Raw genomic sequence first — 72,089 nt, 5'->3', positions numbered from 1 at the left:
TTTTCAATTTTGTGTGATTGATCACAATATTTCTAACAAATATTTTCAACAATCTCTCCATCAAGTATGAAACCTCATCTTAGTATGCTCTCCATGGACGAAATTCTCTCAAGTATCTCAAATACTCAACCCGCCATGTGCTCCCCTTCGCCATGTAACATATCCAACCTTCAAATGTATCATATATCAAATGTCTTGGGTTGTAAAACCTAAAGCATCACATAACCTTTACGTAACACGTTTTAAAAAGGTCATGCAGAGAAGATGAAGTGTAAAATAAAAGCCTTGCCTTGTTAAAACTCGCAAGCACCAAAAACATGGACACAAGAAGATATTTATGTAATTGAAACGCCTCTAAACAGAAGCGGACATGAATTGAAATGCGTAAAGAAAACAAACATGACATAAAAGAATATAAGCATGTTTGTTTATGATAAATATCAATGCATGCTCCCATTCTCCATTTGCATTGAGAACTAGCCATGATGACAGCTACAACATTAACCTATGCTATCTTCAATCTTCTCATCGTGTGCAATCTATGGATAAGTGCAAGTGAATGCCCTACAATGCATAAGAATGATTCATCTCATCACCCAGAAGTCATGAGGAAGAGGTTTGAAAGTTGGTTGAAACAAAATGACAGACAATACAAGGATAGTGAAGAATGGGAAGTCCGTTTTGGCATTTACCAAGCAAATGTTCAGATTATAGAGTGCTACAACTCTCAAAACCACTCCTACAATCTCACTGACAACAAATTTGCAGATCTTACAAATGAAGAGTTTAAAAATATCTATATGGGTTTTGGAACCAGGTTGCTTTCACATACAGGATTCAGGTATCATGAACAAGGAGATCTTCCACAAAGCAAGGATTGGAGGAAGGAAGGTGCAGTAACTGACATCAAGGATCAAGGCCATTGTGGTAAAGTTTCTTGAAACAAAAGTTCATGGTATAGAGGCGCCAAGTTATGGTTTTCAATTTAACATATATGTAGTTCAGCTGCTACTAAACATTTTTTTTACAAAAAATAAATAAATAAAGGGACATAGCTTAATCATTAACTCACTTTTTCTAAAAAAGTAGCACATCATTTTGTTTTGGAATTTAATACAACTTAAGGAACATTCTAACAATAGTAATGCTGAGTTACGTTGCTGAGATCATGTTTAAACTTATTTGAAGTTATGTCTTCATGCAGGAAGTTGTTGGGCATTCTCTGCAGTGGCAGCTGTGGAAGGAATCAACAAAATCAAATCAGGAAATTTGGTTTCTCTGTCTGAACAAGAACTTGTAGACTGTGATGTTAAAAATGGTAACCAAGGCTGCGAAGGTGGTTTAATGGAGACAGCATTTACATTCATAACAAATAATGGTGGGTTAACCACTACAAAAGACTATCCTTATCAAGGAATAGATGGCACCTGTGACATGAAAAAAGCTGGAAATCATGCTGTCAATATAAGTGGCTATGAAAATGTACCTGCTAATAATGAGACTGTGCTTAAAGCTGCCGTTGCTAATCAACCTGTCTCCGTTGCAATTGATGCTGGAGGTTTACTATTTCAACTTTATTCACAAGGTGTTTTCTCTGGCTTTTGTGGAAAGCAACTCAATCATGGTGTAACTATTGTTGGTTATGGAGAACAAAATGGTGACAAATACTGGCTTGTGAAGAATTCATGGGGTGCTGACTGGGGTGAATCTGGCTATATTAGGATGAAGCGTGAGACTTTTGATAAAGATGGTACTTGTGGCATTGCCATGGATGCCAGCTATCCTGTCAAAAATTAAGCAAAGAGTGGTTGTAGAATGAAAGATGTCACCACAAGAAATTCACTTACAGTAATAATTTCATGAAAAGTTCAACTATGGCACTGCAACCATTGGATTCAAGGATAGAAATTTTTATAGACCACAAATTAGTAACAAAAGGAAAAACGTTAAGCTAGTTCTATAATATATACCTTATCAGTTGCCAAATGAGCCTGAAAAATATTCAATAGGCAGAAAATAATGATGAACCTATTCCAGCCACATCAATTACAAGTTAAACACAAGAGTAACACTCTTATAATGTAATTAATTCGATGAGTTAATTAATTCTATATGAACTAGATACATTAAAAGTAATAATTAGCAAAACAGAAGAGATGGACTACATCCCTGCCCCCGCCTCCTATCTTTTCTTCAATTTGAGTGATGAGCATATGTTGATAAAGTATTTTCAGGCGAACGGAACAAAAGTTAAGTCAAATAAAAGGTTAATAACCACATACCAATCATGCATTGATCAGTAATCACTATGCATAAACAAAAAGATGACAGGAAGTTGGTACACCAAAGAGCATAAATTACATAATATTTCCCACCAATTAATAATATAAGGCATTTGATATACATGAAGTTACTTCAAATTGCCGTCACATTTTTATTTTTCATTTTTTTTTGTTTTACAAACAACAATTAGCAGCCCTATTCTCTTTGTCATCGCACAAAATAACTAGCACCATTATAGTCAGGATAAGGAGGAAAATTAATTACTTAGTAAAATGCTATCCATTTCCATTATATATGCTCAAACTTCATAGATCACACAACCAAATATTTGGCAAATCCAAGATCTGAGTGTCACATTTCTCTGCCTCAAAGTGCAAGATCATCCTACAAAATGAGAAAAGAATGATGACACCAAAATTCAGATGCCACAAAGCCTTAGCAATATGTACTAGCCAACTGTACTTGCTCCACTCTAAATAATTTAACAGCTACGATTTAGGTGCTATATTGAAAATCTGTCTCACGGTACGAGCCATCTTCCAATCACCAGTACTGCTCAAATTATCTTCTGCCTAACCCGGAAATACAGTACAAAACCTCTCTCTGTCATCCCCACTGTGACTTTTCCAGCCAAAAACATACTCAACTTTCTCCAGGTACCAGTTACCACCTAGTAACTCTCAAATTCAACAGGTAACTCTCTGTCTCAAAGGAAATGAATCATCTAAACATCTTTCTGTATCTCCCTATTTGATTGTGGTGCTGCCTTGGAAAGTCTTTCTGAATCTGCACATTGCACCAATAACAATGCTATAACTCTCTAGATCAGGAACACATCCTGCCCTACCCATGCCTTACCGGACTATAACTGCATCCACCAACTTATCAACAGTACAAAGAGATGGTAGTAGATAAATTATAAATCCCAGAGTCAAGATGATATCCAATTGATTGCATCTCAAGTAAAATATTAGATACAGAATGAGAGATGCATTGCCACTCCAACCAAGCAGATGAGAGAATGGGTTTGAGGAACTGGAGTGCAACCAGAACATAGGGTGCGTTGTAGTATAGAAAGAGCAAGAGGGAGGGGATGGGAGCTTTGGAGGGTGTAAGAAAGTAGGTAGGAATGGACTAAGTGGGACTTAAGAGTGAGAATGTGAGATCTGAGAGGTATTAAACATTGCAGCATTTCATAAATAATTAGCAATCTTGAGTTATGGGAAAATGAAGAAAGAAAAAGCATTTGAATTTTGAACTTAGACAGGACTCGAAGGAAATGAAAATGTCAAGAATTTTGTCATAGGTTTCTGCATCTACTTGAGCTCTAACAGCCCGCTCAAGGTTTTGTAATGATGACAATGGACAAATTGAAGGACACTGGTTCAAAAAAGAGCAGAAATGAGGAAGAAATGTGTAGTGCATTGTTCATCTAATCATCACTATTGATAAATTAATATAGTACCATCGCATAGAGGTTTGTCAGAAAGATACTTATATTGATCAATATGGGCAAACAGCTTGAAGGATACAAATGGCATCCATAGAGACAGTATAAATGAAATGAAAGAAAGAGTGCAAAAGATGTTGTCAAGCATTGGTAAAATATCGCCTTTTTTCTCCATCGTGTTATACAAGTTGGCACCTTTACATACCACAAGTAAATATTAACTACGTATTACCAACGCTCAAAAACTATCACATAATTATAAAATCAAAAAAATGTGACAACTCATATGGCACGTTAATTACAAAAGTCGGGATATCTGCACAGAAATGTACAGTACTCACGTTTAATTTGACAATAACAAACATATAATTACATTTAAACATTACGATGCAAAATATGCAATTATCTGTGAATGGAATTAATATAGTTCTCCTCTTAACATTGAAATACAGTACTCCAAACTAATTAGTCACGTGTTCATAGTAAATAGAAACCAAGCACGTGCATGTAGTGATACTCAGTACATGTATCCAAGGTTCCCACATTAACAAGTAATAGATAAGCATGCTTGTTATGCTAGCCTTATCACACAAAGATTAACTTTTAATTTAAATCCACCATAACAAGAAAACCGATATCTAGTTGAATTATAGTAAGCACATATAGAACCATTCATTATGGGTTCCCATGTATTTTGATGATGAAAGTTTAAGAAAATAACAGATCAGTGGGTAAAAAGAAACAAAAAGGGAAGCATGATATTACAGAAATCAACATATTTACAATATTTTCAACAGCAACCATAAATAGTTACCGTGGTAAAAGGGAAGCATGATATTACAGAAAAAGAATATTTATCTACACTCTTCAACTTAATCCTAGAGGCTCAACAATATGGGGATCACCAATCAAATTGAAAAGTATATTTGGAAAAAAGTCTTTATATGTTAAAGTTGTACACCCCGCAAGATATGGTGTTTTGCCCATCTTTCCTGCATGGCAGCAAATTCCATAAGTGATAGATTCCATGATGCTTTTCTTATCTCTTTCTTCTTGTTATCTCTCTTTCGGTTTTTCCTTAAAAAACAATGGAAAGTTCTTAACTTATCAGACATCAACTGACTGAGAAGTATAGGAAATCAAAATCTGGCAGAACTAAGAAAGGGAAAATGAACAATATTTAAAAATATTACCACAGTTAAATATCAGGTAAAACAGCAAGGTTCTTTCAATTTAATGGTAACGCCTCCTTCTAGATCTTTTGTGGCAACGGAAACTCCAGATAAACACCAGAAAAATAACCAGAACCACTTGTAGAATAATTGCCAACTTCAAACCTAGGCCAGAAAGTTTCAATTATATTAACGATGAGTTTTCAAACACATGAAAAAATTCTTGGATAAGAAGTTACCAGTAAAACTATGAACTGATTCCTCTGATTTCACTCCATTATTGGCCTCTTTTTCAGCAATAAAACTCAGATCACTTACTTTTGAATTGTAATTGCCAATAATGTACTCAACATTCCCACCCATGACACATGTGTTGGGGCAATGAATGATTCCATCATATTCATCGCTCCCATCACAACAATCTGCAGCAACATCAAATGAAAATTGGAATTCAAAGTTGAAGGCAGATGGAAAATCCTAAATACATAGATCCCATGGAAAAGTAAACTTAATTGCCAAATTACTTATGTGAAAGTAGATTGATTATGTTAAATGTTAAACTGGGTCAGTTGCAATGGAACTTTCAGGTAGTAATGAGTTCAAAACAGGTCAAGAACAGTGAGAAACAATCCAACAAAAGTAAATCAACATTTTAGTTATTTACATAGGCCAGATAGTTCCATCTCTAAATATTTCCATTTGCAGAGGAAAATATGGAGATTAAGAAATGTGTTATGCAAGTCACTGTCCAGACAATTTCAAAGGGAGACATTGAGTATCCATCATTTTCAAAAACATAATGCCTTTAGGTCATAAGATCTCTAGTCCATTCCTTTGAGTTGGCAAAATGCCATCATAGACATGTGTAAAGTGCTTTAACAAACAGACCTGAAGAAGAAACTCAACAAAGATAAACAGGAAAAAGGAAAGCCAGGTATAAAAACAGGAAAAAATGCTTACCACAAAAATGATCATTAACATGAGAAGAAACTATAAACTGTGGCTTGCTCCCTAGGTTTCTGCAATAAAACTTTCCTGCCGGGCAAGCTGAAGTTCCTGTAGTTAAATGAACAACAACCTCCTAACAAATTATAAATGGTATGAAAATCCACCTCATGATTTTGAAACAAAGAAGCATCTGCATGCTTATCTATGTGTAAGTGTGTATGCATGAAAAGGTAAGAAAACTATGACTTTGAAAGCTAAATAAATCAACCAAACTATCAACATTTTGCATAAGATTAAAGTCTGAAAGCCAATGACTTAAAAATAATTTTTTAAAAAAAATGTTTTTTAAGGTAAACAAGGATTTTTCTTGCCAAATTTTCAATGTTCCCTGAATGTTAAAATTATAATGGGGCTGCAAATAGGGAATAACACAATCATAATTTCATCATCTGCCATACCAGGTTCATCAGTGCCATCAGGGCAGTCACAGAAATTGTCATTGAGACGGTCTCTTAAGAAGGATTTTGATCCATCCTTGCACTTGATGACTTCAGAGCTGTAATATTTCTCATCTGCAACACAAAAACCCAATTCAAGTTTCACCAAAATAAGAAAGTTACAAATAACAGAAAAATGGTTTGTGGGTTGCACACCCACTTGAGAAAAGTATCAAGCTTTATGTGTTTCAAGCAAAAGGGGTACATCGTGGTGAAGTACCTAAAGGGTGAACGCCGAGAAGAGAAGGGTGTGAAAGGCAACATGCGATGGAAGCGAGGAGAAGAAAACATGCGGAGTGGAAACATAAGAAGCAATAAGACTTCATGTCTATGTGAACGTTAATCTGTTCTGTCCGCAAGAGAAGCCAATTTCAGTCTCTTGTTTTCGAGGCTCAGATTTTATTGACTTGACTTGTCTTAGGAGTTTGAATATGCTTTTATTTTTGGGGAATGCATTTCTGCTGTTGTAGAAAACAAAAGAATACAATATTTTAGGACAAAAAAATGATTCAACGAGAGAGAAGAAGTAATAGATGGGGCCCACAAAAAACTGTCTCTGCTGGAAGATTATTTTTTTTCCTGTCACAGTAGCGATGCATTCCCCTTTATTTTTATAAATATTTCGAAGTGATCCTCTCACAATTTCATGTGTGATGGGATGGAGAATCTTAGTACCTCTTACGAGACACCGACACTAACACGGGACATATGATATGTCGACATATTAATTTTAAAAATATCATATTTTGACGTATTAAGACACGTTTTGATATTAAATAATAATTTTAATATATATATTCAAATTTCATAACATAAATATAAACAAAAAAAAATTTTCGTACTTTGTTAATTTTTCATATCAAATTTCATAATAGAAAAAATTGATTTACAAATTATTTTTTTATGTTTAATTAATAAAATAAAATAGAATACCAAAAAATAAATAAATAAAATTTAGACCTAAAAAAAATATATCAGAAATGTGTCTTGATCGTGTGTCGAAAAAAGTTGACTGCATATCAAAAAAATGTATCAGAACATGTCGGAGCGTTGATCGTGTATCTCAAAATATTGACCACGTGTCGGAGCATGTCAGTATCCGACACGCACAAATTAAAAAAAAGTGTATGTCCTAGCTTTGGAGGTACCTGGCATCCAAATTGGGACGCATGATTAGATATTTGAAAAGCTTAGTGTTAGATTAACTTTATTTATTAGTTATAATTTCTTAATTTTATTTATTATATATTATTATATGAATTTAATTTAACCAGTAATTCATTATTTGAGTAACTTGGCCGAGAGTTAATAACCAATTTAAATTTGATAACATTGCCACAAAGTTACTTACGGGATAAATTTTCAGTACATAGTATATCCACTTAAATTCTACCAATAATTAAATCACCCATTTCACCTATCATCCATGAATTATGTGCCACTCATCAAATCTTCCATCCTAATGACTAACCTAAGTCTAGAGGTGACAAAATTAGTTGGGTCGAGCACCAGCCAAAAGCGATAAGGCGGGTTGTGTTTTATACCCCGCCAACCAATGCCTAACCCTTTTTTTTTAAAGGCAAAACGGGCTCGACCCATGGGCCGTCCACCCCACCCGCCAAATGGGACTAGCCAGATTTTTTAATCCACCTTTAAAAGCAAGGTAGGGCAGGCTTGCCCATTTTTTGGTATGAGTATTTGTGGTCTAGATTGAATCGGTTTTAGAGCAAGAATCATCTAATCCAATTATTTCGGTTTAATTTTTTTTTCAAATCTGATCCAATCAAAATCAAATTTTATTCAGTTTGGAATGGATCGGTTTTGGATTTTTTGAAAAGCCTAAAATTTCATCCTTCCAAATCACTAGCTATATCAAAATGAAGTCATACAAAGTTACAAACCACTGAAAAATTCAAGTCTTCGAACTAAAACAAGTCTTAAAACTCATGAAGAGTTAAAATAGAGTAATAAATAATAAAAAAACTAAATAGAGTAATTAACGAAGTTTTAAAAATAATAAATACATGATACTTTAAATCAGTTTTCACCCACCAAATAGAAAATCGATCCAATTCAATTAAAATATGTGCTTTTTTTTCAATTTTCGATTTTGCGGTTCAATTACCGCAGCTTGAATCGGTTGATGAACACCCTTGTTTAGAAGTGGAGAAAGTTTTTATTCCATTATTTGAAAAGTTAAGGCAATGAAAAATTACAAAATTATTTTCCTTATGTTAATGCCAATAGAAAAACAAATATGGGATAACACTTTTAAGAAAAATCATGATTAGAAGTCCGAATCAAAGTAGTCAAAATCAGGATTTTACCTAAAATCGGGAAAGGAATAAAAAATCGTAAATCGTAAAATCGTAATACAAATTGTAGATTTTACCTGCACTCTAAAATTAAATTTTTATATACATATACTTATGTATAAAAAAAAATTAAGAAAAATAGACTACCTGCCACCATCCTTATACATTTGCATACAATTGTCACACTCTAAAAGTCTAAGCTAATAAATCATTCAAGTTATTATCATCGAAGACATTTTGTTCCACGTGATCTTCAACTACATCATTCAAAATTGTCTTCATCTAAACTTTCATCATGAGATAAAGTTCCTTCATTTTTCACAATCCATTCATCTTCGGATGAAACATCAGCAATGTTATATTCAACAATTTTTCTAACTTGCTTAACATCATTCCAATAGTTAAAATCGAGATTTAAATCTTAAAATCAGGACTTCAGTAAATGTCTAAATCGGGATTTTATATTGGAAACAATTTTAAGTGAAATTTAAATCGTTTTAGCAAAAATAAATCGTTAAAATCGAGATTTTAAGATTTAAATCCTGATTTTAACTACCATGGTCCGAATGGAGTTTGGTTTTTTTTTGTGGTTTGCATGTTTTATGGCATCCCAAAAATGTCCGTATTTTCTTTTTTTTTTGGGTAAATAAATGTCCGTATTTTCAAATCTTCGTGGTCCTTCGACGAGGATACTATTATTCTTTTCTTGGGTCAGAATAGATCAGCAAGGAGGCAATAAAAATGAGTTTTTCTTCTTTTCTTTTTTTTGGGGGGGGGGAGGATTAAAGAGAATATTGTTTACTTACATATGCAATATAAGTTCTAAAACAACATTCAATATCAGTTCTAAATCATTCAATATAAGTTCTCATGTCACATCCCCTTAAGCCTCACAAATTCTGAAACTAAACTCAGAAAAAGGTTCCCTACTCACAACCAAGGCCAGCCCTTACTCACACAAGGTGATTTGGTATAGAAACAAGGAATAAAAATGGTTTCTTTGGAGAGTTTCTCAAGAAAAGGAGAAATAGAACAGTGGAGGCTCAAGGCTGAAAGAGAAACTCAGAAACTCACGTAGCAAATGGCACACAATCAACTTAGGGTTTAGTGCCAAGCCTTATATAGCCCACTTAAGTATTAATCGCACTGTATTAGCGCTAATAGCTACGCTTAGCATTTTAATCTCAAACTTTAGATTCTGAACCTAGCCATTATTCTAGGATTTGTCATATTTTTATATTATTTTTCGCAGCACCTTTCCGGTACGCGCTTTTACTTAGCCAATATCAGTTCTGACACCAGTTCTCATTATTTTAACTTCAAACTTAGGATTCCAGTCCTAAATATTATTTTAGGAATATTCATGCAGATATAATAATTTTCTGGGATACTTCATCGGTACGCATTTATACCGTGGAGCAGAACCGATATCTGCACTTTTCGTCAGAAAAGCGACTTTCAGCATTATTAATTACTTTCTATGATTATTTAAGCCTTCTCATAATTATTAAGGTCAATTATGGAATTATCTCTTTAATCTCATAATTATTTAATTAAATTCCTTAATTAACGGTGCGGGTTCTTACAAGGAGCAGCTCGAGAGTCCCGTTTGGTGACTCACATTCGAGCATGGTTACAAAGGGATTGGGAGGTTCAACTGGTTCATGTTTTTAGGGAGAGTAATGGTTGTACGGACTGGCTGTCTAAATATCCATTGGATCACCCATTGGAGAATAATTTTAGTTTTTTTTATTCCTCTCCTCGTGGGATTTTGCCATTGTATGTGACTGATTTTTCTTTGGTTTGTAATTCTCGCAGGATGTTTACAAACTGAGTTTGTGTTTGGGGTCTTTAGGCCCTCCTTATTTACCAAAAAAAGAAATACATCAACTTTCGTGCAATTTTCATCCATACTTAAATGTTTTCCTCTTTTAATTCCTTTGCTTTGATGCCCTTTTGCAGCTAACTGAAATGGGGCTAATAAGCTGTATTATTAACTGGATTCTATGGCACTAGTTAAAAATAATATTTAATTAACACGATCTTATGACTTCATGTAAATGTAGTGGTGTAGAGTATGAAGCATATAAGAATCTTTCAAGTGTTTGTGAATGGTCTCCGAAATATGTGAAAACTCTCTCAATGGTTTATTGAAAGTAAAATGGCCTTGAATGTCGTAGCATGTGAGAGAGAAAAACAAAATTTTTCATATGCGGAATTACACATGCAATCAAGATTCATGCTTTTATGGCATGTGAAGTTACCTTTGTTTGTGAGTTCAAAACTCCAAGACGATCAGTGTTAGGTTTGAAGGGTTCAAACCCTCTAACGTTGATCCACACCACCCACGTCAAGATGCAAGAACGCTTTCTTGAAAGCTACCAATTGACCACCACAGAGAGGCTTGCTATGCGCTCAATAAGTGAAGAAAGAAGTTAGGTATATGTGTTTAGAAGAGTGAAGTCTCCAGCATGAAAACTTCACAAGAGTGGGAATGGTATATAGAAGAATTGGCTAGGTTCTTTTCAAAAACCTTAAGGAGGAACTCACCAACTAGGCGCACAAGAGAGGGAGAGAATTAGTGTATCAAATTAGAATTTTTACTTTACTTATAATGAAAGTGGCGCACAAGTGAGTGAGACAAAGGTGGAGTTGTTGCAATTCAAAAATCTCAACAAGCTCCCCTTTGAATCCTCATAAGACTATGTCTTTATCTAGTTAAAATTCTGAACCAATGGTCATCATATGACCACCAATTCATGCGCCCCTATTCAGCCCAAAAAGGGTCCAGATACATTTGAGTTGTTGCATTCAAGTTTGAACCAACTAGCTCACTGATTCTCTCAACAACCAAATCTGATTGGAGCTTGTTGGTTTGACAAGATGACAATCATCTCCCACCAAAATGGCGCCCCAAATCAGCCCTTGGAGATCTCCATAGATCTTCTCTTGATACAAGGGATTTGTTCCAACAAGATCTCAACTTATCCTTTTGTTATGAAACAACTTTTCATAGCCAATTCAAATTCAAATTCAAACATTTAAATTCAAACGTTCAAACATTTAAATTCTAAATTCAAATTCAAATTTCAAATTCAAATTCAAAATTCAAATTTCAAAATTCGAATTTCAAATTTCAAATTTCAAATTTCAAATTCAAAATTTAAATATTTGATAATTAAATTAATTAGTAATGTCTTGGACCATCCAAACCCATTAACAATACCATGCGCCTCTCCCTCTTAGGTGGGCTTCCAAACTTCATCTTGGGCTAACAACCATTATTAGGCCCAATACCTTTAATGCTATATCATCATGACATTAAGGTGTTAGTGTGTGACCCATTAGGTTCAACATAGCCAGTGACATAAATGGGCTCGGTCCCAACAAGCCCACAACCCATTTAATGACAACACAGAGCACTAGCAATGCTTTGTTGCCCAGAGCTAGTTAGATTAATGACTTGATCATCCTATTACACATATTTGGTTGCCGTATGTATTTCTTTTCGTCTCGGTTACCTTCCCATAAAACCTAGGGTAAGGAAGCGTATCAACCCTTGCAGTTTAGGGTAAGCTTTATTCAAAATAGGGAATCTTCAATTTACTGACTCTAAAGGCAGATCATCTCATGATCTCTTTTACTATGCATAGATTCCCGAGTCCATGTAAATGTTATCCCGATTTCTCCGGTTTACAGTTAACCTAATCTCTCACAGAGATTTGACGAATTCCTTCAGCTTATCACCCTAGCCCTGTGCTCTTTCAGGACAAGCCCAACAGTATACCTATGAGTCTCCATGTTTCAGGCAGACGAGGTATACAGTCAAAGCATGCCTTCTAGAACACAGTCTAGGTAATAACTTCTGGTCTAAGGAAAGACATACCCAAATATAAAGAGACTACTCTAATGATACTCTCTGTGAGATTTTCTCATAGAGTCTCTTTTGTGGGTTTGTTCAGTGCGAGCTATACCCTTATAGATCCACCCACGGCTTTAGCTAAGACATCTTCATATCTCTAGCTCATGAGGTCTTTACCTTCCATCCGAATACAAGTAAATAAGTCGTGCTAGTCTTACCCGAGATCACTGATCCCCATTCTCAGTGTCTCTAGACTAGGAACATAAAATTAGGAATAAATATCCAGTATCCTTGAATCCTCATGATCGTGATCTCATCACAGATACTCAAGAGATACCTATTTTATTCCAAGGAGTTTATCCAGTTACTCATATAAAATATTAACAGTAATATTGAGACAAAATATGAAACAGGATAAATAGTGCTTTTATTTATTTGCAACAATACAAAGGTCCACATATGTCCTAATCTAATTAAAAGATTGTCTCTAGGACATCTATATACTAATAATTACTTATAAATTTGTGGAATTCTACCTGCAATAAGTAGCAAGACTCAAACTGTGATGGAAAAAATCATTTCTCCTTCCCAAGTATCTTTGTTCCTAATAGACAGATTCAAGATAACATAATTATAGTGCAAGAGCTCATCCATTCCTTGAACAAAATGAGGGGGAGAAAAGCTTTTATGTCTATTAAAATTGACCTTGTCAAGGCATATTGTCACAACCGGATCGCGACATGACGACGAAAAATTGAAAGTTTAAAAACATTGAAGTCGCCACCAAGATTTATTTGGAAAAACCTTTTTTGTTTGAAAATTGGTATTTGAAAATAGAAATGGATTCAGGAGTCGATTACGAGTAGGGAAGGTGTTAGCACCCTACACCGTCCATTAAACAAAAACGGTTACCTTATATTAATTGTGCTGATTATAAATAAAATTTTAAATATTTGTTTCGCTCTAAAGAATTAAACAAAATTGATTAAAAAAAGAAAACTAATTTTGAAATTTTAATTTTGGGGCTTGACGGGAAGGGTCCCGCTCCGACGTATCCCTTGGTGCAATTGGAAATTCAAAGTTATGTCGTTTTGTAGAAAATATTTGTGTGTTGGTTGAATTTAATTTGTGAAAATAACTTTGAGAAAAGATAATTAATTTTTGAAAAGGAATTCATCATAGCTCAGAATTTAAGGTAGCATAGCTAACATAAATTCTTACGAAGCTTACAACCAGTGTTTTAAAACCCGGCTCGGACCGGCCGAGTCGACCCGAGTCTCGGTGACCCGGTGGGTTTTCCGGTCCGAGCAGGTAGTTGAACCGCTTCTGCAGTCAACTCGGATTTGACCGGTTGACTCGGACGAAAATCGGTTGACCTAGTGACCCGGGTTAGACCGGTTATTCCTTCTTCTTTTTGGTAATTTTTTTTTTTGTTGATAAGAACTCTTGAATTAAATCATATTCATATTTTATGATGAATATGATTAAAAGTAAGGTTAAAATAATAAGGTATTTTAGATTAGTGCAGTTCGTTTATGTAATTTAGTTGCATCTTGTAATGATCTCATGAAGTTAAGTGGTGATAAACACTGATGGTCTCATGATCTCATCTCAACGGTGGACACTTTTTTTTAGTGTATATTTCATGCATACTATTTGTAATCATGATAACGGTGACACTCTTTTCTTAGTGTATATTTCATGCATACTATTTGTTATCATGATTTAATTTATCCGTATCATGTCAAGCACAAAAGGTGCATTTAACTTATATTGCAATTTTAATTCAATATTAGGATATGGTCTAGAGCTAGAAGCTTAGAAGTATATAATATTTGCTATCATTGAAAATCAATTTATTTTTTGAAGCTCATTGATAGTTTTCTTATGTGAATTTTTATTAATATAAGTAATATTTTTATACTTTTAATATGTGAACAGTAAATCCGGTTCAACCCGGTTGAACCAGTGACCCAGTACCTCGACCGGTTCGATGACCGGTCCGAGTTTTAAAACACTGCTTACAACACTTGAGGATGACAAGTCATACATCAATGTTGTAAATCGCTGATAGGATATTTTAAAAAATATACACATTTTATTTAGAAAATGAATTCACATTTCACAGGATATAAGATAGCATAGCTATACGTGTACCCGTATAATATTTACAACACTTGAGGATGAAAGACTATACATCGACGTTGTAAATCATTGCGTGAATTAAAACAAAATTTAAAATTCAATCTTTGTTTTTTTTTATAATTTTTAGCACAAAATAATTGATCACATCAACACTACAAATATATAAATTACACAATGAAAATATATCATGAAAACAAACAAGAATAAAAACATTAAAAAAGAACACTGGTTACTTTCTTATGTTTTTTTTTGTAATTTTTTTTATGTTTTACTAAATTCTATCCTAACTAAAATATTGTTTTTTTTTATTTCTAAGAATCTTACATATATATTGTCATCGTATTATTTTTATTAACCTTTTTTACTATTTTAACATCATGAAAAAGAAAGGTACCTATCCTACTCCAAATAGTAGGGGTGTTCGCAGTCTGGAGTGGATCGGTTTTGGAAGCAAAAATCATCTGATCCAATCCTTTCGATTTTATCATATAATCATCCATTCGGTTTGGATTTTTTTCAAATCTGATCTGATCCAATCCAATTTTTTTTGGTTTGGATTGGATCGGTTTTCTGTTTTTTGAAAATCCTAAAATTTGTTTCATGATTATTGTGTAAATAAAATCTTTGGTATATATTGGATTTGTAAAGAAAAATTGAAATACAAAAGCATCAGTAAACGATAATATAGTTTTTTTTTGACAATGAGATATGAAGCTTTACACAGATGAAAATTTGTTGATGAGATGTGACTAGGTTTTTTCTTGGGTTTAGTTAATGGGTCTTGGGTTTAGAAATTTTTGGGCTATGATTGAGGAAAGGCCCATGTAGGTAGAGGAGAATTAATATATTGGATCGGTTTGGATTGGATCGGTTTTCATCAATCAATCCGAAAACCGATCCAATCCAATTAAAATTTGCTATTTTTTTCGGTTTTCGGTTTATTCGGTTATTGATTTTTTGGTTCAGTCACCGCGGTTTGAATCGGTTTTGATCGGTTGATGAACACCTCTACCAAATACCCAAAGGTTGCCGAAACCTTATACTATAGGCATTCATAATATTGATTTTTTTATTGTCTTTATATTTTTTTAAAACTAGAAGAAGAAGAAAAGAAAACCTAAAGCCTAAGCCTAGTATAAACTACCATCGTGGATGTGAAACAAATAACGAAAAAATATAAGAATTGAAATGCAGCATGTACAGAGCTTGCCATTACTATCCATTGTTAGTTAAATTTAAAACAAATGATAATTATGAAAAAAGGAAAGGAAAACTCACAAAGAAAAGAATATCCTTGACAGAAGCGAAGGAGGTGTTGGGAGGAGGATATTTGAGAAAAGGAAAGGTTTAGAAAGATTTGGAGAAAGAGAACACTTTGTTACTACACAACTCTTTTTGACTTTTTTGGCTTTTTGGCTTAATACAAAATAATGGATGACACAACTATTTATACTAGTGGCACCTCCTTAACCAATGGCTAGGATTATGCCAACACAATTCTCATCTAATGGCTATAAATCATTCTCTAAAGTTCTCCACAATTTTCCTAGCCTAGATATTTCCATGGTAGTTTCTAGGTTGAACTATTCTAGATATTTCCATGGAGTACTCTAGAGTGGATTACTCTAGAATTTGGGCTAAACTACTCCTAAAGATTATTCTAGAAGTTGGGCCAAATAATAACTAAGCCCAATGGACCAAAAACTAATTAAATCAAGTTTATTTATTTATTCAACACCCCCCCCCCTTAAACTTGATTTTGTAACTCCAAGCAATTTTCTCATCTTGACAAAGTCTTCATTCTTGAGTGGCTTGGTGAAGATATCTGTTGCTTGTTCTTGAGACTTGACATATTTTATATGCACCTCATTTCTTGCAATGCATTCCCTTATAAAATGATAGCGAGTGTCAATGTGCTTACTTCTATCATGGAAGACTGGATTCTTTGCTAATGCAATGGCAGATTTGTTGTCAACATAAATATTGGTTGGCTCCTCTTGTTGCATATTCAACTCCTTCAGCAAGTTCCTTAGCCAAATGGTGTGGCAAACACACGATGTAGCTGCGACATATTCGGCTTCACAAGTAGACAGAGTGACAATAGGTTGTTTCTTTGACATCCATGTGAAAGCAGTATCTCCCATGTAGAACCCAAATCCAGTGGTGTTTTTCCTATCATCCATGTCTCCAGCCCAATCGCTATCACTATATCCAACAAGTTTATATTCATTAGAGGATGAGTAAAATAAGCCAAAGTCGATAGTACCTTTAATGTAGCGGAGGATTCTCTTTGCAGCCTTCAAGTGCGTGGTAGTTGGAGTCTCCATGTAGCAACTAACGAATCCAACAACAAAGAGGATGTCAGGTCTGGTGCATGTCAAGTAGCGTAAACTTCCAACTAAGCTTTTGAAGAAAGTAGGATCAACTTCTTCTCCTTCAGCATACTTGGACAATTTAACTCCACATTCCATTGGGGTGTTGACAGGGTTGCAATCGTCCATCTTGAATTTCTTCAGTATCTCCCTTGCATAACCTTCTTGAGTGATGAAAAAACCTTCTTCTTTCTGCTTGATTTCAATGTCGAGATAGTATGCCATTTGTCCAATGTCAGTCATCTCAAACTCCTTCTTCATCACTTTCTTGAACTCTTCAAACATCCTTGGATTATTTCCGGTGAAGACTAGATCATCAACATATAAACACACGATCAAAATATCTCCATCTTTGAGCTTGACGTAAAGTGCATGCTCATAAGGGCATTTGATGAAACCATTCTCTTGGAAGTACTTGTCTATTCGACTATTCCAAGCTCTTGGTGCTTGTTTTAGCGCATAAAGTGCCTTCTTCAGCTTCAATACCTTATCTTCATGTCCTTTGACTTCGTACCCTGCTGGTTGCTCGATGTACACTTCTTCTTCAAGTACTCCATTCAAAAATGCTGACTTTACATCCATTTGGTGTATGCTCCACTTGTTTTGAGCTGCCAAAGAAATAATTAGTCTAATAGTTTCTAAGCGAGCAACAGGAGCAAATACCTCATCATAATCAATTCCTGCTCGTTGACTATAGCCTTTTGCCACCAATCGCGCCTTGTATCTTTCAACTTCTCCCTTGGCATTCCTTTTAGCTTTGTAGACCTACTTCACATAGCTGGTCAGGTCGACTGATGGAAGGCAATCCTCTCACCATCTTCTTCTTGTATAGTAACTCAAGACCACCAAAGTTGAGGTGTCTGAATCGTAGATGCCACAACCAAGATGCATCCTTGTAGCAGGCTTTGAGACACTTTGCAATGTCATGTTGAATGTTCAACAGAAACATTCTATTTCTTGACATAGGCACCTTAGCAATCAAGTTATTTTGATTATCTCTTAAAGAAAGAGTATTATTTTTTAAGTGAACATCATACCCTTTCTCTAAGAGTTGTCCTAGACTTAAAATATTATTCTTCATGTTGGGCACATAGTACACATTAGAAATGAATTCATGCCTCGTCTTTTAATCGAATAAGAATCTTACCTTTGCCTTTCACCGGTGTCTTTGATTCATCTCCAAATGAGACATTTCCATTCTCCGATTTGTCAAGTTCCACGAACATGTTTCTTTTTCCACACATGTGATTGCTTGCCCCCGAGTCTAGATACCATGTATTCTCCTGGTCTCCTGCAATGTCGTTGCGTACCATCAACAGAGTGCCATCTTCTTGACTTTTTTCTTCCACATAGTTTGCCTTCTCCTCAATCCTCTTTGTAGGGTCTCTACATTCAGAAGCATAATGGCCGAACTTTTGACAGTTGTAGCACTTGATTTGTGATTTGTCACGCCTTGGTTGGAAGCCACCTCTTCCACGACCTCTTGTTGAGCTTTCTCCTCGATCTTCATGGGCATAGTTGTTGAAGCCTATTCTTCCACGTCCACGACCTCTCCCTTGACCACGATATCCTCCTCGTCCTCTTGTGTTGCCAAAGTCTTCTTCCTTGTCTTTGAAGTTGAGTTGTGTCTTGAGTAATTGTTCACCAACCCCTTGCTTCTTCTTTTGCTTCTCCTCATATGCTTGTAAAGAGCCCAAGAGTTGCTCTATTTTCATGGCTTCCAAATCTTTTGTTTCTTCTATGACAGTGACAATATGATCGAATTTTGAATCTAAAGATCGCAAAATTTTCTCCATAATTTTTACGTCATCTATCTTTTCACCATTTCTTTTTAATTGATTAGTCACCGTCAAAACTCTAGAAAAATAATCGGAGATACTTTCGGCATCTTTCATGTGTAAAGTTTCAAACTCACTTCTTAGAGTTTGAAGACATACCTTTTTAACCGGTTCAGCACCCTTGTAAGAGGTTTGTAGCTTCTCCCATGCTTCCTTTGCGGTGGCTGCCTTCGAAATCTTCTCAAAAGCATCTTCATCCAATCCTTGATAGATGAGATAAAGAGCTTTCTTGTCTCTCTTTCTTGAATCCTTCAAGCTATCCCTTTGAGCTTGGGATAGAGCGACTCCTTCTTTTGGCTCAACGTAGCCTTTCTCTACCACTTCCTACACATCTTGTGATCCAAGGAGGGCTTTCATCTTGATGCTCCAATTATCATAGTTGTTCTTGTTGAGCATAGGGACTTGGAAAGGAACCATGTTGCTACTTTCCATTTCTCTAGAAAGGATCTTAAGGCTCTTGATACCACTTTGTTGGGAGGAGGATATTTGAGAAAAGTAAAGGTTATAAAAAGATATGGAGAAAGAGAACACTTTGTTACTACACAACTCTTTTTGGTTTTTTTGGCTTTTTGGCTTGATACAAAATGATGGAGGACATACCTATTTATACTAGTGGCACCTCCTTAACCAATGGCTAGGATTATGCCAACACAATTCTCATCTAATGGCTACAAATCATTCTCTAGAATTTTCCACAATTTTCCTAGCCTAGATATTTCCATGGTAGTTTCTAGGTTGAACTATTCTAGATATTTCCATGGAGTACTCTAGAGTGGATTACTCTAGAATTTGGGCTAAACTACTCCTAAAGATTATTCTAGAAGTTGGGCCAAATAATAACTAAGCCCAATGGACCAAAAACTAATTAAAACAAGTTTATTTATTTATTCAACAAGAGGAACATGCATAAGAAAGAAAATGGCTCAAGGACTTATGAGACATGAGAGAAGTCATTGTGCACTCATGGCTAATTCGTGGTCACTGACATGGCTTGGTGGTGTGTCGGTCGAGGTCCAAAGGGTAGCTGCAAGAAGAACTTAAAGTGCAAGGTTGGCTAGAGTTGCAATGGAGTTGAGCCTGAGGTGCGATGGTCACTGGTCAGTGTGTGATGGATCTGAAAGTTGGTGGTTATGACTTTATGAATCTATTTGTGGAGACCAATGCTGGACGAAGGTTGATGGGGGACAATTACTGTGTTGAATTTGAAGGTTTATGATTTTTGGATTTGAGGGATCTTTAAGTTCAAAGAAATTTGGGATTTCTCTACTGGTTCTCACCCTCTATTCTTTCTACATTTTTTTTGGAGCAACCAGAAACAAAAATATGTCCCCTTGTTTTCTGCTTGATGATTTTATAGAAGAAGGGAGATGGACTTTACTTCCTATTGTCTGATGAGTCAAAGAAGGCCATGGGTTTTCCAATGTAGTTCTAGAAGGTTGCTTGTGCAAATCAAATGGGGTCTCATCCAAAATTTCACTTTAATGCATTGTTTCTTGGTCTCAATTTTCAGTTTACGTCAATTTGCCATATTTGCTTTATGCATTTTTCTTGTGAGCAGACTTGCACAGACCTTGCCTTGTGCTGATAGAAAAGTCCTCTCCACCCTTTTTTTATTTATTTTTTGTTCTTTCGTTCTGTTTTAAATTTAAATTTCCTGGACAAAATTTGGTGTCTACACATATGATAGGGTAAGCTAGCAGTTCTTAAGGAAGACGTTGGAAGAGATTCAATTCTCTAATGCTACGGTTAATCTGATTATGAAATATGTCTCTTTGTCTAATATTAACATTTTGTGGAATGGTGGGAAGACTGGTGAGTTTTGCCCTTCGAGAGGACTATGCCAAGGTAACCCACTTTCTCTATATCTCTTTATAATAGTCATGGAGAAATTAACCCATATTATTGATACTGCCACAAAAGGTAATATTTGGAAACCTATGCATATTGGTAAGGATGGCCCCAAGATATCCCATTTAGCTTTTGCAGATGATCTGATGGGTTTTATAGAAGCTAGTGAGGCGCAGATCCAAATCCTACTCAAATATTTAAACTTGTTTGAAGAGATGTCTAGACATAAGCTTAGTGTTGAGAAGACCAATGTCTTTTTCTCAAAGAATACCTCTGAGGAAACTATCAACAATATTGTGCAGGCTGGTGTTTTCAAAAGAGTCAAGAATGTTGGGCGATATCTTGGCTCTGTGATGCAATATGGGTAGGGATGTGCATGGAGCGGTTCATAACCGGTTTTGGCAAGATCCAAACCGAACCGGTTTGAAATGGTTTGGTTTTCAAAACGAACCAGTTTTTTTTTTTTTTTTAAATCGGTTTTTATTATCCAAACCGGTTTGAAACCGGTTTAGGGTTCCTAACCGGTTTTGATTTAAAATCAATCAAAACCGATTTTAAACCGGTTTTAAATCAAAACCGGTTATGAACCATAAACCGGTTATCAAGTTCAAAACCGATTTTTTAACAAATTCAAAATCAATTTTTGATGGATTGTGCTATTTTTATAAATAGTCGTTTGTTTCTCCCGGTTATAGGTAGTTCACCAACTATTTCTTGTAAGGATCTTCATTGTTTTGGAACTCTTAGAACGAAATGATTCTTATAGAAATTGTTTCACGTTATTTTTACGGAAAACATTTCCCTCAAAAAAAATTTTGTCGATTTTTTTTACGGAATATAAATTTCGTCAAAATATTTCACAAAAAAACATATTCATCGAAATTTTTGACGAAAAATATTTCTATCAAAATTTTCCACGAAACACATTTCCTTCGAAAAACTTTTGACGGAAAATAATTTCATCAAAATTCTTTACAGAATTCAAATTCCATCGAAAGTTTTTGAAGAAACATTTTCGTTAAACTTTTTGACAAAAAAATTTCTGTCGAAATTTCTAACGAAAAATATTTCCGTCAAGTTTTTTGATAAAAAACATTTCCATCAAAATTTTTAACGGAAAACATTTCTATGAAAACTTTTCGTAAAAATTTTTGACGAACAATATTTCGATAAAAATTTTGACAAAAAAGTTTTATAAAAATATTTTTCGTCAAAAAATTTGAGGGAAATGATTGGAGGAAATTTAGATTTCGTAAAGAACTTTGACAAAAAAAAATTTCGTCGAAATTTTTTATAGAAATATTTTTCGTCAAAAAAAATTTCTGAAATAGTTTTCGTCAAAATTTTTTACGTAAATATTTTTGGTCAAAATTTTCGCTCTAAATGTGTTTTGTTGAAAATTTTGCTTGAAATATTTTTGTCGAAAATTTGGACGAAAATATTTTCTGTCAATTTTTTTTATGGAAATGTGTTTCGTCAAAGTTTTTTTACAAAATTATTTTTCGTTGAAAAGTTTGACATAATTGTTTGTGTCGAAAGTTTCGACGGAATTTAGATTCTATCAAGAATTTTGACTGAAATATTTTGTCTCTCAAAAATTTTTGTCAGTGATTATGACAAAATCTTATTCCGTCTCTAGTTTTGACGAAAAAAAATTTCGTCTCATTTTCTACGTAATATGAATTTTTCAAAATTTTCGACGAAATATTTTTCTTCGATAAATTCTATTAGTATTTGAGACTTTTCTAATATTTTCATATTTAAAAAAGATTCATATTTATGCAATTTTCACATTTTAATGTTAAGGATAAAACATAATACTTATTTGTTCTTTAATTGTAAAATAATTGGTTATGGATAACCAATTATTTTATGATTTGGTAAATAACCAGTTTATAGAATAAAATGCAGGGTTTTTAAAAATAACCGATTTTTAAAATGTGGAGCAGTTTAGTTTTGGATCGGTTTGATTCTTTTGAACATTTTGAACACCCCTAAATATGGGCGTGTAATGATAAGCTTGTATGATGGAATAGTCGATAAGTTCAAGGAGAAATTGAATAATTAGGAAAAACAGTGTTTATCTCATACAGACAGAGTTATTCTTGCTCAATCAGTATTGACAGCTATTCCATTTTTTCAAAAACAAAGTTGTATGTTGCCTTCATCACAAATTAAGGAGCAATCTTGCCTGTGCTCCAAAGCATATACAATGATGGAGCGAAGGAGGGGCGTCCTTCAAGTTTATACAAACCTTTAGAATTAAATATTATTTTTTTATTTTTGGTCATAGATTTATTAAAGCTCGAACCCCTTTCCTTTGGTTGTAATTAACTGTAAGTACCATTTTTATTTTTTTGTCATATGAATATTTATAATTAAAATAATGCATTATAATTTCATCCCTTTAAAATAAAGTTCTGATTCCGCCACTCATCCTTAATAATTTATTTTGATATATATATGTAATAAAAAATAAATTTCTCAAATTTACCTCACGGCAAGAGCATGCCTAGCTATATAATTAGTTTCATTACTATCAGACACAAAGTAACCTAAGCAAACACTAAAAGTTTAATCAGTCAACAACATATAGTCCTACACTTAAATAATCATCACTCCAAGAGACATGAACCTTGAACCATCTTTCCATGCTCTTCCTACACAAAACAGTACTTTTTCTATACATAACTATTATATCTTATTTATACAGATATTGATTTTTCCATTCACTTCAAGACAATAACATTTGTCCGAGGTTTGTATCTTGAATTCTACTCTAATTTCTTCTATTGTCTCGGTGCATGTTTTTCTTCTCAAAATTAAAGAAGATATGCATTATAATTAGAGCATTAATATATATAGATCCTCTTTAAATTTATGGAGAGCCTTTGGCATGTGCTGCATATGCTAGCACTGCCATACTCTTCTTCTCATTCTTCTTCTTTTCCAATCATCATTATATAGTATAACAATAACAATAACAACTAATAAAGTCATAACAATTCAAAAGAAGATCGTATTACACAGTATATTGATATAGTTATAGAAGTTATATATGTAAATAGCTATAGAAAATATAGATAATTATTTTTTCCAAAAGCATCTTTTGTTCTTTATTTTTATTTTCTTTAGATTTAAAGATTTGATAACGGAAGAAATTGGTGTCAAGTTCCTCATGTTTTTAATCACTTTATTTTTCAGTCTCTTTCAAGCAAACTCTTTTTTATTTTATTTTTAAAAGAATATTTTGAACTTAAAATCTGTTTCTATTATATGATTGACTTATATCATATTTACCTAAAGTCTCTTTACAGGATGCAAAGAAATAATAATGGGATGCATCCAGCATGTGCAGCATGCAAGCATCAAAGGAAGAAATGCAGTGAAAGTTGTGTATTGGCTCCTTACTTTCCAGCAAACAAAAGCCATGAGTTCCACGCTGTGCACAAGGTTTTTGGTGTTAGCAACATAACCAAGTTGGTAAGGAATGCTAAAGAGGAAGATCGAAGAAGAGTTGTTGATTCATTGATTTGGGAAGCATGTTGTAGGCAAAGGGATCCCATACATGGTCCTTATGGTGAGTACACAAAAGTTTACAATGAATATAAAAAAGTGTTTGATGAACTTAAGATTTTCAGAGGCCAAAACCAACTATTACAATTGCCACCTCAAGGGTTAAAGTCCGTACAAGATTTGATGACATGCAATGGCACCAAAGGGAAACACAAAGCAGAAGCAGTTGATAATGCATTAGATTATCTTCATGACACTAAGAATGCTATTATTGATTCTACCATTTATAATACCTATTGTTCAAATTATTTGCATGATTTTGAGAATATGAGACCGGAAATTGTCATCCCATTTCAGCAGCATTCTCAACCATACTATATTACAGGTACCATCTCTTTATTCTTGTTACAATAAATTTATGAGTTAAATTTTGTTTATCCTTAACTTGTCATATGATTGAAAACAAATAAATGGAAAGAGAAAAAAAAAATATTTCCACGCGAAAATCTTGAACATTATATGTCCAAAATTTTCTAATAATTTGCAAAGAACAGAAAAAATTGAGTGAATACTATATCTCACATAACATTTCCAGCTAGGAAATTTAGTCTATATATATTATTTTCGTAATTTCTATACCATAAAAAAATCTAAATATGTTTTTCCTGTTCCAATGTTTTAGGTGATCAATTCAATCAATGAATGACAAAGGCGGGGAAGATGGCACGTGGGATGGCAACCATGTGCATAGTTATATATACTTGCTGCGGATAATCTCATCACAAAGTAAAGTGAAAAATTGTAATCCTTAATGTAAAAAAATCAAGGGATCAGTGGATTATCGAATATTTAAAGTTTTTATTATTATCTGTTTACATATTTAAAAGGTTCTTATTATTAGTTAAGATTATCTATTTTTTTAGTATATCATATAAATTTGTAATTACTTGACAGTTAAGAATGTCCCAGAATACTAAATTTTTGTTAATGCTATAATGATGATCAAATGTTAGATGATTGAATTTTATTCACGGATGGAACGATTGACATATAACTCTTTAGCCAGCTTTTCTTGAGACTGACACTGTCGCAATTCCCAAGTTAATGCTAAAGAGATTGACATATAACTCTTTAGCGAAAAATCTAGGGTAGTACAGTTATAGGTGTAAGTGTAACGGATCAATAGCAAACCATCACATTAGCTGTTATTGTACCGGACAGAAATATAAAAAAATAACTTATATTTTATATTATATATTAGTAATATATAATATATAGTGTAAATGTCACTGTCGCACCCGGTGATAAGTGATACTGAAAATTAGAGCCGGCAAAACGGGTTGGGCTCGACTCGGCGGGCTAATCCGTCAAACGGAGCGGGGCGGGTTGAGTTTTTCAACCCATTTCAAAAGTGGGGCAGGGCGGGAAGGGGCGGGCTCATTTTTTGACGGGTTGATAGCGGGCATAGGCGGGCCGAAGCTGGTCAGTATAAAATAGACTCGGGCTGGAGAACCAACCCGCCCAACCCGCCAAACAAGGCGGGCGGATTGAGTTTTTCAGCCCACTTTCAAAAGCGGGACGGAGCGGACTGACTCATTTTTTAGCGGGTTGATGGCGGGGTGGGGCGGGACGGGGCGGACCGCCCACTTTGCCACCTCTACTAAAAATGCTCTCCTGTTTTAGAGCCAATAAACTATAGTTTATGCTTTCTCAATAATTTTACAAATACTTTAGAAAAAGATTTCTATAGTTACTGTAAAAATATTTATCTGCCATATATAATGTACTCTCCAAAATATATAGGCAATTTTTTTTAAATGAACTCCATTGCATATAAGACTCATTTCTTTTTTTTTTATGGGATTCACAGTTTTATTTATAAGAACAAATTTTTATGCAGCAATGCAAAAAAGTTAAACCCATACTTTATTCCTTAAGACGAAAAACAAAAGTTTGAAAAGACGAAGGCGGAGAGAATAACTATAAAAGATTTTAGAGATTATTATTATTTTTAATTTATATATAATTTTATGTGTAATATGAAATAGCTTTGGATTATATAACCTAAAATCACAGTTTTGTTTAGGTTTTATAAAATTGATAGCTTAATTTTTCTTTTGAGAAGATAATCCATGCAATCTCCTCCATTCATTTTATTTTCGGATTACGGCCTTTTAGGTTATCTCCTTATTTCAATAGAGGGTGCATTGGACCACTATTACTAGAGGAAGGGTGAAACTGATCACCTTCAAGGAAGAGACGATTTTCCTTTGTCCTAAAAAATTTCAAGAATTTACTTTGATAAAAATTTAAATCCCTAACCATAGCAAACCTTTGAGCACTTGCCTATTTTAGTTTTGCAAAGAAACTTTCAATTTTTCAAAAATTGAAACAGTTTTCCAAGTTCTGTCCATGTGATTTTAACTTTTAATGTTTGACTGTTCAATGGCATTGATACTATATTTTACGGTTCAATGGACTTTATCGGTCCTCTCAAACTGATTTTTAAAAATATTGATTAGCAATGTTTTTTAAATTAAATCTGGTAATAAAATTATTTAAAATAATTAATTGAACTAAATAACATTGTAATTATTTCGAGCAAGGTTCCTGACTTCCTGCATTGTGAGTATAAGGATCGGCAAAATGGACTCAACTCGACAGATCAATCTGCCCCGCCTGTCAAATAGGGTCGCCCCGCTCATTTTGACACCTCTAAATATGAGACCTTCTAAGGACCTAAACATAGTGCACCAGGTCATAAAGGAGGTCATCCATGTTCGTGGACAAAACTTGCCTATTTTCGCCACATCTCGACAACTTCCTTCATAGTTTCTCCTACAATCCCTCCTTCCCCACTACACCACCTACAGAAATTCTAGCTCTAAATAACCTCACACTCTCCCAACTACCGCAAAACCTTACGATAGAGGAGATATTTTTTTTTTACCAAGAAAAAAAGATATCCTAGAATATGGTGGGAATTTTTTTTTTCGGGTAAAGTTACGAAAAGGTGTTTGGTAGACGGGAATATTGAGTGAATTTTCATATTACTACGTTTGATTGGTATTAAATTTGCTTAAATTTTGGACTGAATTTATAAATCTACCCTCAATTTTAATTCAGGCTCTTTTTTACAACTTTCATATCCCATTAAAGCGTTTACATAAGATATTTTGAGGGTAAATTTTTCTGCAAATTTACATTCTGTTTTTCAACCATGGGAAAAAAAATTACAATTTTTTTGTAATTCAGGTAGGATTCCTCAAATTCCACATTTTCAATGGCATTCTACATGGAGATGTTTATGTGTTATTTCAAAACCTGGGAAAAAAAATTGTCCAGCCTAATTTTACATATCAGTGTACCAAACATGGTAATAGTATATTGCCATGTTAACTTTGCAAGGAAAAAAACATATATCTAGGGTTGTGCATGGGTCAGGTCGGGTCAGGTTTTTGTCTGACTCGACCCAACTTGATTTTTATAGGTCAGGTATTTTGACCCGACCCGCTTTAATTTGATCCAAGTCAGGTCTGACTTGGTTTGGATTTTGCTGAACTAGTTCAGAACTGGATCAGATCTGACCTGACTTGGTTTCTAAAGTGGGTCTAACTTGGTTTCTGAAGTGGGTCAAATCTGACCTGACCCGTTTCTGACTTGGTTTCCTCACAAAATTTCGTCGAAATTTCTGCGTTGCAAATGACAAAAAATTCATCACAAAATTATTTTTTCGTCGGAATACTTTTTGTCGAAAAGCGACGAAATTTTTTCTCTAATGAAAATTTTACAAAAATTAATTTTCTATCGAAATTTAGTTTCCGTCAAAAGTTTTGACGAAAATGATTTCTTCCATCAAATGTTTTAAACGAAAAAAGAATTCTGTCAAAAATTTTGACGGGATATTTTTCGTTCATAATTTCGATGGGAATGTATTCTGACGAAAATTTCGACAAAAGTTGTTTCGAGAGAAATGTTTCATTTGATACTTTCGACGAAATTTAGATTCTCTAAAGAATTTTGACAGAATATATTTTCCGTCAAATTTTTTTATCAAAATATTTTTTGTTAAAAAATTTTACGAAACTTTTTTACAGAAATGTGTTCCGTTGAAAATTTTTACGAAAATATTTTTTATCAAAAAACTTGACGAAAATATTTAATTGAAAATTTTCGATGGAAATGTGTTTCGCTAAAAATTTTGATGATTTTTTTTTGGTCAAAAATTTTAACGAAATTTTTTCCGACGAAAACTTGCACCGAAATTTGAAATTTGTAAAGAATTTTGATGAAATTTTTTTCCGTCAAATTTTCGATGGAAATTGTGTTGAGGGAAATGTTTCATTCGAAACTTTCGATGAAATTTAGATTCTCTAAAGAATTTTGACAGAATATTTTTTTCGTCAAAATTTTTTATCAAAATATTTTTTGTCAAAAATTTTTACGAATTTTTTTTACAGAAATGTGTTCCGTTGAAAATTTTGATGGAAATATTTTTTATCAAAAAACTTGACGAAAATATTTAGTCAAAAATTTTCGATAGAAATGTGTTTCCCTAAAAATTTAGACGAAATTTTTTTTTTGTCAAAAAGTTTAACGAAAATATTTTCGTCAAACACTTTCGCCGAAATTTGAAATCTGTAAAGAATTTTGATGAAATTTTTTTCGGTCAAAAAATTTCGATGGAAATTTGTTTCGTCGAAATTTTTGATGAATATATTTTTTTGTGAAATATTTTGACGAAATTTAGATTCCGTAAAAAAATATTTCGTCAAAGTTTTTTTACAGAAATGTTTTTAGTCACAAATATCGATGAAAATATTTTGTCAAAAAATTTTGCGAAATTTTTTTGTTGAAATATTTTTCGTAAAAAATTTTGACGTAATTATTTTACGTGAAAACTTTTCTTTTAATGTAATTGTGATTTTTTTTCATTTTTTTCACATAATGGATATGGGTCAAGTTTTGGGTCAATGGGTTAATTATTAAATGAGTCAGGTCTAAAACCTGACCCAAATAAAGTGGGTCAGTATTAAATCTAGTTCAAAAAAAATGGGTATTTATGGATCAGGTCAAGGTCAGATCAAGGGCGGGGAAGTGAACCAGTTATTTTGTGCAGCCCTACATATATCTATGTACCAAACACCACCATTAGGGTGTTTGGTATGGTGAGTTTTAATTTTTTGCATGAGACATAGGATTTAAAGAAGACTATGTTTGATAGGAGTTTGTAAAAAATTTGCATAGGCTTCTCATTTACATATGAATTTGATGTAATATGTAAAATTGGAAGAATTTGTCCACTTCAAAATATCAACCAGAGAGAGGTATTCTAATTTTGTTTGGAAAACCAAAAAGTGGCAATGAAAAATGAGAAAACTGTTAGACGGTCCAGTTGAAGCTCGTGGGGGGACTACCATCAATGAGCTAAGCTACATCAATCGTAGCAAGTGGGTCTATGCTTATTATCATTGATTCAAGCGATAAAAGTTTGTTTCATAAATCGGATAAAACCGAATTTCATAAAAAGGAAACCCCCATAAGGTGTCTGAGAAATACAAAAGAAGTAGAGTGTGAACTCTGAAGACTTATCTTGCTTTTGTGTTGACAAAATCATGGTAGTTAAAATATCGATTTATTATTATATTTTATAATTTTTATTTTAATCAAAACATTTTTACTAATATTTCAAATGCTTTTATATTTTTATGATTTTTTTTGTATTATAATTTTTATCCATCTTTCATTTTTAAGTAAAATCTCATTTTTAAGGATTTGATGTTTGTCATTTAATGACATAAGTTATGTCATTTTAGGAGAGAGATAGACACAAGAAATGAAAATCATGAGAGAGAGAAAGTGGATAATTTTTTAAAATTTAAATTTTAAATAAAAAATTTATTTTGTGTCTATCTCTTTCTTAAAACGATATAATTTAAAATGACAAACATTTTTTCTCATTTTTAATTATCGGGTATAAAATTATAAATTTAACAGACATGCTTTTATATTTACTAGATATGAGAAATAAGTGTTAACCGGGCGCCTGTAGCTCAGTGGATAGAGCGTCTGTTTCCTAAGCAGAAGGTCGTAGGTTCGACCCCTACCTGGCGCGCTTTTTTATGTTTTGGAACGTGTTTTTACCTTTTTTAGGCCTATGACAAGCTATTTGCGAAATATTTTCTATACTACTGTCGCACCATTAATTGCATGCGACAATTCAATCATCGTGGCATGACACAATATTTTGATTTATTAATTTTAAAAATTGTTAAATTTTGATATGTTAAGGGATATTTTAATATTAAATAATATTTTTAATTTATATAATATATATTATATTTCATATTCAATAATTTAATAAAAAATAAAATTAAACTTATAATACCTATCAATTTTGAAAAGAAACATAAATGTAAATATTTATTGGGTAAGGATTTCTCTAGTCAAAAGAAATAAGTTATCTCCGGTAAACTCAAAACGACGTCGTTTTGGGGGTGAAAATCAAGATATTTTTGTAATTCTAATATATTGTAGGGTTATATTGATCTTTATCATTATAATTTTTTTATCTTATAACCCAAAATGATATCGTTTTGAGATCACTAGAGATAACTTTATCTCCAATGAGTGACTGGAGAAATATTTTTTCTATATTTATTGGGTAAATGATTTCTCCAGACAATGGAGATAAGTTATCTTTAGTGAACCCGAAATCTGGAAAGCACGGACTCGCAGTTTCTTTTAAAATTTGCGTGTAGGACACGCTCCGACACGCTCGGACATGCGGTCAATATTTGGGGACACACGTCAACTCTCCGACACGTTTCGACACGCGGTCAATATTTGGAGACACGCGGTCAACAATTGGGGACATGCTCAGACACCTTTTTTTTTAAACCTTAATTTTATTTTGTTAACTAAATATAAAAGAAATAATTTATAAATTAATTTTTTTATGTTATGAAATTTAAATATTTGATTGGTTGTATGACTTATATGGACTCTTATATGTATTAAATATAAATTATATTATATATATTAAAAATTTTATTTGATATCAAAACGTGTCCCAACGTGTCGAAATATGATTTTTTTTAGAATTAACGTGTCGGCGTGTCATGTCGTGTCCCGTGTCCGTGTCCGTGCATCATAGCCCGAAATGATGTCATTTTGCGGCAAAAATCAATGTATTTTTGTACTTCTAATATATTGTAGGGTTATATTAGTCTTTATCATTATAATTTTTTAATTTTATAAACCCAAAATAATGTCATTTTGAGCTCACTAGAGATAACTTTATCTCCAGTGATTGGAAAAATACTTTTTCCATATTTATTATTATATTTTTAAATTAAAATTCTCTTAAACACTTGAGTAAGATTTATTCAGTATCTATTTTTAATTTTTATTATATTAGTTTGGTAAAACATCAATTAAATTTTTCATTATATGTAATGAAATTTCAAATATTATAGATGTCAGAGCGTATCAGAATGTCGGACACGACCAGTGTTTTACAAATCGACTTAAACCGGCTGGGTCGACCCGGGTCTTGGTGACCCGGTGGGTTCCCCGGTCCGAGCGATCATTTGGACCGTGTTCTGTCTTAGAGACATAGATGTCTAGCCCAATGAATTAGTATGTTACTTTTGGATCTAGTGCCCTCTCCAAGATATCTTTGGATGAGATGCCCTTGAGTCAAGCAGATCACTGTGCACAGAAAAACTATAACGGCTTTGCCAAAGGGTGTGTGTGTGTGCCCACAGTGACAGCATAACAGTAAGAGAGAGAACGTAACGTACATATAGGTTTTACCTCTGATTTATAGAGTTTACATGTGGGTAGTGGATTCTGGACCTTTAGTGCCTCTGATGATGGCCCAGGCCCATATATTATGCTGTCGTATTATGATTGATATCTTTGATGGATATCCTTCCATAATTATGCTTGATTTAGATCTTAGATTGCCCCTTGTTGGGCTTGCCAATTAATGGGCCTCATACATGGGTCCATAACAAAACCACCTTCACTTAAGACTTGCAAGTCAACTTGATAAAGCCACTACTAAAGAAGTAGGGCTTACATATGAAAACATCGCAGTAAGGAAAGCCGGACTTGGAGAGGTGCATATCATCAAAATGACTTTGATCAAAATCAAAACCTACAAAGGTCACGACAGAGAAATCAGGCTAAAATGGGAGACGATATCACCATGAGATTCTGGTGAAGTCCATCCTGAAATCGATGTGACCTGGACATACGAATCCGGGTTAAAGTAAAACGAGGGAACAAATAGATACCTTCGTAAATATGAATCTTTGTGTTTCTGATGCATCAATATAATGATTCGGTATAAAGATGTGATTTGTCATACTGACTCTGATCAAGTCGGAATGTTCAAAAATTATGGTCCATGAACCAAACTCGAATATGTGATATATTGTCTTCATCTCGGACAAAATCTTGGTAATAAAACCCAGATTGCAAAGCGAAGGAATAAATACTTGCCTTTGCAAATAGAAACTTTGCAAAAATTCTAAGTGAAACAACAAAGGCGCCGTGAAAAAAAAATACATGACAAAGAAAAGCGCAGAATCTATTCAAATTATTTTGACCCCGACCAGGTCAAGGATAGTACTCGAGATGCATATCTGAGTTAATAGACACAATAAAACAAACCTATCTTGGTTTGAAGATAGAACTCTAAAATATATATGAGTTTCTAGATAAAATAAACCTATTTTGGTTTGAAAAACTAGAAAATATATCCGAGTTAATAAAGTAAATAAGCCTAAAAATTTAGGCAAACAAAATGACATGTGATATACGCCCAAACTTAAAAAGGTGGGCATATTGAAATAAGATCACAGAAGCAGGAGCTTGAATAATAAAGTCACTGTAAAGAAGCGGGGTTCAAATATTAAAACATCACGGTAATGCGAGCCAGACTCAAAAAGGTGAACGATTCTGATCAAGTCAAAATCTGTGAAAGACACGGTATGCGCAGCCGGGTTAAAACAGAAGACGATATCACCACGAGATTCTGGCAAACTCGAGTTCAAATAAATAAAGCTACGGTATATAAAACTGGGCTTATTATAGCAAGGAGAAATTCAACTTTGCAAATAAAATAAGGAAAGAACCGGGAATAAAACCCAGCAATATCAGTTGAATGATGGCTCAAAGATCCCCAAACAGCAAAAGAAAAAAAAAGAGCAAGTTACAAAAGCAAAGTCGGAATTCTGGCATACAAATACTTGCATTAATACAACCCGACAACTCAGATTTCCAGACTGCCGGACTGGGGGGCAAGTGCATGAATGCAATAAAAATTGAAGGAGGAGAGCAGCAATCCTCATAAGTTAAGATCTTGGTAAAACAATCAAAAAGAATGTTCACCTAGTCCGAGTTACGTACCTCAGCCAAAAAGGTTGAGGGAGGAATATTGAAATAGCATACTCGGTACTCGACTCATGAAGCTCGGCACAAAAAAAAGAGCGAAATAAAAAAAAAAATCTGAGACACGGATCGACAAGAATCCATGGATTCAGAACATGGATCAATGAATCAATAAAACTTTGACAAAGAGGCCAAAGGAAAAACTTTTCCACTTCTAATAGAGACCTCAGTCACGAAAGTTTGACCAACAAGATTATAATTCAACATGCTTCACTTCGGATACTCAAGCTACTGGGTAGGGAAGAAAATGAGCATGCTCGAGATAAGAAATCTACACAATAAGATAGCTGAAGACATACGCCACATATTAAAGGCTAACAAAGCTTGGACCAAGAACCTGGGTGAGTTTTCATCCTTATGCAATATAATTCAAAGCTTTGTATGAGCAAGAAACGATGAAGTTAACATGGCTGAGATAACAACATTAATAGTCAAAGACAAGTGAAAAAGAAGATGTCACAGCGAAGTCGGTAGCAAACAATAAAAACTCAGATACCCGGCCAGTCTCAATCATAGTTCAAAATTCAATCTGGGATCTTAAAGTTGCAGATATAACATAATATGTACCCCGGACGCCCAGACTGTCGAGCTGGGGGCAACTAATGTGGACCTGACAAAGGCCCACATTCTAAAAGACCCAAATAGGGCTAACAACTAAAAGAGAATTAAGAAAATATTTCTTAATTATACTAATCCTACTACGATAGCAATGGATCAAAAATTGGACCCCCAATACTCCTAAGAGGCCCAGAAGTTCACTCCTGCCAGGTAATCCATCTATAAATAAGGGGTTAAGCCAATAAGGTACATACTCTCAAAATCCTCTCTCTTAGCTTGTCACTGTACACTCACCCCACGCCTTGACTATGTCATTTGTATTATTGTGCACAATGATCCGCTGATCTTTAGGTACCCGAGAGAGGCAAATATATCCTATATTAACATATCAATCTCTGATTGGACATCTCGATCTATCAGATCATAACAGACCGGTTCTACAGTCAACTAGGTTCAGACCGGTTGACCCAGCTGAGACTCGGTGGCCGGTTGACCCGGGTTAGACTGGTTGACCTTTTTTTTATTTTGGTAAAAAAAATGGTTGCTGAGAACTCTTGAATTAAATCATGTTCATATTTTGTGGTAAATATGATTATAAAGTAAGGTGAAAATAAAAAGGTATCTTGGATTAGTGCATTTTATTTATGTAATTTAGTTGCATCTCATAATGATCTCAAGAAGTTAAGTGGGGATAAACATTGATGGTCTCATCTCAACGATGGACACTTTCTCCTTAGTGTATATTTCATGCCTACCATTTGTTATCATGATTTAGTTTATCTGTATTGTGTCAAGGCACAAAGAGTGCATTTAGCTTATATTACAATTTTAATATAATATTAGGATATGGTCTAGAGTTAGAAACTAGAAGCCTAGAAGTATATAATATTTGTTATCATTGAGAACCAATTTATTTTTTGAAGCTTATTGATAGTTTTCTTATATGAATTTTTAATATAAGTAATATGTTTATATTTTTTTAATATGTGAAAAGTAAATCTGGTTGAACCAATGACCTAGTGATCTAGTACCTCAACCAAGTCGATTACCTGTTCGATTTTTAAAACACTGGACACGACATTTCAAGTTTTTTGAAGTGTCCGTACAACATAAATGACAATCACCTTTATAAAGAAACCGGTTTAAGTTTACAAAAAAAGAAGGAAAAAGAAATCGGTTAAATATAAACTTTTAAGTTTACCAAAAAAAGAAAAAAAAAAAACCGCTTAAATAATAAACTTTTGAAAAAAAAAACTTAACATAACAGGAAAAAAGAGTTATGAACTTTACTTAAAAACTAGAAATAATATCAACTCCTTTAACAAAAAATTTCGTAAAAAAATTAGGGAATGATTATATTTACAAACTTTTTTTTTATAAACTCTTACAAATTATATTATGTATTACGGTTAATAGACTATATGTTGAAATATATTACCCCTAGTACATAGTGTAATTTGTAAGAGTTTGTAAACAAAAAATTTGTAAAAATAACTTTTTCCAATAATTATGGTCGCGTTGTAAAATTTTTCAATCCATTTGCATCAAACAGTTGAACTTATCACCATTTTAAATTTATCATTCTTACAAGTTACAACCTATTTTTGATGTAGTTGGATCACCTTTCTGCCGTTTATAATATGTGAATGAAAGCCATTTGATCCTTTCCGTTATTTATAATATGTGAATGAAAGCCATTTGATTATCTCACGTGTTAGTTAATATCATCATGTCATACAGAGTGAAAAATATTGGGATATATAGTTATAAAATCATTACCATTTATTTATCTTTGTATGATTACAAATCTTATAATTCCCACATGACATAAAGCATGTTTGGATCTTTTTTTTAAGCTAAAAGCACTTAAAAACTAAAGTTGAAAAAAATAGCTTAAAAAAAACTAAAAGTTGTTTGGTAATTACATAAAAAATTTAGTTTAAAAGTTACTTAAAAATACATATTGCAAGAAAAGTCTATTTCTATCTTTACGACTCTACATTTAAAAAAAAGCAAACAATTTTAGAAAAGTTGATAAGAGATTAAAAAAATTTTCTTCTAGGAGTTTTTGACTTTTTTCTTTATTATAAAAAAAGCTTTTCATTATAACTTATCAAAGATTTTCTCAAAAATTTTTTGACCAATTTTTACTTATAAGAAGAAGAGAAGATAAACTAAAAATAAGTGAATCCAAACAAGTAAAAAAGAGCCTAACTTTTATTTACAACTAGAAAAGACTCTACATATAAGAGGATCGTTTGTTCCAAAAAAATGCTTTCACGGGATAAGAGAAACTAAAAATAATATCCAAAAAAAATGAAGGGTTCGTCGAATGTCCTATTACAGGATATCCTCTAACAATATTTAGTTATGTATTTGTTGTTGAAGATAGTGGGTGAATGATCACCAAAAGACTTGAATCTGAATGTAACAGAGAAATTAAAACAGAATTATGAAATACAATGCAATTAAGAAAATAGAATAGACTCACAGTACAGGAAAAGTATGAACACAGTATGCATAATGGAATCCGAGCTCAACACAGTTGTCTCCTTAAGACAATTTATTCTCTCACTATTGTCGAAGGTAGATGAACAAGTGTCTCACAGGATAGAACGGATTGCGTCTTAAGGATGATGGGAACTACCAACCAAGAGCCCAAATGAAACACAACATATGTCTGAGGAACTACAAGGATTTATGGATGTTTGCACAGGTGGAGCAAAAAATCGGTAGAATAACGATGCGGAAATATTGAATGAATTTTTTGAAGGGAAGAACGTCTATATATAGACGCCGAAAATTCACGTTGAAACGCCACGTCGGATGGCAACCAAACAATGCGTCCGGTGGCCAGTTCGGTTCAAATTTAATCGAATGCACCGGTTCGGTTCAGAATGAAGCGAAAGGTAAGAATCAGTTCAGTTCAAAAACGGTGGATAGCAACGTTTCGGTTTGAATAATCTGGAGGGAAACAACGGATAGGGACATAGGTATTTTCGATCAAAAAATTAATTTAATATTTCACACGAACCGACCGGCCGAACGGACAGTGGCACGTGCATGTGATGGACCAAAGGCCACCTAGCTCCTCTCTCCTCCACAAATTGTGTAGTGCCCCAAGGGGCAATTTAGGAGTGTGAGGTGAGAGTTTGTATACTCTCTCACCTCTTATTGGTTGTCCAATGTGAAACTCTTTAAAACCCACACACCCTTTTCATCTTCCCTTTTTTTCTTTCCAAACCTCTTCTTATCCATCACCAATGAAGAGTTTTATACTTAAAATTCTAACAATATTTCGGGAAGTATATTGTTAAAGGCAGTGTTATAAGAACCGGACCGGACCGACCAGTTCGAATAGGAAACCGGTAAACCGGCGGTGCAACCGATCTGGGTAACACCAAAGACCGGACATGCTGGTGAACTGGTGTAACTCGGGTTGAACCGGCCGGTTTTCATAAAATCGGTGACTCGCGGGTCAAAAAAACCAACCTGGTGATGATCTTTATCCAGATCTGTTCTGGATCCTTCAAGATCTGTGATAGAAAAAGAAGAAGAAAACTCATTCATAGAAGAAGAAAAAGAAAAACAACAGATTTAGATCTACCACAAAACTTGTCCATTCTTTTGGAACCAAGGATGCGAGAACCAATGCATGTAATCCGGCTCGCTCAGAAGTGGATTTGAACCACTGATACAAGAATTTTCAATCCTTTCTACAACCTTTAAAGAAAAGTAAAGGAAAGAAAAAATAAAGACATTACTGCAATAGAGAAGAATGGGAAAAGGGAGGGCTGCTGGAGGAGGAGTTGAAGTTTTGAAGATGATGCAAATATTTTTTCTTTTGGGATTCGTACAGTTTTGTGAAGAAGGGAAAGGATGGTTTTGATTTTTTCCAATAGAATACAATTGGAAAGCTTTATCAGTTTTTTATAAATTAATTAAGGGTTATATATTTCTTATGTGACTGAAAAAAAAACATCTGCAGCAACTATTAACGACGTCGTTTCTCGCTTTCCTTTTCGTTCTTTTTCTTTTTTGTATTGCGTTTCCTTTCACTCTTTTTCTTTCTTTGTACTGGAAGATGCCACTGGTACCACCATTTCGCTCCACCACCATCGTGCAACACCATCATCGTTTTCCATCACCTCCGTGCAGCACCACTTCCATGGTTATCTTTCCTCCATTGCTATGAAAATTTTGGTTTGCTACACTCCAACAACAGTAATTCAATTCTGGGGTTTTGGGGTTTTTGCTTTTGGTGATTTTAATTGACAAGATGCCCTCAACCATCTCAAAGCTGTCATGGAAGTTGTCTTGGATCAAGGTCTTCCTTTTATCATGTTCTTTCTCATCTTCTTTTATTTTTTTTCTGGCTTTCTCAACTTTTTTTTTTAATTTTTAACTCCAATGATGCTAGTTGAGGAGCCATTGCAGAATTTTTTTGAAATTCTTACATACACCAAATTACTGACTCGTGGTTGGATTTTAAAGTGAACTAATTTTTTTCCTTGGTGTAGTAATAATGCAATGAGCGTGTAGGCTAAGGACAAGGAAAACATACAGGATTTAGGGGTTCCCCATCTATTGCACAGGTATAATTCCCTTTTTTTTTTCATCCTTATGTACTCTCTTTTCAATCCTTCTACTAATTACTACTTTTAATAACTGTACTTTTCAATCTTGACTCTCTTCACACAAATCTACAAATCTGTCATTTGTGTTTATAGATCTCAATGACAATTTTTCAATTTAATTTTGATGGATAAATTTGGAAGACGACACTTTTGCTAGTAAATAGGTTGAGCTTTTTTTCTACTTTTTGTGGTGTTCTGTAAATTTTGAACCCGAAATTTTGACTATTGTGTAGGTGTCTGCACTGGGAACATGTTTAGGATGCTTCCTCACAGCTCTATCATTCTTCATGCAGGTTCTTTTAATAACAAAATGTGCTATAATAAATTATTTTTCACATGAATTATTTCAAAGAATAATTAAGCTTACCTTATGCAGGACCTACATAAACTGAAGGGAAACAGTCTCATTCCGGCGCTTGTTGGAGTACTAGTAATTCTTATGCAACTATGGCTATATAAAATCTCATAAATTTAAATTCAAGCTCTAGGTATCTAACTTTAATGTATTCAATAATAACTTTGTTTTATAACTGTGAAAGAGTGATGTCAAACCCATAAATTTTTATTCTTGATAGTATTACTTTCTAGTTTTTATTGTGTTTTGTCTCTGAGTATAGTATCTTGTATCCTAACTTTGTCTTGTATTATACTACAACAAAAATATTAATATAAGCAAAATATGTTGATTAAGTTTTTGATTTAAAGTGATAAGCATCAGGATTATGACTCACAATCTCTCTCTATTGGAGTATACCTTAAAATTTTGAAGATTTAAATTTTTTCTTACAGCACCTATATTTTGCAGATTTAAATTTTTTCTTTATGATGGATCACTCTCAAATTGTAACTATTGAAGACATTGATATGAGTGGAAGTTTAGTATGTGTAGATGATATTATTGATTTGGAAAAAGACACTGATGAATTTAAAGAAGATGATCTTAGTGAAATCATGGCAAACAAAGATGGTGAATGTGAAGAAGATAATGCACATGAAATTGTGGGAGATGTTGATACTGAATTAAGCGAGACCCCTATTTTAACTAGAGTTTTTGAGACATCAGAAGAAGCTTATATTTTTTATAATGCTTATGCAAAAGGTAAGGGGTTCGGAATACGTAAGCAATACCATAACAAGAGTACAATTACAAAACAACCATATAGGTGGAGATATATGTGTTCAAAGCAAGGTGTCAAGAGACTAGATGATAAAAGAGTTGATGTTGACAATGTTAAAAGGCAAAGGGACACAAGAACTAATTGTTTGGCGATGTTACAAGTAAAGTTAGTGGATGGCCTATGGAAAGTGGAGAAGTTCAATGATATACACAATCATCCAATGATTAACACTCCAACAAAAGTCAAGAAGTTTCTTTCTCAAAATCCATTAAGACGCTCAGATTTGACAAAATCAATTGTGTCTAAACTTTTTCAAGAGGGTTTAACATCTTCGAAAATCTCAAAGGTTGTGAGCGCTATGAACAAAGAGGTTAATCTTACTCCCGTTCAAATCAACAGTATTATATCTAGCCAGTGAAAGAATAATGTGGGGCGAGAATGTCAGGGCATCATCAAACACTTTCAAAGGAAGTCTATGGTTGATGGAGCTTTTTATTTTGATATGCATTTGGCAGAAGATGAAACATTAAGAAGCATATTCTGGGCAGATGGTAGGTCAAGAGCTGCATATGCTCATTTTGGTGAAGTCCTTGTCTTTGATGTGACTTACAGAACAAACAAGTTCAAGTTTCCTTTTGCTCCTTTTGTGGGAGTTAATCACCATGGACGAACAATTTTATTTGCTGCTTTGCTAGAAGATGAAACAGAAGCAACTTTTACATGGTTGTTTGAACAATTTTGAACATGTATGTTTGACAAGTCTCCTGTTGCTATTATCACTGATCAAGATAAAGCCATGAGAAAAGCAATTGCCAAGATATTTCCAGAAGCACGACATCGTTTTTGCGCCTGGCATATAAAGAAACATGTTATGGAGCATAGTCAAGCACTACGCGCACAATTTAAAGATGGTTTTGATGTTGACTTCCGTGCATGGTATAAAAGTCGCAACATTGATGAGTTTGAAGGCAAATGGGAAGTATTGAGGACTAAATATGTTATTAAGACAGATAGTTGGCTGGCTAACATGTATGCTTCATGTCATCATTGGGCAAAGGCATACTTGAAAGATACCTTTTTTGCTGGAATGACCACAAGTGGCCGAAGTGAGAGCATCAATGCATTTTTTGATGGATATGTCAACTCTAATACAATGTTAAATGATTATGTTATCCAGTATGACAAAGCAATCAAATCTAGGAGGGATGCAGAGGAAGATGAGGATTTCAAAACTAGAAATACAAAAGCAGTTTTGGAGACTAATCATCCTATTGAAGAAATAGCTAGAGAATGGTACACAAGAAAATTATTTGAAATTTTTAAAAAGGAGTGGAAGGCTGCCATACTTGATTATTTTCATGAAAAGATTGCAACGAAGGAAAACCTTATCATGTATCGAGTGGGGTCTCGTGAAGTTGATAAAGAAAGGTGGGTAATTGTCGAGTATCATTTGACAGAAAGCTTCACAGCTCAATGTTCATGTGCAAAGTTTGAGACTATGAGGATTTTGTGTAAACATATTCTATACATTATGAAGAAGAAACAAATAATGACCCTTCCTAAAAAATATATCTTGTCTAGATGGACTATGAATGCAAGCTATAAGGCTGAAAATCTTGTATCCATTCATGATGAAACAAATCCTAATGAAATTAGTGCATTGGCTTTGTGGTCGATTCATTCGAAGTGCACTATGGCTATTTCTGAAGCACGAGATTCTATTTTTGAGATTAAAAGGTTTGATGTTATGGTTGCTGAATTTTTGCAACAACAGTTGGAAAGAAAAAGAAAGAGAGGTGAAGATAAACAAATTACCCAAATGATTCCACAAACTTCATTCATTAATGATGTGCGTGATCTACTCAACCAGTCAAAACTAAAGGGCGTCCAAAGGTTGCTTCACGAATAAAATCAAGCATGGAGTTGTCAACAAAAAACTTGTAGTTATTGTCGAGGGAAGGGTCATAATAAAACAGGTTGTCAGATGCTAAAGGTACTCATTTTTAAATTTGCTATTTATGTTTGTGATTTCCTGTTTAAACTTGATGAAAAATTTATGAAGTTTCATTTGTAGATGGAAGTTGCAGGAGAGAAGCAAAAAGAATAGTTGCGATTGCACATATTTCATGGTTTTATTTTGGTTTGAACTTATTTTTGATGAACCATTTGAATTATTATAATTTTAACTATAACCTTTTAATATATATTTGTGTTTAAATACTTAATACTTTTTTTACTTATTTTTCAGAAAAAATTCTGGGACACTGCTGGTTGGAGAAGTAAATACTATAAGCACTATGGGTTTCAAATGTACATGGAGAATTTTTTTGTGTATATACAATCTCTGTGATGAAGTGTAAAGGGATATGACTTTTTTTGTTACTTTTATCAGATTTGGTAACCAAATGTAAAGTGTAAAGGGATATGAGTTTTTTGTGACTTTGACAGATATGGTAACCAAATGTAAAGTGTAAAGCCAACTGCTATTTTTTGATTTGTACAAAGGAACTTCAATGCATACAACAAGTGTAATATTGTAAGTTTGCTATTGTGTTTCTATCATGATAATGTCTTTATTAAGTAATTGTGTTGAATTTTGCGAGGTTGGTGATTTTGCGATTGAGGAACTTAGACATGCACGACCACTGTTAGAAGATTATGCGAATGAGGAACTTATTGATCCAAGGTTGGGAAGTCACTATTCAAAACATGAAGGAGCTGAGGCTATCAAATTCTTCTATCTGGAAACAACTATTACTGCAAGCTTGTTTAATCTACAATTTAGTTTCTTGATGTAAAATATATTAGGGTAATGTTTTTCTTATGTCATTGGAGTGAGCTTACCTCATGCCATAGACCCTTCGAAATTTGAGCCATCAATTTTTTTTCTTTTCTTTTTGTTATAGTGTAGGACCCACTTGAAGATGTCTCTATAGGAGATAGTCTTGTCTCCAATGACATAAGAAAAAGCAATCCCAATATATTAGGGCCTTGTGTCATTCCAATTTTAGTTCAGATGATATACTGTTCATTCATGTGAGTAAATTTTTTTTTTACTCATTAATTACGATCATATATTTCATTGTTACAAGCAAGTAATGAGTTGCTGCTAGTAATGGTAACAAAACATCATGTACTATCTTTGTCATCTTGTAAGGAGTTGTGCTTTGTCAATATTTTCCCACTTCTTTAGTACTGAGTAAAAACACGGCATAGTTTTAAAATATCAAGCCAATTACAATGCTTCAATGATATCTATCTATCCCCCATCCCCCTTTGAAATTTCTTTCTTTTCTGACATTCTAATTCTAGTTCCAATGCTTAGGGAAAAGTTGTTTCACTTCTTGAATTCTAATTTCCTTTTACTTCCCAAGATGTTGATCTCCTGCTATTGATCTCCTGCTGCACCAATACATATGTTCTGTTAGTAAATGAGTTCATCTCCAAGAAATACCATCCATATTATTTGCTTTATCTTTTAAAGGAATGAATGTGCGGGAAGCAGGGATCAAGAATAATAAATGCAAACCTACCTGCTGAACTCCAATTCATAAGTTAGACGCATATGAAACAATCCAAGAACACAACCAGTTAACCAAGGTCACAAAGCTTCCAGCAGAGCCCTTCATGTTTATGGGAAATATCTGGAAAATAAAAATATAACCATTAATTCATCATGCTCATGATTTGTTATGTTTGAATTTTTATTTCATGAGTTGAAGCATGATAAGGTGAAGCTACCTCGGACATTATAACCCAAGGAATTGCTTCCATGCCTATCGAGTAAGATCCTACATATACTTGGCCATTAACAAAATTAAAAGGACAATTACCTTTATATGTCAATCTGCAAGTAAATTGGCCTGAATAGACACTAGGAATTGAGTTATTATCTTAAAACTTCTAACTTTAGGGGCATCATTCAAATACTAAATCCAATCCTATAATGCGTTTTATAAAATATAAAAACAATTATAGACTAAATAATAATTATTTGCCAAATATCACACAATCATTCAATTCGGTCCAGTTTAATTTTGTAATTTATGTACATAAGTAAGTTATCAATTATTTATGAGCTGCTTATTGTATATAGTAGACTTTATATTAATACTAATAAAAAAAGTACTTGACTAGCCATTTTGAATATTTTACCCATAAGTGAAATTAAAGAGTAACATCATTCACACAAGTTAAACTGATATAATTTAAAAATATATATTCAACAAAAATTTTTGTAATGAAATTGAAGCATGTGAGTGACATTATTTTAAATTTATTACCCCTTCACTGAAACGAGTACTGCAAAATGAGCCATTAAATAAGTCATTATTGATGTGATTATGAGTAGTGTTTTTCAACACCCAAAAGCCAACAAGATCAAAACAGAGGAAGCTCAAACAAGTAAGATGTAGGCCATATATAAAGCCATAACATTTATGATGTTCATGGAAATGAAATTTACCTATGTTTATCCTCTTTTTTAAGCTTTTCCCCCATAGAGTGAACTTGTTCACACCCTTGATGAGAGAAGATATAGAGTAAACCACCAAACCAAGCTGTTAATGATTTGCAGGTTGCCAGGGTGAATAGGGGTTTCTTAGTTATTTTTTGGGTAAACACCTATTCAAGCCTCACAAGCAATGTTAGTGTACCAATGTCCAATATACTCATCTATTAAGTACTTTGGTGGGAAGCTGATGAGTTGCATTCTATAGAGAAGGAGAACTAAAACCAACTGAGCAAGAAATTTGGATTCAGAGAGACCCCTTAAATAGTTGCTTAATATGAGGATTGTTCAACATCTAGTTATCAGCTCATTGTGGTGTTGTTTACGAGTCTTCTTCATGATGACCGTTCCGATGTGTAAGGGGAGGTGGTGCAGCTACAAAGACATTGATGCTAGATATGAATGAGGCAGAAAATGCAATGGGTCAAGGGTGTCTACCTGAAAGTTTTGCTTATGCATTCATGATGGAATGACGAGGATCCAGGGTTTAAGATTCAAAGCATGTTATAACATATATAGGCTATCAACTTCGTGCAATTTTCTAATAAGGTTTTGTGAAAGTAAAGGGAATTATACTTGTGCAATAGATGGGGAACCCCTAAATCCTGTATGTTTTCCTTTTCCTTAGCCCACACGCTCATTGCATTATTACTACACCAAGGAAAAAAAAATTAGTTCACTTTAAAATCCAACCACGAGTCAGTAATTTGGTGTACGTAAGAATTTCAAAAAAATTCTGCAATGGCTCCTCAACTAGCATCATTGGAGTTAAAAATTAAAAAAAAGAAGTTGAGAAAGCCAGAAAAAAAATAAAGAAAGATGAGAAAGAACACGATAAAGGGAAGACCTTGATCCATGACAGCTTCCATGACAGTTTTGAGATGGTTGAGGGCATCCTGTCAATTAAAATCACCAAAAGCAAAAACCCCAAAACCCTAGAATTGAATTACTGTTGTTGGAGTGTAGCAAACCAAAAATTTCATAGCAATGGAGGAAAGATAACCATGGAAGTGGTGCTGCATGGAGGTGATGGAAAACGATGATGGTGTTGCACGGTGGTGGTGGAGCGAAATGGTGGTACCAGTGGCGTCTTCCAGTACAAAGAAAGAAAAAGAGTGAAAGGAAAAGCAATACAAAAAAAGAAAAAGAAAGAAAAGGAAAGCGAGAAACGACGTCGTTAATAGTTGCTGCAGATTTTTTTTTTTCCAGTCACATAAGAAGTATATAACCCATTAATTAATTAGGACATTTATTGCATTGAAAATTGAAACTTTGAAAGGGTTGTTGTAAAAAAAAAAATTAACAACGTATGCAGCTTTTATATTAAGGGAAATACATCTATATTTCCAAAAAAAAAAGGGAAATACATCTATTATGTAACATGATGTAAGCTTCTTTTCCTACCCAAACAAATAGACGTGGGGTCCACAATTTTTTATTTTCTCTTTCCTCAACTGATTTTCTCTCTCTTCTTTTATGTTAGTGTAGGATCAAATAGTGTTTTTTATGTAACATTATATAAGTATAACCCTTATATTAAATTCAACCGGTTGGAAGACTTTTATATTTTTTCATGTATTATTTTTTCTTTTATTCACATGTGTGCAACTTTATTTTTATTTATAGTAAAATGTTTATATTTATTTTAATTTAAAATAAAAAATGTATAATCAATATTCTCAAATTATATATATATATATATATATATATATATATATATATATATATATATATATATATATATATATATACCGGTCGTGGGATTGAACCAGTAACCCACTGGTTGAACCAATGACCCAGTGACCCAGCACTTCGATCACCGGGTCGATTTTTATAAGAGTGGTTAAAGGGGTTTTAGTTTGTCCTTTAACATGACACAAAAAATTTCCTACACATAAAATATTTTGTGGAGCTCGCACTTTTTAAAGTAAAAAAAAAAAAAACTAAAGGCACGCAAAACGAATCTCTATAACATTAACATAACTCTTATAAAATCCATAGTTAAAATACTAAAAGTTGTTTTTTTCCTTCCACCAAGCAATCTTAATATTTTAACTACATAATTAAAAAATGATTGAAGGACCAAAAACTCATTCTTACATTATAATACTTATATTTCCCGTAAATGAAAGGGTGAATTTTTTTTCAAGAACAGACAAAACAACGTTGGTAAAACTAAAACCCTCTGAGTGTTGCTCTTATGTTGAAGTGTTCAACTAAACCCCAAAACCATGGTGCATTATAGCTGAGACGGTGGTTCATGGCGGGTCCTTTTCTTCTTCGTTCTCTCTGGTCTTCCGTCAGAAAATCCTTTTCCTCTTCTTCTTCTTCTTCTACTTCCACTTTCGCTCCCTCTCGCTTCTTCTCACGCGCCTTCGCCGCCGCTCCCGCCGCCGCCGCCTCCTCTGCCTCCGCCGCTGCTCCCGGCGGCTCACTCGACCCCAGCCGCCTCCGCAACGTGGCCGTGATCGCTCATGTCGACCACGGCAAGACCACCCTCATGGATCGCCTGCTCCGCCAGTGCGGCGCCGACATCCCACATGAGCGCGCCATGGATTCCATCACCCTCGAACGCGAGCGCGGCATCACCATCGCTTCCAAGGTTCGTGCCCTAATTTCGCTCCCTCGAAATCGAACACTTCCACTTCGTTTACTGTGAGAATTGAAAGAATGCTTATATTTTTTCAGGTTACATCTATTCCGTGGAAAGAAAATGAGCTTAACATGGTTGATACTCCTGGACATGCTGATTTTGGTGGTGAGGTAAAATTTTCATTTCGGCTTTATGAATTTATTTGGATTGAAATCAAATTGCATAGTCTAACATGCTTGATTGCAAAAATGATTTTTTATTTAAAAAAATCCATAAATGATCCTACTTTATTTTAGCAATTAGCTAATGATTTTTTTTTTTTTTAAGTGTGAAGTGTTATTAGTGAATAGTGGAAACTATGCACTGGTTCTAGTGTTTTCTGTTCTTCTCATTTTTGTGTTTGGTTGATGACTAGGTTGAACGTGTTGTTGGTATGGTTGAGGGAGCGATTTTGGTTGTTGATGCTGGTGAAGGTCCACTTGCGCAAACAAAATTTGTTCTTGCAAAAGCCTTAAAGTATGGGTTGCGTCCTATTCTTCTTTTAAACAAAGTAGACAGGCCTTCAGGTAGTCCCCTATTTCTCTGCCTATTGTATCTTGATCCTATGCTATGTTAGATAAAATAGAATTTATGTTGATGACATGGTTATGATTTGCCATATTTCCTCGATTTTGAGTTCATTGTTCTTGTTCTATCTTTGACATTTGATTTCCGGATATGGTTGGTTGGTATTCTCTCGTGCCATATTTCACAAAATAAAAACAGTCAAGTTGACCCTAAATGTTTCTCAGATTCCTGTAACTGTTGGCAGCTAAAAATAATGTATCTCAGTTATCACTGGAAAACGAGAAATCATTCTCATTTGTGTCTTTTAGGTACTTCTGTAATTGTGGCCTAATCCTTGCAGTTATTTTTTATACAGTTACTGAGGAGACATGTGATGAAGTTGAGAGTCTGGTGTTTGATCTATTTGCCAACCTGGGTGCTACAGGTGCAAAAATGGAAATATCCAATGATTATGCTTGATTGTTTTTTCTAACTTAAACTCCTTTTTCTGAAATTCTATTATTATTTTATTTGTATATATAGAGGAGCAACTAGACTTTCCAGTTCTTTATGCTTCTGCTAAAGAAGGATGGGCATCCACCACCTTTACCAAGGATCCTCCTGATGAGGCCAAAAATATGTCAGAGTTGCTTGATGCCATTGTAACACATGTCCCACCACCAAATGCAAACATTGATGCACCTTTTCAAATGCTGGTTGGCATTTAAAATTTTGATGAGCTTATTATTATGTGTCTCTTGTTTGATAAGTTTCCTTTTGTGAAAGTTGTCTTCTTGATGCAGTGTTTGTTTTCTTTTGTTGCGAATGTACTCTTCTCTTTTATCAACTGCAATTTTTAATGAGGATTCATATAACTCAATTCTATTTACTATTGTGTACATAATAAATGGTCCTTGTTCAATACTTAGAAAATCTACTTCCCTATCCAAATATTCACAAGCCACAACTAATTATAAGAGCCCACAAATTAAAAGCATAATAGCTTCAGGAAATTCTGGTTTCATTTTTTTCTCTTGTATCCTCTTTGAATTATTGTTGTTTCCCTGTACTTTTCTTGGATGTATACTTGGGATCAGTGAAAAACCATGCTTAATAGTGCTTTTCAGGTTTCAATGATGGAAAAAGACTTCTATCTTGGTCGAATTTTGACTGGGCGCATATATTCTGGGGTTGTTCGTGTTGGTGACAGGGTTCATGGACTACGCAATAAAGATTCTGGTCCTGAAAAGGTTGAAGATGGAAAGGTTTGTAGATCTATGAGCTTGTAATTACATTTGCAGTTGGATAGACAGGAACTATGGTTGGTAAATGATAAGAGCTAAATAGTTTTGTAATTTTTCTGCTAATGTGTAATATATTAAATCATCCTATAAGTACATGCATTTTCCATTCCATCAGTTTATTCCCCGAAGTGTGATCTTGGGATAAATGTTAAAAGCTTATGTCTTTTAATTCACCATGAGAATATTTGACAGCACACTCTTATGAATAGCAACACCGTTTAAAGTTAGTGATGAATGTCCACATTTATTATTAGTAGGGTGTCTTCTGGTGCCACTTATATCATGCCTTGTTCCTTATCACTAGTTTAAAGTAAATCGCATATTAAGCAAGTACCTCTACCTTTGATATGTCTAATATTTCCATCCAGACATTACTGACATTGAATCATAACAGACTAGCAGAGCAATTAACTGTAAAGCTGTCATTGGCATATGTTTTTGCAGTTACATTGTTTGTGAAAAGGCTAATGATTTCATGTCTAGTTATATCAATCATGTCATTCTTGTCAACTGTTTATGAAAGAGGAACTGTATCAGTTTTAAACAACATAACAGAATATATATGATTTTCTTCTTCTGCAGATTACGTTTTGAGTGCTCTTGACAATGCTGAAAAATATACCTGTACCATTCATTTGAAAATCATTTAGTTATATTCAAAATGTAGTGGAAATGGTAAGTAAATACTAATTATCTCGAAATGGCTAACAGATGAGCTGAAATTTTGATGTCCTCTGTGTAGTCTTTATTAATTAATAATAGTAGTTATGAGATTAGTATATCATGACCTTCTACTGGAAGCTCTAATTTTATATGATTTTTCATTTTTGTAGGTGGTGAAACTGATGAAAAAGAAGGGTACGAACATGGTTCTTACTGATTGTGCTGGAGCTGGTGATATAATTTCAGTTGCTGGCTTGGCAAGTCCATCAATAGGCCATACGGTGGCAACGGTGGAGGTGTTTATTATTTTTTATTCTTTTTTTATTCCTCCTTATTTTCTATGGCCATTTTACTTAGGAAAACGACCATGGGTTCATTTGATGTGGCCTTTACTTACATTTCTTTTTGTACTAAAGAAATACTTTTAAGCGAATAAACAGGTAAATATAATATGATATAAATTTATTAGTTTGTTTATTAATTTTATTTTTATTATTTATACTTAATTTTTTATGAAATTTTATCCTAAATACCCTAGTTATATTATAAATTTTAATTTTAATTATAAATATACTTTGATATGATACTGTCCACTTACTGGATGTTCAAATTGCCCTCTTTATTTTTAAATAAACTTTCAGTTCAAAACACTAGTTTAATAATTTTCTAACAAATTATCAATTTGTTCACTGACTATATGAATGATAAGATCTTGATATTTTATTATATTTATATTCAATTTTTATATAAACTTAATATCTTGTATTTTGAGAACATTTCTAGCCCAAAATTGGGGACCTGAGTAACTTAATATTCTTATGTCCTAGGTTATGTCTACATTGCCCACAGTTGAATTGGATCCTCCAACAATTTCCATGACTTTTGGTGTCAATGACTCCCCATTGGCTGGTCGTGATGGTACTCATGTAAGTTGTGTTTGTTTTACTTTTACCTGCTTTGCTGTCCTCAGTTTCTTGTGTAAAATTTTTTGGCGGAGGCTTCCCAAATTGCCAAATCCAAACTCAAACCTGCCCTTTTGTCTTGTTTGAAACTGGCACTCTGTAGTTTTTGCATATTCAGTTATTATATATTTGTAGTTATTGGTTACTCTATTAAGTAACTAGATTAATGCTCATTTTTTATAGTTGACTGGGGGAAGAATTGGTGACCGATTGATGGCTGAAGCTGAAACCAACCTTGCCATAAATGTGCTTCCAGGCTTATCAGAATCATATGAAGTTCAGGGAAGAGGAGAGCTACAGCTGGGTTTGTTCCTGTTTCTCGGAAATCACATGATCCTTACTGTTATATACTTGTAAAAACTCAGTGATTGATTTTGTGCTTACGCATCTGCTTATGGCATCTATGTATGTTAACAGGTATTTTAATTGAGAACATGAGACGCGAGGGATTTGAGTTATCTGTCTCTCCACCTAAAGTCATGTGAGTTTCTGAGGACTGAATAGGGCTCTGAATTTTCAGTCTCAGTATTAGTTTTGACACAATGTAGTTTTCCCTGCTGAGCACTACATTAGTTTGGGGTGCAGTTTAAATACTGAATAAATACTGTAAGCTTTCTATGCATTGATTCAAATGTTTTGGTAGAGACTCTTGAATTTTTCAAAAGCTAACTCGGAAAAGCTTAAGCATGGAGGCTTAGGAACGGTTATATATCTCAATCACACTCGGTCACTCACATACTGAACCGTGGGCAATGTACAAATCTATTTACTATATCAACATCAACAGCACCTTTAACCCAAACTACTTGGGGTCAGTGGTAGATGAACCCAATGATAAATAAGAGGAGATTAAAAAATAAAATAATAAATAAATAAATAAATAAAAAATCAAATAAAAAATAAAAAAAATAAAAAAAATAAAAAAATAAAAAAAGAAAATTGGGGAAGGGGGAATAAGATAAAATACAAGAATGGAAAAAGAGAGGGGGGATTGAAGAGGAAAAGGACTAAAAAGAGACCATCTGGAACATAGGAATAACAACGGGTTTAACCTTCCACCCTGCTTATAGCTTTTCTTCATTCCGTTCTAAGACCCACCGTCTGCCAATCTATATCCCACTCCATTAAGTCTTGTTTACCTACCTTTCCCCAGGTAAGTTTTGGTTTACCTCTACCTCTCTTTGTGTCGAGCTCTTGGTAACAAACTTTTGTTCTTACAAGAGCATCCAGGGGCCGTCTCATTACGTGCTCAAACCACCTCAATCTATGTTCCCTCATCTTTTCAGTTACCAGTACTACTTCTACCTTTCGTCGAATATCTTCAATTCTTATCTTATCCATCCTCGTATAACCACACATTCACCTTAACATCCTTATTTCTGCTACTCCCATTTTATGCTCGTGTTGCCTATGTGCTGGCCAACATTCAGTTCCATATAACATTGCAGGCCTTACTGCTGTCATATAGAATTTTCCTTTTAGCTTAAGTGGAATTTTGCGGTCACACAAAAATCCAGATGCACTCTGCCATTTTAGCTATCCTGCTCTGATTTTATGATTTACATCCTCATCAATCTCACCATCTTTTTGCAAAATTGATCCCAGGTATCTAAAAGCATCTTTTTTGGGTACCTCTTGACCAAGTAAATGCATGGGGTCTTGATCTCCATCTCTTACTAGAGAAAACTCACACTTCATATACTCAGTCTTGTTCCGGCTTAACGTGAAACTTTTAGACTCCAAAGTGCTTCTCCACAATTCAAGTTTGCTATTAACACCGTCTTTGGTCTCATCAATAAGCACAATATCATCTGCAAAAAGCATACACCACGACACTTCCTCTTGAATGTCTTTTGTTAGTTCATCCATCACTAAGGCAAAGAGATAAGGACTCAGAGCCGAACCTTGGTGTACACCTACTGTAATAGGAAAATAACTTGATGTTCCATTACAAGCTTTTACACATGTAGTAGCCCCATCATACATATCCTTGATTGCATTTATATACTTTGATGATAATTTTTTCTTCTCAAGAACTCACCATAAAACTTTTCTTGAGACCCTATCGTATGCTTTCTCAAAATCTATGATCACCATATGTAAATCTTTCTTTTTTTCTCGATATCTTTCCATCAATTGACGCATCAAGAAAATAGCTTTTGTGGTACATCTTTCTGGCATAAATCCAAATTGATTTACAGAAACTTTGGTTTCTCTCCTCAAACGATGTTCAATAACTCTCCCACAATTTCATAGTATGGCTCATAAGCTTAATGCCTCTATAGTTAGAACAATTCTGGATATCTCTCTTGTTTTTGTAAATAGGCACAAGCACACTTTTCCTCCATGCATCAGGCATCTTATTTGTTTGAAGAATTTTATTGAAAAGATTGGTCAGCGAAATTTATTAACCATGTACTGAAACTAATTTATTTATAAAAAGTGGGGATTGCTTGAATCAAATTCCTAGGCAATTGGTCATAGAAGTCTAATGCCATGTCAAAGACCAAATTTCTTATTAAGCTGTTAAGTAGGAGCCTCAGGAATGTTTTCATATCTCCAACATAAATTATAGGTGTTAGAATATCTATATAGTGTAGGATTAGTATAGTATTTCTTTTGCTTCCTTATAATGAGTGATGGGTCCTTGTAATGAGGGATGGGTCCCTGTAATGAGTAATGGGTTTCCTATATTTTTTTTTTCCATTATTAGTGATTGTATTGATTGTAAATACCATTTGAGCTTCAAAGAGTTCTCTAAGCTATTTAGATATTCCCTTCTTCATGGTATCATGGGACCAAAACTCTTCATCTTTTTCATTTTTTCAAATCTGTTCTAGCTACTCGCATCTCAAAACCATGGCCAACCAAGATGGAACCACTCCCAGACAACTCAGAAACAGCCAACAACTCGTCTGGAGCTCGCCGCCGCCTGAAACATGGTCACGTGCGCGTGAAGCCCACTTGCAGACCAGTTACATGCGTGTGAAGCCCACCCCCGTCTTCCACTGGTCGTCTTTGTCAGCTGCGAAGGTCGTCGTGATCGCCTTGGTCTCCTCTACTTGTTCCAATACTGTGTTACTCTATTCGGGTTCGTTTCACTAGTAAGTCATCCAAAACCACTTCTTTTTGGCAACTATTCACCCATTTCTGTCTTGTTTTGTGCGGTTTGGTTCAGTTTTAACCTCTGTTGGAGTAGATATGGCTTCAAATGATGGAGATTCTTCTAGTCCGGAAACTCCTCTCTCACCTGAAGTTCCTGTTTCATCCGGAGTTACCAATCCGGTTCGTCATATTCCAGTTGCTTATGCTTTTTCAACTTCGCCGACAATTACATCTGAAAAGTAATAGTAAGAACTATTTACCTTGGTCCTCTTCTGTTGAGCGTTGAGCTATGGTTTCTTGGTCAGGGTACCATCTTGAAAAGTCAGTTTCCGATATTCCTCCTGAAGAACGGAGTCAATGGGAAAGGTTTGACTATCAGTAATGTGCCTTATTATGGCAATCTGTGGAACCCTCTATTTTAATGAATTTTCCCACGTTTAAAACATGTCACTTTTTGGAACAAAGCTCGCAGCTTATTTGCTAATGATATTCAAAGACTGTATGATGCAGCCCATAAATTGACTTTTCTTCACCAAGGTAGTCATGATATGACAAGTTTTGTTGCTCAAGCACAGACAGCATTGGAGGAACTAAAAATGTTTTTGCAGGCTGACGGTCATCAAGGCTTATTAGCAAAATTGGAAAATCTATATGTAGTCCTGGTATTGCGTGCTATGTATCCTGGTTTCAGTCACATTGGAGATCAACTTTTGACTAGTCATGAAGTACCCACCATGGACCGTCTTACCACTCGCCTCTTAAGGGTTCCCACTTCCATTACTATGGACTCGCGTCCTAACACAATTGACACTTCAGCTTCCGCTTTAGTCACTAGCTTTGGCTTCCGTGGAGGACGTAGGGGTCGTGGTGGTCGAGGAGTTAGGGGAGGTCGCGGTGGTCGTAGTGGTCGCAACAACAATCTTCGTTGCACATACTGTAAGCGATCAGGCCACACTTAGGAGACATGTTATTCTCTACATGGTTTCCCTAACAAAAAATTTAATCTCACTCAGTCTAAACCTGATTTAGAAGAAGGAATGAGATTTGACATTCCTGATAAGCAGTCATTTTCTCTTACAGAAAATGAGTTTCAGGAATTTCTTCAGTTGAAAGAAGCAAAGCCGACCCAATCTTCTACTACCATTGTTGCTCATTCGGGTAATCCTACAGTCTGTATTTCTCATACGGGTAATAATTCCACAACCTGGATCCTTGATTCAGGTTCCTCTGACCATGTAGCTGGTAATTAGTCTATCTTCTCTTCCCTTTCTTCACCTGCTTGTCCTCGTTTTGTAACTTTAGCTGATGGTTCCAAAGTATTTGTCTGAGGCATTGGTGTTGTCTCACCCACTGCATCCATATCATCAAACTCTCTACTTTATTCATACCTGGTTGTCTATTTAATTTAATTTCCTTGAGTCAGCTTACAAGATCTCTTAAGTGTTCCGTAACCGTAACCTTTTATTCCGATTCTTTTGTTATCCTGAAGGGTGAAAGGAATCTATGAAAGAAGGTTCTCAAACCGGGTACGGGAAAGATGATTGGCATAGGACATGAATCACAAAGACTTTATTACCTCCAATCAACCTCTCATGTTGCATGTGCTGCTGTGGAATCTCCTAGTCTTCTCCATCACCGTCTTGGTTATCCTAGTTTATCAAAACTTCAAAAAATGGTTCAAGGTCTTGAGAATTTAAAGTCTTTCAATTGTGAGTCATGTCAACTTGGCAAGCATGTTCAGGCTTCTTTTCATAGTAAGGTCAATAGTCAAATAATGTATAGTTTTTCTATCATTCATTCTGATGTTTGGGGTCCTAGTCATGTTTCTACACCAACTGGTTTTAAATATTTTGTTACTTTCATTGATGATTTTTCTTGGTATACTTGGTTATTTTTAATGAAGGAACGTTCAAAGGTCTTTCCTATATTTCAATCCTTCTACACTGAAATTCAAAATCAATTTGGCAAAACGATTATAGTTTTACGTAGTGATAATGCCAAAAAATATTTCTCTGCTGATTTCTCATTATTTGCGCCATCTCACGGGATTTTGCATCAATCATCATGTCCTCATACCCCAACAAAATGGAGTAGCCGAAAGAAAAATTTGCCATTTTATTGAAACTGTCGCACATTGTTGTTGCATGCTTATATGCCACTACAATATTGGGGGGACATTGTCCTAACTACTTGCTATTTGATTAATCGGATGCTTTCCTATGCTATCAATCATCAATTCCCTCTTCAGTTGTTAGACCCTCAATGTCCCTTGTATACGGTTCCTCCTCGAGTATTTAAGTGTACTTGTTTTGTCCACGATCTTTCTCTCGGGCACGACAAGTTGTCCCCTTGTGCTATCAAATGTGTCTTCCTTGGTTATTTTCGATTGGAAAAGGGGTATCGTTGTTATTCTCTTATCACTCGTCGGTGGTATATCTTTGCCAGTGTCACCTTTTTCAAATACACACCCCACTTTACTTCCACCACTGATGTTATAGTAATCTCTGAGGCTTTATTGGTACCATACTTTGGTGGTCTCCCTTTGTCTCCCTTACAGGTACCTACAATTACTCAGCAGGTACCCACAGTAACTCTGCCAGATCATGACCAACTTGATCCTCCTCAACAACCGATTATCACTTACCAGCGTCATTCCAAGGCAGCCATTCCTACAACCTAGGTAGTCACCGTGGATTCTCATACATCATGTCCTATTCCAACGGCTTCCCCTACTGCGAACCTACCTTCCTCTATTGCACCTAGCCACCTACATCAACTCCTAGTAACTCTGTCAGTGATTTTCCTATTTCCATTCGCAAAGTTAGTCGTTTCGCTCGTAATCGTCATCCTATTTATAACTTAATTGAGTTTTCACCGTCTATCTCCATCATATTGTGCATTTGGGTCTTCTATATCCTTTGTTCAGATTCCTAACACTGTTGATGAGGCTCTTTCCTACTCTGGTTGGAGGCAAGCTATGATTGATGAGATGAGATGACTGCCCTTGAGCACAGTGGTACATGGACTTGGTTCCGCTTCCCACAGACGAAAAGGTTGTTGAATGCCATTGGGTATATGTAGTCAAAGTAGGCCTTGATGGAAGTATTGATAGACTCAAGGCCCGTCTTGTTGCTAAATGATACACTCAGACTTATGGTCTTGATTACAGTGAGTGATTCTCCCCAATGGCCAAAATGGCTTCTGTTCGTCTCTTCCTTGCCATCGCCGCTATTGGGCATTGGCCTTTTTATCATCTTGACATTAAGAATGCCTTCCTTCATGGTGATTTAGACGAGGAGATTTATATGGAGCAACCACTTGGATTTGTTGCTCAGGGGAAGTCTGGATTAATTTGTAAGTTAAAGCGGTCTTTTTATGGGTTGAAACAATCCTCTCGAGCTCGGTTTGGCAAGTTCAGTATAGTTGTATAGAAATTTGGGTTATCTCAGAGTGAAGCTGATCATTCAGTTTTCTATCGTCACACTCCATCTGGTCGATGCATAAAATCCAGTATTCCATAAAAGTACGAAACATATTGAGATCGACTGCCATTTTATCAGAGAGAAAGTCCTTTCTAAAGAAATCCTTATTGAATTTGTTAACTCAAGTGATCAGCTTGCTGATCAACATCAACATCAACATCAACAACACCTTTATCCCAAATTAATTGGGGTCGGTGGTAGATGAACCCACATGAAAGATACAAAACGGTTGAAAAAAAGTAACAAAAAAAATAAAAAATAAAAAATAAATAAATAAATAAATTAATAAATAAATAAAAATACACAAATAAAATAATAAAATAAAATAAAATGAAATAAAAATATATGTATATATAAATAAATAAAAGTAAAAAAGAAAGGGACAAGAAGAAGTGGGGGAAATGAAGGGGAAAAGGACTAAAAAAGGACCATATAACAGCGGGTCTAACCCTCCACCATATTTATAGCTTTTCTCCATTCCTTTCTAAGACATACTGTCCGCCAATCTATATCCCACTCCATTAAATCTTGTTTTACTACTTTCCCCCAAGTAAGCTTCGGCCTACCTCTGCCTCTTTTTGTGTTTAGCTCTTGGTAACAAACTTCTGTTCTTACAGTAGCATCCATGGGTCTTCTCATCACGTGCCCAAACCACCTCAATCTATGTTCTCTCATCTCTGCCTCTTTTTGTGTTTAGCTCTTGGTAACAAACTTCTGTTCTTACAGGAGCATCCATGGGTCTTCTCATCACGTGCCCAAACCACCTCAATCTATGTTCTCTCATCTTCTCGGCTACCGGTACTACTCCGACCTTTCGTCGAATATCTTCATTTCTTATCTTATCCATCCTTGTGTACCCACACATCCACCTTAACATCCTCATCTCTGCTACTCCCATCTTATGCTCATGTTGCCTATGTGCTGGCCAGCATTCCGCTCCATATAGCATTGTCGGTCGTACTGCCGTTTTATAGAATTTTCCTTTTAACTTCAGGGGAATTTTGCGGTCACACAAAAATGCAGATGCACTACGCCATTTCATCCACCCTGCTCTGATTCTGTGATTTACATCCTCATCAATCTCTCCACCATTTTGTAAAATGGAGCCCAAGTATTTAAAAGCATTTTTTTTGGGTACCTCTTGACCATTTAGATGCACAGGTTCTTGGTCCTCATCTTGTACCAGAGAAAACTCACACTTCAGATACTCAGTCTTGCTTCGACTTAATGTGAATCCTCTGGATTCCAATGTGCTTCTCCACAATTCAAGTTTTCTATTAACACCCTCCTTGCTCTCATCAATAAGCACAATATCGTCTGCAAAAAGCATACACCATGGCACTTCCTCTTGAATATCTTTTGTTAGTTCATCCATAACTAAGGCAAATAGGTAAGGACTTAGAGCCGACCCTTGGTGTACACCTACCGTGATAGGAAAATATCTTGATGATCTGTTACAAGCTTTTACATCATTGAGGGGACCACGAATACAATTTATTTGTGATAAGCTTGGTGCGTATGATATGTATGCTTCAGCTTGAGGGGGAGTGTTAGAATATTTGTATAGTGTAGGATTAGTATAGTATTTCTTTTGCTTCCTTATAATGAGTGATGGGTCCTTAATGAGGGATGGGTTTCCTATTATGAGTGATGGGTCCTTGTAATGAGTAATGGGTTTCCTATTATTATGTTTTTCCATTATTAGAGTGATTGTATTGATTATAAATACCATTTGAGCTTAGAGAGTTCTGTAAGCTATTCAGATATTCCCTTCTTTAATAGGAAAAATATCTAACCTAATGCTCCTACTTACTCTACTATTCTTGCTCGAGTACAAGTCTGGCCAAATAACACTATTAACGTAGTAAGACTCCTTAAACAATAAGATTATAGTAACAGATACAAAATTTCACGATTAACAACCAATAAGCATGGTGCTTGTGTCTTTGAGGATGGGTTTTGTTTATAGGAAAAAGAGAGAAAAAAGGACTACAGAGAAATAGGAGTAACGTGATACGGAACACTAACCTAATGCTCCTATTTTCTCTACTATTCTTGCTCGAGTACAAGTCTGGCCAATATTAATGCGATAAGACTCCTTAAACAAAAAGATTTTAATAACAGATACAAAAGTTTCATGATTAACAACCAACAAGCATGGTGCTTGTGTCTTTGAGGATGGGTTTTGAAGGTTGCTCTTTTATTTTTGCATTCTATGCATTTATGCTGCACGGAATTTTCTTCTCATCAAATAGATCCTGAAAGGTCTGGTCTACCTGTGTAAAATATTTGGTCTTGCCAAATTTATTATACTGATTGGTGGTTTGATGTTTCCAGATTATATGTTAAACATTCTTTGTGCTCACATCTTTTTTCATTCTTTTTTACTTATATACTGGTTTAATGTACTTTTCTATGGATTTAATTAGGTATAAAACTGAAAATAGTCAGAAACTTGAGCCAATAGAAGAAGTTACAATTGAGGTAATAATTCAATTTGATATTCCTAATATTCTTGTCCAATAGTTTGGACTTTAAACGTTGTAATGGATCTACCCCAGGTAAATGAGGAGCATGTTGGCTTGGTAATGGAGGCCTTGTCTCACAGGCGAGCTGAGGTTACTGACATGGGTCCTGTCTCAGGAACGGTTGGACGAACTAGATTGTGTTTGACTTGTCCATCAAGGTTAGCTTAGTTGTCATTTTGTATCTTTGAATTTATCTCTCTGATTTGTCTTTCTCCCAGAATATAAATGGTCTTAAATTCGATATTATATTATCATGGGTAAAATATATATCTATTTAATGGAAACATTATAGATGTGAGGTTTTGATGAAATCACATTCTTAGATCTTTTGTTTCTTATCATCCTTTGCCTCTTTCTTGGGTGATGATAACCTCTTGCTATCCCAGTGGCTTTCTTTAATAACCTTGCTCTGAGATGATCAGGAAAGAAAAGAAAGGGAATGAATCTCCGTGTCAATACCTATTCAATAATTGAATGTCAGTTAAGTACTAAAATATAATTTTTCTAGTTTTTCTCTTACTCAAAAACAGCTTTTGGCATCATGGTTGAGACCAGATTTACTATTTTGGAGTCCTGATTTCTGATTGCATCCGTATTTAGGTTAGATCCCATAGAGCTGCTTGAGTAATTTGAGTTTCTGAAATTCAGTTCATGGATGTTCGTTAGTTATCTTACATTGTCATAAATTGAGATATAACTTCTTTGGCATTACAGTTAAAATAAAATCAGATCTTATGCAGAGTGCAAGAATTCTAGTAAGTAACTTCTTTAGTGCTGTTTGTTCAGGGGACTGGTTGGTTACAGGAGTGTGTTCAGCAGTGACACACGTGGAACTGGATTCATGCATCGTGCTTTCCTGGGTATGCATTCTCTGCTAAAACTTCATCTCTTTTTCTTCCCATTGGCATGTAATGATGACAATTTTCAGTTTGTTTGCTATATGTTTTGTTTGACATCCCTAACTAGAATAGAAATGCCACGAATACTTAATTTTCCTTCTGACTACTGATATAATTTCACGGCAGAAATTTTGCATTGAACTAAACAGAAATATTTGGTGGTTCATGACAATTTTCATTAGTGTTACATAATGCCAGTTTAAACTGACCAAAATTAGCTTACAAATCAAACTAACTATCTTATTACCTGATTATTGCTCTATTTACACATGTACATCAAAATAATACAAGTTCCTCAATAGTCAAAACATAAATACGTTGGTGATAAGTTAGTTAATTACCCAAAATCTAAGTGCTACATATATAAACATACTAGCTAGTATCTGAGAAAACACTAGATGTATAGCAAAAAATCTCTCATAGGAAACTCCAAATCTAGGGTGACTATCCAGACGTATGCTACAATCTCATGAAAATCAGCTGGGCATCTTAATTCTTTTTCTCTGAAAGTTTCAGGAAATACAGAAAATCATAGTGAAAATAAATTTATCAGTAATTTAGAATTTTTGACCTATGACTATTTTTAGTTGTAGCACGCTACAAAAAATCCTATTTTTGTTAATTGAATTTACAAAGCATTGAGAACAACATATAATCATATCATACTGATATGAATCTTGGGAGAGCCTCACCCCAAAAACTAGCCCATGAGATAAGAGAGCCTAAAGTCCATATAAACCCCACATCAGACCCTTATGTTTCTGATGTGGGACTCAAGTTCCATACCTTGCAATTGGATCGTAACTGTTAGAGAGATATATAAAGTCATTAATGTAGCCTCACCCAACAACTTAAGTTTTTGGGTTGAATTGGTTCTTTACATGGTATCAGAGCCTCGGTGTCACGGGTTCGATCCTCACCGCCTCCCACTTTCTCTTGTGGAATTTCTTAGCAAAGATAGGTGGACCTGTGCATTGTCCACTTTTTAAGTCCAGTGGGCTCTCGTGTGATGGGGCATGTTAGAGATATATAAAAACCATTAATATTGTCTCACTCACTAGCTTAAGCTTTTGGGTTGAATTGGTTCTTTACAGTAACATTTCCCCACGTTTTGTAGCCCCGGCGCCCACGCGGCTTGGCTTTGCGCTAGTCTTTTACTAGCTTTAGGCGAACATTGCAATGCCAGCGTCCCTAGCCGCGCCGCTCGAATGCAACTGGGGGACATAGTGGAAGGCTCTGATATCAATTGATACGAACCTTGGGAGAGCCTCACCCCAAAAGCTAGCCCATGAGGTAGGAGAGCCCAAAGTCAATATAAACCTCACATCAGACCCTTATCTCGTACCTTGCAATTGGATCGTAACATCCCACCACGTTTCGCAGCCCTGACGCTCATGCGGCCTGGCTTTGCGCTAGTCTTTTACTAGCTTTGGGCGAACATTGCAATGCCAGAGTCACCAGCCGCGTCGCTCGAATGCAACTGAGAGACATAATGAAAGGCTCTGATATCAATTGGTACGAACCTTGGGAGAGCCTTACCCGAAAAGCTAGCCCATGAGGTAAGAGAACCCAAAGTCGGTATAAACCTCACATCATACCCTTTTGTTTCCGATGTGGGACTCAAGTCCCGTACTTTGCAATTGGATCGTAACACATACCCATCTATATGCAATTCATAATTTAAAAATCATTATGCATTAATTAACATAGACATAACATAACGTTCATAACTTGGCATTATATTATTCATATCTTTGGCATCGTATTGACATTTCTGGACTTTACTTGTATAACTCATTGTAAGGTTGCATTTTATTTGGTTTGAGCTTATAACCATTGCATAGGTGTCTCTGTCCCTACGGATTATTTGAATTCCTGTCACAATCCTCTCGACGACTAGTGTTCTAGGAAGTACAATCCAAGGTCACTCGACTTTTGGGATAATTCCTTGTTGAGAGTCACCTGCATAAGGGATCATTTCTCTCCGGGATTTATGTCTTTCATATTTACATGTCGCATCATGCTCTAATTCATGATAACATGTTAGTATATTGATTGCACTTATTATTTCATATATATCATTGTAATAAAGTTCTTATAATCATAATCTCTTGCTAATGTCACTTGAACTATAAATCATTGTTATAATGTCTTTAATGATAAACGCATACATATACTTTGCATATCAATCATGATTGCATAAATTCTCTATCTCATTTTTATGCACCCACAAGTAACTTATAATACTTAGGGTTGTGTTAGAATCATATCCACATTGAAGTTAGCGATTTTGAAAACCAATAATTCATGGTGCGCAATAGCGCTGCTGCTTTGGCTCTCTATATGTAGAGATGCGACTCTGCTTCAGGTTATGCTAGCTCTAGGGTGCTAGATGATGGGTGCCTTGGCGCTTGTTGGTGTTTCTAAAGGGTTCCATTAGGTTTTATTTTCGTTCCTGATTTTCTAGCTTGATCTTTTTTAGGGTTTTGTAGTCAACATACATACAACATATTTTTCAACATTTAATCCATCACCACAAGTGAAGAAAACTAGGATCTAACTTAACAAAACCCATACCTACAAATAGAGAATGGGTTCTATGCACTCATAATGGGTTCTATGGAATTTTTTACCTTAAAAAGAAGTAACAACCATGAATTTCAAGTCACCAAAGCTCTCATGTCATGCAATATCCATTTTCCTTAAAATCCTTCAAAGAATATAAATGAAACCAACCCAATCATCACCACACCAACAACATGATTTTTAATCCATATACAGCACAATCAAACATCAAGTTTTTGGTGGAAAATCAATCAACAAAAGATAGTTTTTAGAGACTTCAAATCACCTTAGAGAAGACTAGGGTTCTTGGTAGAACTTGGAGTAATTTTCCACTTCTCCCCCCTTCTTACTTTATTCTTTTCTCCCTTTCCTTGCTTCTATCCACCGAAACCCCTGCCCCTTCTTATCTCTTCTATTCTCTTCTTTATAATATCTTATTATTTACTTTTGCCTGATTACCCATAAGTCCCATACAAAACTTAAAAATATTTAAATCTACTAATCTTCTATTGATTAAATCAACATCTTTATTTTGAATACCAATAGGGTAATTCTAGGTATGGTTCATAATTCCATGCAAATTGGACATAATATGCAATTAGGAGTAACTATAAGGGTCTAAATCTAATTTCTGAATCTTTTGGGCTTAGACTGTAAATTAATCAATATATGTTATTCCTCGCTCAGAAAAATAAGGTAAAATATCATACAACTTCTAATAACATTTCCCATCTAATAGCATACTTCACTGAACTAGTAAAAATAATTATGTAGGAGAATTTGTGTCTTACATTTTGCAAATCTTGTTGTTTAGTTGCCCTCATGATTTAGGTTTTGCTTATTTTATGTTTGTGGAGCTTTAGGCTTGCTAATCTTACTAACTTCTCGCACTTTTTTGAGCATTTCAATTTATGCAATCCAGTTTAATGTTTCCGACTTATAGTTTTTATTAAACTTTTTACAATAAGCATTATTGTGATTTTGCAGAGTATGAAAAATTTCGAGGCCCTCTCGGCAATGTTAGGAAAGGAGTACTGGTATGTTTGTCTACTGCTGTCCCAACTTATGAGGGCTTAACAATAATTAAACTGCACTGAGTTACTACTCATGATACACTTTTGTATTTCAATTCGTAAAGCTTGTTTTACTTAAATTTTCAAACTTATGCTTACCTTATGTTGTTTGCTTTACTGAACAGGTGTCAATGGGTTATGGTACAATCACAGCTTATGCATTGTTGAGCTTAGAACCTCGTGGGACTCTTTTTGTAACTCCTGGAATGGAGGTTGGAACTTCCCATCTCTTCTGGGTCTTTTTTACTTATAATTTTTTCGTAACTAGTAAATTTTTTTGCTGCTAAAAAGTTAATTTAGAAAAAGAATTTTGAAGTTTTTATCTTTTTTTGGTTTTTTTTGCTATCAATCTACTATCCATTGTTTTTCTGTATGAAAACAAGTGGGGTATTTGATGGTGAAACACTTTGACCTTGTAGTGCTAGTGAAACAATGAAAGGGGCTTAATTGAAATAACTTAATGATGGGCGTCTAGATTTTGCTTATAGTGCATGTATAAGTTTCTCTTATATGCTGCCTGTAAACTTGCTCTTTGGTTTACAGACATATGATGGAATGATTGTTGGAGAACATTCACGGGATACGGATCTTGATGTAAGGAAATGTATTCTTAGCCTGAATGCAGGTATTATATCAAAGCTGGTAATCCACTGACAAAGATTGTGTGATATTGCAGGTCAATCCAGTGAGAGCTAAAGAGCTTACAAATGTGCGTGCTGCTTCCAAGGATGAGAACGTGAAGCTATCTCCGCCTCGCCTTGTATGTATTTATTTGACAAAATTATGCTCTTACATCTTGCTCATTTTAGACAAGTGAGAATTCTATACCTACTGAATCGAGTAGGGTTCATGATTTCTATGCATTCATTCATAAGGTCCAGCTATTAGTAGGATTAATCATTTGATGAGACCTAGTTGGGAGTTCACATGTCCTGATATTTTCAAATATCAGTTCTCTAGACCTGCTGTATGACAGCTGTATTGAGTATTTACAGACTTTTGCATCTGCCAGTATAACATAAATTCTTTGAAACTTCAAATTAGTATTCATCTCTGGCTGAACAGTTATTATTATTATTATTATTATTTTGTTTATTTATTGTCAGAGAGCATAGTCAATAATTATTTTAAGTAATTATTCATAAGATCAAAAATATTTTCGTACTTTTTGTAGGTCATTTGTGGTTTTCAAGTAGGAAAACGCGTGAAGCATGAATGAATTTTCAAGTCTGATATCAAATGTTGAAATATCAATATTCAATATGCTTTCTGTGTCTTTCGGGTTCTTATTCCACTGTTCAATTAAACTAGCAAGTTTTATGTTTTAGACCTGGCATCACTTTGAGGCTGTATGAAATGTTTAGCATGTGATCGGAAAGTAGTTAGCAGAAAAGCCACAATATGATGATGGTGCTTGAGCTTAACATGTAACTTTGTTACTTACATCTGTTGATCATTTGGTTGCAGATGACGCTTGAAGAAGCTATAGGGTATGTAGCTTCGGATGAGCTTATTGAGGTAAGTTCCAGCCTACAATTATTATTGTTACTTGAAAGTAAGAAGGTATATTGTATTCAATTGTATATTAATCTAATACGAAGAGTTACAATATATAGAGACCCTTATGGGCTTAAGTGAGAAGCCCAGAATATTTACAGATAGGAAGTAATCTATTCAAATCTAATCAAATCTAATCATATCTAACATTTCCTATTCTAATATTTCCTATTCTAATATTTCTAACACTCTCCCTCAAGCTGGTGCGTATATATCAAAAGCTCCCAGCTTGTTACATATATGATCTATTCGGGGACCTCTAAGAGCCTTGGTGAAAACATCTGCAAGTTGATCACTGGAATTAACAAATGCTGTCTCGAACTCTCCTGACTGAATCTTCTCTCTAACAAAGTGACAATCAATTTCTATATGTTTGGTCCTCTCATGAAAGACTGGGTTAGAGGATATATGCAATGCTGCTTGATTGTCACAGATGAGCTTCATGGGCTGCTGTTCACAGAGATGTAGCTCCTTAAGCAATTGTTTTAGCCGGATGAGCTCACAGGTTGCATTTCTCATTGCCCGATATTCTGCCTCTGCACTTGACCTTGCGACAACAGTTTGTTTCTTACTATTCCAAGAGATCAAGTTTCCTCCAAGGAGAACACAATACCCTGAGGTGGATCGTCTATCTGAAGGAGAATGTAACACCCCGTTCTAGAACCGGATTGTTATCATTGCGTACGGCATTAAGCGCAGTTACAATCACATTGGTTCAATTAGAAAACCGGATAAATTTTTCCTTTTTATACAAGCCGGATTCAAATAACCAAGTGCGTGATCATAACTATACATACTTCGCGGAATAGTGGGACAAAACTAAAGGTTATATTCCCATTATACTTGACAATACGTCGTGAAAAGTCTTCATCACTTTAATTATCAAATTAATTTTAAACTCCTTTTATGATTCCCATCTTCTACTATGTTATAGTATTTTTCATTAGCTACGCGTGGCTTCAAACCGCGCTCAAATCGGAGCACCGTAGCCAAAGTTATGCATTTTCCAAGAAAAGGGTGCGAAACCTCCAGAACCCCCGCGCCCGCAGCGTGAGATCCACGCTCAGAGCGTGGGAAAACAGAAAGTTGGCGCCCCAAGCGTGGATCTGGCGCCCCAAGCGTGGATGCTACTGTCTGATCTCATAATTTGGCGCCCCAAGCGTGAATTTGGCGCCCCAGGCGCCATCCACAGGGCTGGGTGACCCAAAACAAGGTCATTTAACCTACCTATGGTTTTTCACTCATAATTTGAGCTATACTCTCTCAAATTACACCATTTCGGTCTCTATGGAAAGATAAGAGGAATGTCTACCACTTCCATAGAGACATCAAAGTCCAATTCCATCACATTGGGTGTGAAAATTGGTCAAACGGACATGATGTATTTGTTTTCTCAACATTTCCCAATTTAGCACTAGGTACCTAATTGATTTTCAGCCCAACCAATTCAACAACTCAATACATAACAAGCATGCATATATTGAATTTCAAGTAGGCATCATTTACATTACATATCCTTTACAAATCATAGAACTTAGCTTACAAAACATTATGATCATTCCCTTGGCTCCCATCAACAAAAGGTGTAACCAAAGGCATGAGCATAGGCTAAGTTCATCCAATGAATCAAGATATACAAATGACCATGGGCTTTCAAAATAAAATCCTATACATGTCAACTACAAAAGGCATGCATAAACTCAAAGAAATGCCATATATCATGCATAATCCAGATATGGCCACTTGCCACCAGAGGCTCCTGCAGCATCCTTACCTGAAAGGGGGTCCCCACAACACGGGGTGAGATATACGAATATATCCAGTAAACCAGGGGTCCTAGGAGCATCTCTCCACCCCACAGTTCCATATCAGTGTAATAGCAATAACAATAATAATGCAGTAAATACATATCTATGCAAAGTGCAATACATCTCCAGGAGAAATCCCTCGAGCTCTCAAGCTGTCCTAAGGAAACTCAGATGCAAATAGTCCTACTGGCCAGCTAACTACCAAGTATGATTTACGCATCGTCATGCAACATACCAACATAGGGAAACACCATCCTATGCCACACCAAATGCATACACATACGTATAACAAAGCATTACACTATTTTATTGCATTTATATACACAATCACAACCTCTACCCTTTCAGGGCTTGGTGGAACAGTCAAGGGAATTACACCCAAGGTCCGAAGGCTTACCTCAATGCTTCAGTCGACCTTTGTTCTTCACCAATGTCAACAATACTCTACTCCAAAACCAACACCTACACATGGTGTAATGCAATCAACACATTGCATCCAAGAGTATTTCACAATCAACCATCAATTCAAAACACAACTCAAGTATGAGCTTACCAATTCCAATGAGCTATTCAAGCTCCATAGCTTGCTCCAATGGTTGATCACTCACGGTTGGTCCAAATGTCTCAATCCTAGACATCATAAGGATCCAATCAATCATTCAACTCACTAATTGTTCAACATGCTAGAATACTAACCAATCCAAGCATGAATTTTCCAATATTATGAACGATTATCAAATGACTATCTAGGCTCATTTCCACCGATTAAATGTCGTTCCTAGCATTTTTCCCAACATGCTCTAAACTCCATTCTTCCTAGAACATAGCTAATTCAACTACATTTCATAAAAATCCCAATTTACTATTCACAAACCCTAACTCATGCAAATTTCAAGGAATCATGAGGTTCAAGGGTTAGAATCTTACCACCAATGGTCACACAACCAAGGATTGATGGCTCCTCAAGCTTCAATGGAGGTAGAAACTCTCAAAACCCCAATTTTCACCAAAGGGCCGAATTTTTGAGAGGTAATATCTCTCTCCACAATGCTCCCCACTCAAAACAAAGCTAGGATTATGAAAGAGGAGGAGATTTGGAGTGGTTTAGGCTTTGGAATTGCTCAAAATGGTTGAGGTTTGCTCTCTCTCTCTCTCTCTTCCTCCCTTTCCCTCCTTCTCCTTCTTCTTCCTCTCTTCTTTCCTCTGATTCAGGCTCGACGAAATGGGGTGGGAAATGGGGCTCATTTTGGCTTTTAGTCACTTAACATAGGTTAAGTGACTTTAGGCGGGTATTGGTTCGTCTATCTATTCAACTCCATTAATTACCAAACTTTACCCAAAAGTCTGGAATATTATTCTAGGAATATTTACAATTTTATTTTTATATTTTGGGCACTTTCGCCAGTACCCATTTATACCCCTTAATTTTCACTGAGTACACTTTTTAACTTCAAAGTGACTCAGATTCATTTAATTAAGCCTTATACTTAATTTTACTCATTAAAACATGCTTAATTATTTAATTACATGCAATTTGCTAATTAATTAGGTTAGGGCTATTATAGTCACCCCACCTTTTAGCGATTTTGTCCGCAAAATCAAGAACGTACCTGTCCTTAAACTCAGGATATTGCCGGAGAAGCTCATCTTCCCGCTCCCAAGTGGACTCTTCAGGCGTCCTTCCTTCCCACTGGACTTTCACCATAGGAATAGATTTATTTCTCAGCTTCTTCTCATCTCTTTCGAGTATCTTCAGTGGCCCAATAGGAGTCTTCAAATTCTCCCGGATCTCAACATTATCAGGTTGAACCACATGAGAAGGATCAGCTACATATTTCCTCAGCTGAGAAACATGAAACACATCATGCAAATTTGCCAATTGCGGAGGTAAGGCAAGCTGGTAGGCAACCGGTCCCACCCTACGAAGAATCTGGTAGGGTCCAATAAATCTCGGACTCAGCTTCCTCACTCCAAGGGCTCGTCCCACACCCGTAACCGGTGACAGCTTCAGGAACACATGATCTCCCTCCTCAAACTCTAGAGGCCGGTGCTTGAGATCATAATAACTTTTCTGACGATCCTGAGCCTTTTTCAGACGATCCCTAATCATTTTGATCTGCTCAGTAGTCTCCTGAACAAAATCCAATCCAAACCGCTCTGTGTCTCCAACCTCAGACCAACAGGTAGGTGTCCTACACCGGCGACCATACAAGGCCTCGTAGGGAGCCATACCCAGACTAGCATGGAAACTATTATTATATGAAAACTCAACCAGCGGGAGATATCGATCCCATGCAGTACCCTGCTCCAGGGTGCAAGCCCTCAGCATATCCTCCAACGTCTGAATGGTCCTCTCAGTCTGACCATCCGTCTGTGGGTGATAAGCAGTGCTCAGTCTCAACTGAGTGCCAAGAGCCTCCTGCAATGCTCCCCAGAAGCGAGAAGTGAACTTCGGGTCCCGATCACTAACAATGCTCTCAGGCACCCCATGAAGCCTCACAATCTCCTTCACATAGAGCCTAGCCAATCTCTCCGCAGAGAAATCTACCCGAACTGGCAAAAAGTGTGCGGATTTCGTCAATCTATCCACAATCACCCATATAGAATCATAACTAGCCTGTGTTCGCGGCAATCCCACTACGAAATCCATGGAGATACTCTCCCATTTCCATTCAGGAACATCCAGAGGTTGCAACATACCAGAAGGCTTTTGATGCTCAATCTTTACCTTCTGACAAATGAGACACTTAGAGACAAATTCGGCAATATCTTTCTTCATACCAGGCCACCAGAAATTCATCTTTAGGTCCTGATACATCTTTGTAGCTCCCGGATGAACTGTAAAATGACCCTTATGAGCCTCTGTCATTACTTCCTCCGCCAACTGCCTAGGTACTACAACACGACCCTGATATAGTAGTACACCCTCATCATTGCAGGATACACCACTCTGACCTTTTAGTCGTCTAGCACTTTCATTTTGCAGCTGGGCTTCTTTGATTCTGGTCATCAGTTCATTCTCAATGCTCGTGATTTCAAAGCCACAAATTTTACATGGAAAGATTTTAGATAATTGAATATCTCTGAACCTCTCTATCACATCATAATCTCTGATCATCATGCTTGATATACTCACGGATTTTCGGCTCAGTGCATCAGCTACAACGTTAGCTTGCCAGGATGATATTTCAATTCAAAATCATAGTCTTTTAGGAACTCGGTCCACCGTCGTTGTCTCATATTCAGCTCCTTTTGATCAAACAAGTATTTCAAACTCTTGTGATCGCTGAATATTGCAAATTGCATTCCATACAAGAAATGCCTCCACTGCTTCAACCCAAAAACAATTGCAGCAAGCTCAAGATCATGGGTTGGATAATTTTCTTCATGTGGTTTCAATTGCCTCGATGCATAAGCTACCACCCGCCTATCTTGCATCAGCACACATCCCAATCCCTTTTTGGAAGCATCGCTGTATAACTCAAACTCACCTTCCGGGTCGGGAAGTACTAACACCGGAGCGGTCGTCAATTTCTCCTTAAGGCTCTGGAAGCATTCTTCACATTCTTGTGTCCAAACAAATGGAGTATCCTTTCGGGTCAAACGGGTCAATGGCAACACCATGGCTGAAAATTCTTTAATGAATCTCCGGTAATAACCAGCCAAACCCAGAAAACTTCTTATTTCTGTTACTGTCTTGGGTCTTTCCCAATCAACAACTGCCTCTATCTTGCTAGGATCAACCGCTACTCCATCAGCAGAGATAACGTGACCCAGAAATTGCACTTGAGAAAGCCAAAATTCACATTTAGAAGGCTTTGCATATAACTGTTTCTCTCTGAGAATTTGCAACACAGTTCTCAAGTGACCTTCATGCTCTTCCTTACTCTTGGAATATATCAGGATATCATCAATAAACACAATCACGAATTGATCCAGAAACGGCTTAAATATGCGATTCATGTAATCCATAAACACCGCAGGAGCATTAGTGAGTCCAAATGGAATTACTTGATACTCATAATGTCCATATCTAGATCGGAAGGCAGTCTTCGGAATATCTTCCTGCCTAATTCGGATTTGATGATAACCCGACCTCAAATCAATCTTTGAGAAGACACAAGCACCCCTCAACTGATCAAGCAAATCATCTATGCGAGGGAGAGGATACTTGTTCTTAATTGTAACCTTATTCAACTGACGGTAATCAGTGCACAATCTCATGCTACCGTCCTTCTTCTTAACAAATATGACTGGTGCTCCCCACGGGGACACACTTGGCCGGATAAACTGCTTAGCCGAAAGCTCTTCAATATGTTTCTTTAACTCGGCTAATTCCGGTGGTGACATCCTATACGGAGCCAGAGAGATAGGCCCCACACCAGGCAATAGATCAATCGTGAACTCAATCTCTCTATGAGGCGGAAGTTGTGGAATTTCATCTGGAAACACATCCACAAACTCCCTCACCAC

At 35.1% G+C, this 72,089-nt stretch overlaps 4 protein-coding genes, 1 long non-coding RNA gene, 1 other non-coding gene and 2 pseudogenes across 6 annotated transcripts; 4 read left to right on the top strand and 4 right to left on the bottom strand.

Moving 5' to 3' along the window:
• The first annotated feature begins 485 nt into the window (after positions 1-485).
• LOC133317574 (zingipain-2-like) lies at positions 486-1,797 on the top strand. The gene is made up of 2 exons (XM_061519435.1): positions 486-927; positions 1,205-1,797. Exons 1-2 carry the CDS (start codon positions 486-488, stop codon positions 1,795-1,797), a joined length of 1,035 nt encoding a protein of 344 aa, XP_061375419.1.
• Positions 1,798-2,705: 908 nt separating this feature from the next.
• Positions 2,706-4,138, bottom strand: LOC133317572 (pentatricopeptide repeat-containing protein At1g06270-like; annotated as a pseudogene).
• Positions 4,139-4,485: 347 nt separating this feature from the next.
• LOC133317576 (glucosidase 2 subunit beta) lies at positions 4,486-6,780 on the bottom strand. The gene is made up of 6 exons (XM_061519437.1): positions 6,571-6,780; positions 6,312-6,425; positions 5,866-5,961; positions 5,145-5,327; positions 4,927-5,070; positions 4,486-4,725 (listed from the first exon to the last, which is right to left on the bottom strand). The coding sequence occupies exons 1-5, from the start codon at positions 6,674-6,676 to the stop codon at positions 4,967-4,969; spliced, it is 603 nt and encodes a 200-aa protein (XP_061375421.1). The 5' UTR covers positions 6,677-6,780; the 3' UTR covers positions 4,486-4,725; positions 4,927-4,966.
• Positions 6,781-17,795: 11,015 nt separating this feature from the next.
• On the bottom strand, positions 17,796-19,314 carry LOC133317570 (uncharacterized; annotated as a pseudogene).
• A 10,974-nt stretch (positions 19,315-30,288) lies between these two features.
• On the top strand, positions 30,289-30,361 carry TRNAR-CCU (transfer RNA arginine (anticodon CCU)). The gene has a single exon. It is a non-coding gene; the product is annotated as a tRNA-Arg (tRNA).
• A 10,408-nt stretch (positions 30,362-40,769) lies between these two features.
• LOC133317569 (protein FAR1-RELATED SEQUENCE 5-like) lies at positions 40,770-42,819 on the top strand. Its single transcript, XM_061519432.1, has 4 exons — positions 40,770-41,914; positions 42,096-42,150; positions 42,270-42,350; positions 42,625-42,819. Exons 1-4 carry the CDS (start codon positions 40,770-40,772, stop codon positions 42,817-42,819), a joined length of 1,476 nt encoding a protein of 491 aa, XP_061375416.1.
• Positions 42,820-46,755: 3,936 nt separating this feature from the next.
• On the top strand, positions 46,756-66,232 carry LOC133317567 (uncharacterized). Its single transcript, XM_061519430.1, has 19 exons — positions 46,756-47,133; positions 47,220-47,294; positions 47,540-47,690; positions 48,047-48,115; positions 48,214-48,386; positions 48,798-48,935; positions 49,808-49,933; positions 50,465-50,563; positions 50,783-50,903; positions 51,017-51,080; positions 59,616-59,670; positions 59,748-59,872; positions 60,501-60,574; positions 64,166-64,215; positions 64,377-64,463; positions 64,795-64,845; positions 64,928-65,011; positions 65,719-65,769; positions 66,200-66,232. The coding sequence occupies exons 1-19, from the start codon at positions 46,792-46,794 to the stop codon at positions 66,230-66,232; spliced, it is 1,968 nt and encodes a 655-aa protein (XP_061375414.1). The 5' UTR covers positions 46,756-46,791.
• A 1,298-nt stretch (positions 66,233-67,530) lies between these two features.
• On the bottom strand, positions 67,531-68,662 carry LOC133317566 (uncharacterized). Its single transcript, XR_009752342.1, has 4 exons — positions 68,544-68,662; positions 68,170-68,246; positions 68,014-68,078; positions 67,531-67,582 (listed from the first exon to the last, which is right to left on the bottom strand). It is a non-coding gene; the product is annotated as an uncharacterized LOC133317566 (long non-coding RNA).
• Between the last annotated feature and the right edge of the window lie 3,427 nt (positions 68,663-72,089).

Source organism: Gastrolobium bilobum, unplaced genomic scaffold (assembly GCF_033153095.1).
Source record: "Gastrolobium bilobum isolate Gb01-03AN ecotype WA unplaced genomic scaffold, APGP_CSIRO_Gbil_v1 utg63278, whole genome shotgun sequence".
In the NCBI taxonomy this organism is placed as follows: domain Eukaryota; kingdom Viridiplantae; phylum Streptophyta; class Magnoliopsida; order Fabales; family Fabaceae; genus Gastrolobium; species Gastrolobium bilobum.
This window is presented reverse-complemented; position numbering and strand designations above follow the sequence as displayed.

What these genes read in the sequence shown, in the direction of transcription:
- LOC133317574 (XM_061519435.1), top strand. Translation starts at nt 486, where the DNA reads ATGACAGCTACAACATTAACCTATGCTATCTTCAATCTTCTCATCGTG. An exon ending in CAAGGATCAAGGCCATTGTG is followed by an intron (nt 928 to 1,204) that starts GTAAAGTTTCTT and finishes GTCTTCATGCAG; the next exon opens with GAAGTTGTTGGGCATTCTCT.
- LOC133317576 (XM_061519437.1), bottom strand. Translation starts at nt 6,676, where the DNA reads ATGAAGTCTTATTGCTTCTTATGTTTCCACTCCGCATGTTTTCTTCTC. An exon ending in TCTCGGCGTTCACCCTTTAG is followed by an intron (nt 6,426 to 6,570) that starts GTACTTCACCAC and finishes TTTGTGTTGCAG; the next exon opens with ATGAGAAATATTACAGCTCT. An exon ending in ATCAGTTCATAGTTTTACTG is followed by an intron (nt 5,071 to 5,144) that starts GTAACTTCTTAT and finishes TTTCTGGCCTAG; the next exon opens with GTTTGAAGTTGGCAATTATT.
- LOC133317569 (XM_061519432.1), top strand. Translation starts at nt 40,770, where the DNA reads ATGTTTGACAAGTCTCCTGTTGCTATTATCACTGATCAAGATAAAGCC. An exon ending in AAACTAAAGGGCGTCCAAAG is followed by an intron (nt 41,915 to 42,095) that starts GTTGCTTCACGA and finishes TTTCATTTGTAG; the next exon opens with ATGGAAGTTGCAGGAGAGAA. An exon ending in GCGATTGCACATATTTCATG is followed by an intron (nt 42,151 to 42,269) that starts GTTTTATTTTGG and finishes CTTATTTTTCAG; the next exon opens with AAAAAATTCTGGGACACTGC.
- LOC133317567 (XM_061519430.1), top strand. Translation starts at nt 46,792, where the DNA reads ATGGCGGGTCCTTTTCTTCTTCGTTCTCTCTGGTCTTCCGTCAGAAAA. An exon ending in ATGCTGATTTTGGTGGTGAG is followed by an intron (nt 47,295 to 47,539) that starts GTAAAATTTTCA and finishes GTTGATGACTAG; the next exon opens with GTTGAACGTGTTGTTGGTAT. An exon ending in TAGAAGAAGTTACAATTGAG is followed by an intron (nt 59,671 to 59,747) that starts GTAATAATTCAA and finishes GATCTACCCCAG; the next exon opens with GTAAATGAGGAGCATGTTGG.